We start from the raw sequence: 71,040 nt of genomic DNA on the forward strand, positions 1-71,040 counted from the left end.
TGGAGAAAAACCTTCGGGAAATTCAAGAGAATTTAAATTCTATTCAGGAGGAGCTCTCAAAGTTACAGAAACAGATGGAGCAAAAAGACGGACTGATATTTCTGAAGGTGAGGATTATATTACGGATCAGTTCAGTGAAACTTCACACAGTCACAAAATAACCGATGACAACGAAATAAATGCAGCATTTGCTGAAAAATTCGAAACTGATTTAAACCGATTGTTTTGTTTATTCCGGGGCGGTTCTATTGTGTCACCAAACTAACCGGCTTCCACACTGTCCTCATATTCATAAGAGCATAAAAAATAGGAGCAGGAGTAGGCTATTTGGCCCCTCGAGCCTGCTCCACCATTGAATAAGATCATTGCTGATGTGATCTTGGGCTCAGTTCCACTTCCCTGCCCGCTCCCATAACCCTTCACTCCCTTATCACTCAAATATCTGTCTATCTCCACCTTAAATTTAGTTAATGACCCAGCCTCCACAGGGCTCTGTTGTTGAGAATTCCAAAGATTAACGATCCTCTGAGAGAAGAAATCCCTCCTCATCTTGTTTTAAATGGGCGACCTCTTATTCTGAAACTATGCCCTCTAGTTCTAGATTCCCCCATGAGGGGAAGCATCCTCTCTGCATCTACCTTGTCATCCCCCCTCAGAATCTTATATGTTTCAATAAGATCACCTCTCATGCTTCTAAACTCCAATGAGTATAGGCCCAACCTACTCAACCTTTCTTCATAAATCAACCCTCTCATCTCAGGAATCAACCTGGTGAAACTTCTTTGAACTGCCACCAATACAAGTACATCCCTTCTTAAATGAGACCAAAGTTGTATGTAGTACTCTAGGTGTGGCCTCACCAATACCCTGTACTGTTGTAGCAGGACTTCTCTGCTTTTATACTCCATCCCTTTGCAATAAAGGCGAACATTCCATTTGCCTTCCTGATCACTTGCTGTACCTGCATACTAACCTTTTGTGTCTTATGAACAAGGACCCCCAGGTCCCTCTGTACCGCAGCATTTTGTAATTTCTCTCCATGTAAATAATAATTTGCTTTTTTATTTTTCCTGCCAAAGTGGATAACCTCACACTTTCCCACATTATACTCCATCTGCTAAACATTTGCCCACTCACTTAGCCTGTCCATATCCCTTTGCAGATTTTTAGTGTCCTCCTCACAACTTGCTTTCCCATCCATCTTTGTATCATCAGCAAACTTGGCTACATTACACTCGGTTCCTTCATCCAAGTCATTAATAAAATTGTAAATAGTTGAGGCCCCAGAACTGATTCCTGTGGCACCCCACTAGTTACCGTTTGCCAACCGGAAAATGAAGCATTTATCCTGACTCTCTGTTTTTCTATTAGTAAGCCAATCCTCTATCCATGCCAATATATTACCTCCAACCCTTTTATTTTGTGCCGTAACCTTTTATATGGCACTTTATCGAATGCCTTTTGGAAATCCAAATACACCACATCCACTGGTTCCCCTTTATCCACCCTGTTCATTATATCCTCAAAGAACTCCAGCAAATTTGTCAAGCATGATTTCCCTTTCATAACAACATGCTGACTCTGTTTGACTGTGTTAAGCTTTTCCAAATATCCTGCTACTGCTTCCTTAATAATGGACGCCAGCATTTTCCCAACGACAGATGTTAGGCTAACTGGTCTATAGTTTTCTGCTTTCTGACTGCCTCCTTTTTTAAATAAGGGTGTTACATTTGCGATTTGCAATCTGCTGGGACCTCACCAGAATCAGGGAATTTTGCTAGATTACAACCACTATCTCTGCAGCTATTTCTTTTAAGACACTAGGATGTGCGCCATCAGGTCCAGAGGACTTGTTTACCTTTAGTCCCATTATTTTACTGAGTACATTTTCTTTAGTGATAATGATTGTTTTAAGTTCATCCCTTCCTATAGCCCCTTGATTATCCATTATTGGGATGTTTTTAGTGTCTTCTACCGTGATGACAGATACAAAATATTTATTCAAAACCTCTGCCATTTCCCTATTTTCCATGATTAATTCCCAAGTCTCATCCGCTAAGAAACCAATGTTTACTTTAGCTACTCTCTTCCTTTTTATATACCTGCAGAAGCTCTTACTATCTGTTTTTATATTTCTTGCTAGTTTACTTTCAAAATCTATCATCCCTCTCTTTATTATTTTTTTACTTGACCTTAGCTGGTTTTTAAAAGCTTCCCATTCCTCTGGCCTCGCACTAATCTTGGCCACTTTGTATTCCATTGTTTTCAATTTAGAAACATAGAAATTTACAGCACAGAAGGAGGCCATTACGACCCATCGTGTCCGCGCCGGCCGACAAAGAGCCACAAGGCCCTCGGTCAGTAGCCCTGAAGGTTATATATAAACCTATGAACAATGAACAATGGCGGAAAGATAAAGAGCACCCAGCCCCAACCAGTCCGCCCCGTACAACTGTGATACCCCATGTATCGCGACATTTTACACTCCACCCCACCTGGAGCCATGCGATCTCCTGGGAGAGGCAAAAAAGCAGATAAAAAGCCAGGCCAATTGGGGAATAAAATCTGGGAAAATTCCTCTCCGACCCATCGAGGTGATCGAAACTAGTCCAGTAGACCACTCTGGTCGTATTAGATTCCCTGAAGTACTTACCATTGTATCTGTGCCAGCCATCAAGAGGTTATCCAGTCTAATCCCACTTACCAGCTCTAGGTCCATAATCCTGCAGGTTACGGCACTTCAAGTGCTCATCCAAGCACCTTTTAAATGTGGTAAAGGTTTCTGCCTCTACCACCTTTCGAGGCAATGAGTTCCAGACCCTCATAACCCTCTATGTGAAGAAGTTTCCCTTCAAATCTCCTCAAGCCTTCCACCTTAAACTTATGCCCCTCATAATTGACTCCTTCACCAAGGGAAATATGCCCTTGCTATCCACTATGTTCAGGCCCCTCAAAATGTTATACACCTCAATGAGGTCTCCTTCAGCCTCCTCTGTTCCAAGGAGAACAAATCTGCCTATCCAATCTGTCCTCAGAGCTAAAATTCTCCATTCCAGGCAACATCCTAGTAAATCTCCTCTGCACCCTCTGCAGTGCAATCACATCCTTCCTATAATATGGCGATCAGAACTGCATGCAGTATTCCAGCTGTGGCCTAACCAGTGTATTATACAATTTAAGCATAACCTCCCTCCTCTTGTATTCTATGCCTTGGCCAATTTGATACCATCCTTTACTTCCTTACTTAGCCATAGATGGTTCTCCCTTCTCTTAAATTCTTCTCACTGGAATATATTTTTGTTGAGTATTATGAAACATCTCCTTAAATTTCTCCCACTGCTTATCAACCATCTGACACTTTAATCTATTTTCCCAGTCAACTTTAGCCAACTCTGCCTTCATACCTTTGTGATCTTCTTTATTTAAGATCAGGACGCTGGTTTGAGATCCAACTTTCTCACCCTCCAACTGAATTTGAATTTAACCATGCTATGATCACTCTTTCCGAGACGATCCTTTACTACAAGATCATTTAGTAATCCTGTTTCTTTACACAGTACCAGATCTAAGATAGCCTGCTGCCTGGTTGATTCCGCAATGCACTGTTCAATGAAACTCTCCCGGATACACTCTATGACCTCTTCCTCAAGGCTGCCTTAGCCAATTTGATTTGTCTAATCAATTATGAAGATTAAAATCGCACATGATTATTGCCATTCCTTTCTTACAAGCCTCCATTATTTGTTGATTTATACTCCATCCAACAGTGTAGCTACTGTTAGGGGACGTCTAGACTATGCCCACCAATGACTTCTTCCCCTTATTATTTCTTATCTCCGCTAAACTGATTCTACATCTTGATCTTCTGAGCCAATATCATTTTTCACTACTGCACTGATCTCATCCTTTATTAACAGAGCTATCCCACCTCCTTTCCCTTTCTATCTATCCTTCCAAATTGTCAAATACCCCTGAATATTCAGTTCCCAGCCTTGGTCACCTTGCAACCATGTCTCTGTAATGCCGATGAGATCATACCCATGTGCCGTCAACTCATCCATCTTGTTACGAATGCTGCATGTATTCAGATAAAGAGCTTTTATTTTTTTAACCATTTTTCCCTGCATTGACCCCACTTTATGATACACTCTTATTTTTATATATTCTGAGGGATGCCCGGGACCTCCCGGGAATTAATTGCCGTGATCTTGATATTTTGCTTGTAATTATTTCCCTGTTACACAAGTTTAATATTTTCCTGGAAGTCACGTTACAATCCAGTTAGAGTTCCATGTTGTGAGTGTGTGGGTGTGTGGTACAGTGGGTCTGACAGTCACTGTGTGTGTGAGTGGCACTGATGTTGAGTTCCAGTATCTGACACACAATTCAGAATGTTCAACTACTTACAATCATAGAATCCTACAGCACAAAAGGCCCATTGTGTCTATTTCAAAGAGCGATCTAAATAGTCCCACACCCCCTGCTCTTTCCCCATAGCCCTGCAATTTTTTTTCTTTTCAAGTGTATTTCCAATTCCCTTTTGAGAATTACTGTTCAATCTGCTTCCTCCCCCCTGTCAGTCAGTGCATTCCAGATCATCACAGGTCATTGTCAAAAAACCTCACTCTCTTTTTTCATCTTAAAGATTTGTGAATGTGATCCCCAGGTCTCTCTGTTCCTGCACCCCATTTAGAACATCAGAACATAAGAATTAGGAACAGGAGTAGGCCATCTAGCCCCTCGAGCCTGCTCCGCCATTCAACAAGATCATGGCTGATCTGGCCGTGGACTCAGCTCCACTTACCCGCCCGCTCCCCGTAACCCTTAATTCCCTTATTGGTTAAAAATCTATCTATCTGTGACTTGAATACATTCAATGAGCTAGCCTCAACTGCTTCCTTGGGCAGAGAATTCCACAGATTCACAACCCTCTGGGAGAAGAAATTCCTTTTCAACTCGGTTTTAAATTGGCTCCCCCGTATTTTGAGGCTGTGCCCCCTAGTTCTCGTCTCCCCGACCACTGGAAACAACCTCTCTGCCTCTAACTTGTCTATCCCTTTCATTATTTTAAATGTTTCTATAAGATCACCCCTCATCCTTCTGAACTCCAATGAGTAAAGACCCAGTCTGCTCAATCTATTATCATAAGGTAACCACCTCATCTCTGGAATCAGCCTAGTGAATCATCTCTGTACCCCCTCCAAAGCTAGTATATCCTTCCTTAAGTAAGGTGACCAAAACTGCACACAGTACTGCAGGTGTGGCCTCACCAATACCCTATACAGTTGCAGCAGGACCTCCCTGCTTTTGTACTCCATCCCTCTCGCAATGAAGGCCAACATTCCATTTGCCTTCCTGATTACCTGCTGCACCTGCAAACTAACTTTTTGGGATTCATGCACAAGGAATTTTAGCGCCCAAAAAAAAACCCCCCCAAAAAATGAAAAAAAAAAACCCAAAAAAAAGGAAAAAAGGGCCTTGTAAATGTCTGGTGTGTCACCCAGGTCGGGTGGCACGGTTTAATGTTTTATGTTTTTGCAGGTGAACTCCAAAAAGAGTTTCATGCACAAGGACCCCCAGGTCCCTCTGCACCGCAGCATGTTGTAATTTCTCCCCATTCAAATAATATTCCCTTTTACTGTTTTTTTCCCCAAGGTGGATGACCTCACACTTTCCGACATTGTATTCCATCTGTCAAACCTTAGCCCATTGGCTTAACCTATCTAAATCTCTTTGCAGCCTCGCTGTGTCCTCTACACAACCCGCTTTCCCACTAATCTTTGTGTCATCTGCAAATTTTGTTACACTACACTCTGTCCCCTCTTCCAGGTCATCTATGTAAAATGTAAAATTTTACCATTTAGTTTACAATGCCTCTCCTCATTCTTCCTTCCAAAATGCATCACTTCACACTTCTCTGTATTAAATTGTATCCGCCTTGTGTCTGCTCATTTCACCAGCCTGTCTGTGTCCTCCTGAAGTCTTTTACTGTCCTCCTCACTGTTTGTGTTTTATTTATTTCAGGAGGAAGCTTGTTGGAAGAGGAGGTAGGACATGCTCTTTACAGAATCTTTGCACAGTTTGGTAAAATAACTTGGAAATGTGTTCATGGCCAATGTATAACATCAACTGTTCAATATTTACAGGATTAGTGTCGATATTCAAGTATTGTCAGTCGTAGATGCCTCCCCGTCGTTTGGAAAGTTCAATGGCCCTGTAGAGTACACAGCGTGGAGAGACATGATATACGTCATTAACCCTGGTAAATCTCTCATATTCTTTTCACTGATTTATAAATCCACATGAGAAGAGTCCAAACCGGATCCCAGACCCTCTATTGAATGATAACTGATGTCTGTGTCTAGTCTTTGTACTGGATAAGGGAGGGCTTGGGGTGATCTTATTGAAGTATTTAAGATCCCAAACTGCAGAGAGAAGATAAACATTCACAGGTTTAGCACAGTCTCAGAGTCGACAACAAAGTAGCGACAGTCTCAAACTGGGAAAAGGGAGGGTGAAAAGGCCGTTTAGATTGAGCGAGGCTGGGTTTTAGAGGAACCCCATTGATCAGGCAGGCAGTGAGCCCACTGCTCGCCCCATGAAATTGGTCAGAGGCCCATCCATTCTCAGGGTTAGGCTCCAGTACATTATTGCTGGTGAGTTGCTCAAGGATTTGGAGTGTGGGAAGGTGCTCGGTGGACCTTGAGGGTGGAGACAGGAAATCCGTCGAATCCTCCCTGGAGGCAAGTGAGCAGGAGTTGTTTAAAGGTGGTGGGAAAATGCAAGTTTGAGATTGAGAGGAGTGGGGGGGGGGGGATGGAGGCAGGGGGAAGCGGTGGAAAGCCGAGCAGTGGTCAGCAGGAAGGCCATTGCATGCACCTCCTGGTCGCAGAGAAATTGTTACAACTGAAAAAAAAAGAAAGAACTTGCATTTATATAGCGCTTTTCACAACCTCAAGACGTCCCAAAGCATGCTACAGCCAATGGAATTATTTGAAGTGTAGCCCTGTTGTAATGTATGTTGGAACCTGTCACAATCTCTGCACCATTACCACCAACTCCATCCCCTCTTGGCCAGGGTCTCAGTTTGCAACCTTGCTGTCGTGTTCAATCTCCAGCTGCACTTCTGACCCCAGATTGTGACAATGACAGAGACTGCCTGTTTCAACGTCTGATACATTGCCTGTCTTCAGCATTACCTGAGCCCATCCACTCGGCACTTCTGGCTGAAGATGGTTGTAAACACTGCAGCCATTTCTTTTCCACTCACGTTCTGGGCTCCGCCATCATTGAGGATGGGGGCATTCATGGAGCCTCTTCCTCTCGTTAATTATTTAATGGTCCCCCACCATTCACCACTGGATGTGGCAGGACTACAGAGCTTTAATCTGATCCGCTGTTTGTGGAATCGCTTGGCCTTGTCTACAGCATGACATTCCGCTTTTTAGCATGGATGTAGTCCTTTGTTAGATTCCCCAGGTTGGCATCTCATTTTCAGGTATGCCTGGTGCTGCTCCTGGCATGCTCTTCTACACTTTTTGTTGAACCAGGATTGGTCCTCAGGCTTGATGATAATGGTAGAGTGAGGGATATGCTGGGCCATGAGAGCACTTTCTGGGTTAGGAAACCCAGGTATAAAAAGTGGGCTTTATTGCACTTGTTTTACAGGGTAAAAAGGACCAGTTTCATGGTGCAGTGTCCTGTACCCAGGGACACTTGAAATAGGCCTCAGCTGGAGTAGTGTACACAATTCTGGGCACCACACTTTCAGAAAGACATCAAGTCGTTGCAGAGGGTACAGAGGAAGTTTACCAGGATGATACCAGGGATGAGGGACTTTAGTTACATGGGATTGTTCTCTTTCGAGCAGAGAAGGTTATAGTGAGATTTAAAATTTTGAGGGGTTTTGATGAATCAGATCAGGAGAAAGTTTCCTCTAGGAAGTGGATCTGTAACCAGAGGTCACAGATTTAAAATAATTGGAAAAAGTACTTGAGGGGAAATGAGGAGAAACTGTTTCACACAGAGGGTTGTCATGATCTGGAATGCAGAGTCCATAGGAACTTTCATCAGGCAATTTGACATCCAGTCAAAGGGAATTAAAAATGAGAGTGGGGGACTGAATTGGACAGCTCTTTCACAGACCGAGCACGGGCATGATGGGCCGAATGGCCTCCGTCTAAAATGTAAGATTCTACGAGCCTAGTCCAACCGGTCATTTTTCAGGCGTTCTCTCCCCCCTCCCCAACTCTCTCTCCCCTTGTTGGACAGCTTTCTTTCTCTTTTCGTTTAGTTGTTTCAAACGTCAAATTACACACACACACTCAGTTGTAGTAATGGCAGGATCAGGTCTTTTATTTAAACATTCATACTAAACAAATCCAGTATGAATGCCAGTGAGACACAAACACTTCACAGACCAACTTTCTGCTCGTTCCGATTTCCAGTGGCTGCTTGTGAGGTGCACACCTTCCGAATGTCCAGTGTCTAGTGTCTCAAACAGCCTTCCCTCTCAACTTTATACCAAACAAGCCTTTAAACTCTCATTTCCTTGAATAGTACATACAGATAATAAATATACAGATCCCACACCCCTCTCCCTCTCCCAGTCACTCTCTCTCTCTCTCTCTCCTCACCCTTTCCCCCGCTCTCTCTTTCCCGTTCTCTCCCCCTGCCCCTGCCCCTGCCCCTGCTCCTGCTCTCTCTCTCCCCCTGCCCCTCGCCCTCTCTCCTCCCCCCCCCCCCCCCACTGCTGTCTCCAGTGGTTTTCCGGTCTTTATCTCCCTGCGCTGCTTCTGCTGCAGCACTGATTCAGCCCCGAAATCGACGTAAATTGAGCCCAGGACGTAAACCCTGGAGCGGCAGCAGATTCCAGGATCACAACCCAGAGCCCGAGTGGGCTCTTTAAACAGGAAAGTGTTTGAATAAATCGCAGCAAGAAACTAAATCACTGACTGTGTTACTTTAACTTTCCCCCAGCTCCAGCCTCTCTGACTCTGGATCCGAACACAGCGAGTCCCCGGCTCATCCTGTCTGAGGACCGGACCCGTGTGAGACTCGGGGACAAACAACAGCGGCTCCCTGACACCCCGGAGAGGTTTGATTCCTGGTTCTGTGTCCTGGGATCAGAGGGATTCACATCAGGGAGACACTACTGGGAGATGGAGGTGGGGAACAAGACTGAGTGGCGTCTGGGAGTGGCCCGAGAGTCTGCCGAGAGGAAAGGGGAAAGAATGATGATCGGTCCGAGCCCAGAGACCGGATACTGGATTGTGTGTCTGGATCGCGGAAGTGACTATTTTGCCCTCACCTCCCCCTCACAGACCCGCCTCACCCAGAGTGCGGAGCCCCGGAGGATCGGGGTGTACCTGGACTATGAGGGCGGACAGGTGTCATTTTACAATGCGGACAACATGTTCCATCTCCACACTTTCACCCACACTTTCACTGAGAGAATCTTTCCCTTCTTCCATCCGGGAACGAATGATGGCGGGAAAAACTCCGCACCGCTGACAATCTGCGGGGTTAAAGGTCACTAACAGACCCATCCCATAATTTCACCCTGCCTCCTGCAAACTGATGGGCGTCAGTTTCAGTTACAGCGGGTGAAGGGGAGAGAGAGTGGGGGGAGGGGGAGAGCGGGGAGGAGGCGGAGAGAGTGGGGGGGGAGGGGGAGAGAGTGGGGGGGGGAGTGAGGGGGGGGGGGAGGAGGGGGAGAGAGAGTGGGGCGGAGAGAAGAAACAAATAGATGCTGAATTGTGGAGAGGAACTTGCTGGGTGCAATGAGCTGTGAACTGTAGGAATTTTCATTTTCAAAATTGCCTGTATACCAGAACAGTCGCAACGGTTTGGATGGTCGCAAATGTAACACCGCTATTCAAGAAAGAGTGAGAGAGAAAACAGGGAACCACATGCCAGTTAGCCTGACACCAATCGTAGGGAAAATGCTGGAATCCATTGTTGTGGAAGCATTGTCGGGGCACTTAGATAATCATAACATGATTAGGCAGAGTCAATGTGGTTTTATGAAAGGGAAATGGTTTTTGGCAAATTTATTAGACTTTTTTGAGGATGCAACCAGCAGGGTAGATAAAGGGGAACCAGTAGATGTAGTATGTTTGGATTTCCAAAAGGCATTCGATAAGGTGCCACATAAAAGGTTATTACACAAGATAAGTGATCATGGGATTGGAGGGCGCTGAGCACTTCGAGTCTTGTCGCCAAGAGCATGCAGAAAACAAGTGCAGGCAGCGGAAGGAGCGTGCGGCAAACCAGACTCCCCACCCACCCTTTCCTTCAACGATTGTCTGTCCCACCTGTGACAGAGACTGTAATTCTCGTATTGGACTATTCAGTCACCTAAGAACTCACTTTTAGAGTGGAAGCAAGTCTTCCTCGATTTAGACTGTCTATGATGACGACATAAAAGGTTATTACACAAGATAAGTGATCATGGGATTGGAAGTACTGTATTAGCATGAATAGAGGATTGGTTAACAGACAGAATACAGAAAGTAGGAATAAATGGGTCTTTTTCAGGTTGGCAGGCTGTAACAATGGGGTCCCGCAAGGATCAGTGCGGGGACCTCAGCTATTTACAATTTATATATTAATGACCTAGATGAAGGGACCGAGTGTAATGTATCCAAGTTTGCTGATGATAAAAAGCTAGGTTGGACAGTAAGCTGTGAGTAGAACACAAGGAGTTTGCAAAGGGATATAGATAGACTTCGTGAGTGGGCAGGAAGGTGGCAGATGGAGTATAATGTCGGGAAAGGTAAGGTTATTCACTTTGGTGGGAAAAATAGAAACAGAATATTTGTAAATGTTGCTGTTGAAAGAGATTTGGGTGTCCTTGAGCAAGAAACACAGAACGCTAGTATGCAGGTACAGCAAGCAATAAGACAAATAGCCTATTGTCCTTTATTACAAGGGGGCTGGAGTGGAAGAGTGAGGAAGTCTTGCTACAACTGTACAGGGCCTTAGTGAGACCACACCTGGAGTACTGTGCACAGTTTGGGTCTCCTTATCTAAGGAAGGATATACTTGCCTTGGAGGTGGTACAGCAGAGGTTCACTAGATTGATTCCTGGGATGAGAGAGCTGTCTTATGATGAGAGATTGTGTAGAATGGGCCTATCCTCTCTGGAGTTTAGAAGAATGAGAGGTGATGTCATTGAAACATACAAGATTCTGAAGGGAATTGACAGGGTAAATGCTGAGAGGTTGTTTCCCCTGGCCGGAGCGTCTAGAACTAGGGGCACAGTCTCATGAGAAGGGGTAGGTCATTTAAGACAGAGATGAGAAGTAATTTCTTCACTCAGGGTTGTGAATCTTTGGAATTCTCTGCTGCAGAGGGCTGTGGATGCTGAGTCTCTCAATATATTCAAGGCTGAGATCGATAGATTTGTGGAGTCTCGGGTAATCAATGGATATGGAGATCGGGAGGGAAAGTGGAGTTGAGGTCGACGATCAGCCATGATCTTATTGAATGGTGGAGCAGGCTCGAGGGGCCACAGGGCCGACTCCTGCTCCTATTTGTTATGTTCTCATGATCCCGGTGACCTTCCTGCCTGTAATGTTGCTCCACAGGCAGAAGGTGGCGCTACATGGCGGTGTTTGAGATGAATCAGTGCATGAACTAAACATCTTGTTTGTTTTATTTGCTCCTTGCTCCAGCCTGAGGATCCTTACTTTACCCATCCCTGGAATTTAGAAGGGCAAGAGGTGATTTGATCAAAGTTTTCAAAATATTAATACGAACCGATAGGGAGAAACGAGAGAGAAAGTATTTTAGCTGCTTGGGGAGTCTAGGAATCGGGCAGAGTTTAAAAATTATAGCCAGGCCTTTCAGGAGTGAAGTTAGGAAACACTTCTACACACAGAGTGGTAGAGGTTTGGAATTCTGTTCCGCAAACCGCAATTGATGCTGGATCAATTGTTAATTTTAAACCTGAAATTGATAGATTTTTGTTAACCAAATTTATTAAGCAAATGGGCCAAAGGCGGATATATGGAGTTAGGACACAGCTCAGCCATGATCTCATTTAATGGCGGGACAGGCTCCAGGGGCTGAATGGCCTCCTCCTGCTCCTATCCTGAACTAACGGGGCTGATTATAAGAGCCCCGGCCTGGTGTAACCGGAGTGATAGTCAACTGGAAATGGCACTAAAGTTTACGCTGGTGCTTCAGCCATCGCCACCTTGGGTGGGGTCCTGAGATGGGCAGCGGGAACGCCCGCCTGTTTCAGGGGGGAAACCGCGTCAGACCGGGGTCCCGTGACGTACAGAGGACCCTGATTGCAATTCTGAGGTACAAATGGGCGGAGTGAGGGCGCGTTGAGCGGCCGAACCAGCTGCTCTTCAAACACCCGCTGGAGGCCGCTCAGAAATCCCGCAGTTTTTTATTTTGTTCTGTCTCTGCTTCTTTCCAAAATCTACAGATTTAAAAACATTCCTGACATCACTTAACCATTATATTTCTGATTTACTTCATTTTGTTCACAAATATTTTCAACCTTCCCCGTGTTCCACTCCCTTCAAGACCGTTTCTTAATCTTTTTTCACAGAAGTGTGAAAATTCCATGTTGAAAGTTTCTTCTGTATTTTGTTCATTCATTCCTGGGATATGGTGGTGCAAAGCCAGCATTTATTGCCCATCCCTCATTGCCCTCGAGAAGGGGGTGGTGAGCCACCTTTTTGAACTGCTGCAGTCTGTGAGGTGAAGGTGCTCCCACAGTGCTGTTAGGGAGGGATTTCCAGGGTTTTGACCCAGCGACAATGACGGAACGGCGGATATATTTCCAGGATGGTGTGTAACTTGGAGGGGAACTTGTAGGAGAGGTGTTCCCCTGCACCTGCTGCCCTTGTCCCTCTAGGTGGTAGAGGTCATGGGTTTGGGAGTTGCTGCAGTGCAACGTGTAGATGGTACACACTGCAGGCATGGTGCGACGGTGGTGGAGGGAGTGAATGTTTAAGGTGATGGGTCGGTGCTGATCAAGCGGCTGCTTTGTCCTGGATGGTGTCGAGCTGCTTGAACTTTGTTAGAATTGCACTCACCCAGGAAAGTGGAGAGTATTCCATCACATTCCTGACTTGTGCTTTTTATATGGAAAACGGGTTTGGGGAGATAGGAGGTGATCAAAAGTGATTTGACCAAATATACTCATGCATTAATTCTCCAGTTTTAAACCATGAAAGAACCCACTGTAACAGATTAATGATTTAAATGACTTTTTTTTTACTAATGAATGAATTATAATGGCTGATTGCTTCTAAAATAGTTTTAATTATTTTTTGTTTGTTGCATTATAAATCATGAAGCAGACATCACTTGCTGCCACTTCATTTATTTTCTTATTTGAAGTGGGTATGGATAATATTTACATTCTTGTACTCAAATTTGGTATTCTTAAGATGTGCCCCTTATTGAGGGTTTTACAGGTTAAGTGAGAAAACAGGAAAGGCCCTCCATACCAGGGTTAAGAATGTCCATTACATGTCTCTGACCTATCAAGAAAGACTGGATCAACTGGGCTTGTATTCACTGGAGTTCAGAAGAGTGAGAGGGGACCTCATAGAAACGTTTAAAATTCTGACGGGTTTGGACAGGTTGGATGCAGGAAGAATGTTCCCAATGTTGGGGAAGTCCAGAACCAGGGGTCACAGTCTAAGAATAATGGGTAAGCCATTTAGGACCGATATAAAAGGAGAAACTTCTTCACCCAGAGAGTGGTGAACCTGTGGAATTCTCTACCACAGAAAGTAGTTGAGGCCAATTCACTAAATATATTCAAAAGGGAGTTAGATGAAGTCCTTACTATTCGGGGGATCAAGGGGTATGGCGTGAAAGCACGAAGGGGGTACTGAAGTTTCGTGTTCAGCCATGAACTCATTGAATGGCGGTGCAGGCTCGAAGGGCTGAATGGCCTGCTCCTGCACCTATTTTCTATGTTTCTATGTTTTCTATGTCTCCACACTCTATACTGGGTGGGCCCTTTAAATGCTCCCAGAGACAGGCTGCCTTCTGCTATGTTTGGCTGATGGTTGTCTTCACTAATAATGTAAATATGAAATATTGAACAGCATAAAATAAAACCAGCCCTTCAATATCCTACTTTATAATGTTGTTCCGTTATTTTTGGAGAGTATGTCGTACCTCTGCTCCTCGGGCGTACGCTCCTGAAATAGACAGAAACACAAATGTTAACCCACAGCAGACTGCAGATGTTTATAGAATGGAAGGTCGCCATTTCGGCCCATTGTGTTTGCACCGGCCAACAAGAGGCTACCCAGCCTAATCCCACTTTCCAGCTCTAGGTCCGTAACCCTGCAGGCTATGGCACTTCAAGTGCACATCCAAATATTTTTTAAATGTGACGAGGGTTTCTGCCTCTACTACCCATTCATGCAGTGAGTTCCAGACTCTCACAACCCTCTGAAGAAATTTCCCTTCAAATCCCCTCTAAACCTTCTACCAATTAGTTTAAATTTATGCCCCCTGGTTGTTGACCCCTCTGCTAAGGGAAATAGGCCCTTTCTATCCACTATATCTAGGTCCCTCATAATTTTATACACGTCAATGAGGTCTCCCCTCAGCCTCCTCTGTTCCAAGGAAAACAAACCCAGACTATCCAATCTGTCCTCAGAGCTAAGATTCTCCAATCCCGGCAACATCCTCATAAATCTCCTTTGTACCCTCTCCAGTGCAATCACATCCTTCCTGTAATGCGGTGACCAAAACTGCATGCAGTATTCCAGCTGTGGCCTAACCAGTGTTTTATACAGTTCAAGCATAACCCACCTGTTCTTATAATCTATGCCTCGGCTGATAAAGGCAAGCATTCCATAGGCCTTCTTAACCATCTTATCCACCTGGTCTGCTACCTTCAGGGATCTGTGCACATCCACTCCCAGGTCCCTTTGTCTGTGCACATTGAAGATAAATGACAAAAGGTACCGGAGGAGCTGGAAGGGCTAAATGACAATGTAAGAAATCCTGTAGGAGCTCTGAACCCTCCCATGCAAGGATGGATTAAAAAAAAAATCAAGGAATTTCCTTTGTTATACTTCCTGATTTTGGTGAAAAAGTATTTTGCAAAGAAAATTACGCATATGAATAATAAGAAACACAAGAATGAAGAATTAGGAGCATGAGTAGACCATACGGCCCCTCGAGCCTGCTCCACCATTTAATACAATCATGGCTGATCCGATCATGGACTCGGGTCCAATTCCCTGCTCGATCCCCATAACCCCTTATTCCCTTATCGGTTAAGAAACATAGAAACATAGAAAATAGGTGCAGGAGTAGGCCATTTGGCCCTTCGAGCCTGCACCACCATTCAATATCATGGCTGATCATTCACCTCAGTACCCCTTTCCTGCTTTCTTGCCATACCCCTTGATCCCCTTAGCCGTAAGGGCCATATCTAACTCCCTATTGAATATATCCAATGAACTGGCATCAACAACTCTCTGTGGCAGGGAATTCCATAGGTTAACAACAAGAGTGAAGAAGTTTCTCCTCATCTCAATCCTAAATGGCCTACCCCTTATCCGTAGACTGTGCTCCCTGCTTCTGGACTTCCCCAACATCAGGAACATTCTTCCTGCATCTAACCTGTCTCATCCCGTCAGAATTTTATATGTTTCTATGAGATCCCCTCTCATCCTTTTAAACTCCAGTGAATATAGGCCCAGTCGATCCAGTGTCTCCTCATATGTCAGTCCTGCCATCCTGGTAATCTGTCTGGTGAACCTTCGCTACACTCTCTCAATAGCAAGAATGTCCTTCCTCAGATTAGGAGACCAAAACTGAACCACAATATTCAGGTGAGGCCTCACCAAGGTCCTGTACAACTGCAGTAAGACCTCCCTGCTCCTATACTCAAAATCCCCTCGCTATGAAGGCCAACACACCATTTGCCTTCTTCACCACCTGCTGTACCTGCATTCCAACTTTCAATGACTGATGTACCATGACACCAGGGTCTCGTTTCTTTCCTAATCTGCCGCCATTCAGATAATATTCTGCCTTCATGTTTTTGCCAAAAAAGTGGATAACCTCACATTTATCTACATTATACTGCATCTGCCATGCATTTGCCCACTCACCTAACCTTTCCAAGTCACCCTGCAGCCTCTTAGTGTCCTCTTCACAGCTCACACCGCCACCCAGCTTAGTGTCATCCGCAAACTCAATTCCTTCATCTAAATCATTAATGTATACTGTAAATAGCTGGGGTCCCAGCACTGAGCCCTGCGGCACCCCAGTAGTCACGGCCTGCCATTCTGAAAAGGACCCGTTTATCCCGACTCTCTGCTTCCTGTCTGCCAACCAGTTCTCTATCCATGTCAGTACATTAACCCCAATACCATGTGCTGTAATTTTGCACAACAATCACTTGTGTGGGACCTTGTCAAAAGTCTTTTGAAAATCCAAATACACCACATCCACTCTACTAGTTACATCCTCAAAAAATTTCAGAAGATTTGTCAAGTACGATTTCCCTTTAATAAATCCATGCCGACTTGGACCGATCCTGTCACTGCTTTCCAAATGCGCTGCTATTTCATCTTTAATAATTGATTCCAACTTTTTCCCCTCTACTGATGTGAGGCTAACCGGTTTATAGTTACCCGTTTTATCTCTCCCTCCTTTTTTAAAAAGTGGTGTTACATTAGCTACCCTCCAGTCCATAGGAACTGATCCAGAGTCGATAGACTGCTGGAAAATGATCACCAGTGCATCCACTATTTCTAGGGCCACTTCCTTAAGTACTCTGGGAGGCAGACTATCAGGCCCCGGGGATTAATCGGCCTTCAATCTCATCAATTTCCCTAACACAATTTCCCACCTAAAGGATTTCCTTCAGTTCCTCCTTCTCACTAGACCCTCGGTCCCCTAGTACTTCCGGAAGGTTATTTGTGTCTTCCTTCGTGAAGACAGAACCAAAGTATTGTTCAACTGGTCTGCCATTTCTTTGTCCCCCATTATAAATTCATCTAAATCTGACTGCAAGGGACCTACGTTTGTCTTCACTAATTTTTTTCTCTTCACATATCTATGGAAGCTTTTGCAGTCAATTTTTATGTTCCCTGCAAGCTTCCTCTCATATACTATTTTCCCCCTCCTAATTAAACCCTTTGTCCTCCTCTGCTGAATTATAAATTTCTCCCAGTCCTCAGGTTTGTTGCTTTTTCTGGCCAATTTATATGCCTCTTCCTTGGATTTAATACTCTATCCATGGTAATATATTACCCCCAACCCCGTGAACTTTTATCTTGTGCAGTAATCTTTTATGTGGCACCTTGTCAAATGCCTTCTGGAAATCCAAATACACCACATCCACTGGTTCCCCTTTATCCACCCTGTTCGTTACATCCTCAAAGAATTCCAGCAAATTTGTCAAACATGACTTCCCCTTCATAAATCCATGCTGACTCTGCCTGACTGAATTTTGCTTTTCCAAATGTCCTGCTACTGCTTCTTTAATAATGGATTCCAACATTTTTCAAACCACAGATGTCAGGCTAACTGGTCTATAGTTCCCTGCTTTTTGTCTGCTTCCTTTTTTTAAAGAAAATAGTGGAGTTAAATTTACAGTTTTCCAATCTGCTGGGACCTGCCCAGAATCCAGGGAATTATGGTAAATTACAACCAATGCATCCACTATCCCAGCCACTACTTCTCTTAAGACCCTAGGATGCAAGCCATTAGGTCCAGGGGATTTATCTACCTTTAGTCCCATTATCGTACTGAACACCACCTCCTTTGTGATTGTGATTGTATTAACTTCCTTCCCCACTATAGCCCCTTGATTATCCACTGTTGGAATATTTTTAGTGTTCTCTGCCATAAGAAACTCTTGCTATCTGTTTTTATACTTTGGGCTAGTTTACTTTCATAGTCTATCTTCCCTTTCTTAATCATTTTTTTTTAGTCATTCCTTGCTGGTTTTTAAAAAAGCTTCCCAGTCTTCTGTCCTCCCACTAGTTTTGGCCACTTTGTATGCCCTTGTTTTTAATTGGATACCATCATTTATTTCTTCAGTTAGCCACGGATGGCAATCTTTTCTTTTACACCCTTTCCTCCTCACTGGAATATATTTTTCTCGAGAGTTATGAAATATCTCCTTAAATTTACACCACTGTTCATCAACCGTCCTACACTTTAATCTATTTTCCCAGCCCACTTTCGCCAACTCTGCCCTCATACCTTTGTAGTCTTCTTTATTTAAGCTTAGTACGCTGGTTTGACATCCAACTTTCTCGCCCTCCATCTGAATTTGAAATTCAATCATGCTATGATCACTCATTCCAAGGGATCCTTTATTAGGAGATTGTTTATTAATCCTGTCTCATTACACAGGACCAGATCCAAGATAGCCTGCCCCCTGGTTGGTTCCATTACATACTTATTAAGGAACCTGTCCCTTATGCACTTTATGAACTCTTCCTCAAGGCTACACTGACCAATTTGATTTGTCCAATCAATATGGAGGTTAAAATCACCCATGTTGCTGTTCTCTTTTTACAAGCCCCCACTATTTCTTGGTTTATACTCCGACCAACAGAGTTGCTACTGTTAGGGGGCCTTTACACTATGGCCACCAGTGACTTTTTCCCCTTGTTATTCCTGATCTCCACCCAAACTGTTTCAATAACCTGATCATTTGAGCCAATATCGTTTCTCACTATTGCAGTGATTCCATCCTTTATCAACAGAGCTACCCCACCTCCTTTTCCTTTCTGTCTGTTCTTCTGAATTGTCAAGTACCCCTGAATGTTTAGTTCCCAGTCCTGGTCACCTTGCAACCACGTCTCTGTTATGGCTACTAGATTATACCCATTTGTAACTATCTGTGCCAACAGCTCACCTAATTTGTTATGAACGCTGCGTGCATTCAGATAAAGAACTTTTAAATGCGTTTTCTTATGATTTTCTCCAGCTATGGCTCCTCGGGCGGACTCTCCTGAAATGGACAGAAACACAAATGTTAACGCACAGCAGACCGATGGCAGTGCCCAAACAGACTAAACAAGGCTCGACTGTGCAGCACGAAAGAGCTAGAGAGTCAATAGTAAAGTGTGGAGCAACTCGCTGATCTGGAAAGCTAATGATCAACAGCGAGTGGATAGTATTGGATTAATTGAGTCAGACTTTAGTGAAGTGGATGGGCTGGTTAGGATAAAGATGCAGTTGGTGAGGTGCAGGGAGATTCTGGCTGTAGGGAGGTGGGTGGTGATGAGTGTGGTAATGATGATGAGTTGGTTACCTAGAGATAGGTCTGTGCACATTGAAGATAAATGACAAAAGGTACTGAAGGAGCAGGAAGGGTTAAATGACAATGTAAGAAATCCTGTAAGGGCTCTGAACCTCCCATGCAAGGATGGCTTAGAAAATCAAGGCAATTTCCTTTGACATACTTCCTGTTCTGGGTGAAAAAGATGTTTGTAAAACAACTCAAAAATATGAATAACTGCCAGTCAACTTGCTGCTAAAATAATACTGGGACTTTGAAAAGTAAATGGCATTATTCTTGTGACAAAAAATGGGACAGATGACCAAATAAAAAACAATGGAACTGGTCAGGAACGTTGAAGTAGCTGCAAGAAGCATTTACATTGGATAGGAGGGAGAAGGCCAGTAGGAAAGGTGATCCACATGACATTGATTACAGAGTGGAATCTAGCCAGCAGGTGGGTGATATACAAGAACCAGGTAACATTAACAAGGGTAAACTAGGGGCCAAAAGATGGGAACATCTACAGTAAGCTGTATAGACGTGAATGCATTAGGAATCAGCAATTCCAAAACACGAGGCTACTGTAGCACTCGGGAACTACAGTGTTGTGGGAATATTATAAACATGGCTGACTGCAGAGGATGGTGCACAGGGACAGGAGGAGCCTGTTCCACCATTCAGTTAGATCATGGCTGATCTGTACCTCTACTGCATTTACCCACTTTTGCTCCATATCCCTTGATGCCCTTCACCAACAAAAATCTACCCATCTCAGTCTGGAAATCTTGAATTGTTTGATCCTCGCATTCAGTCTTTTGAGGGAGAGAGTTCCAGATTTCTACAACTCTGAATAAAAAAAAAAATAAATAAAAAAAATTCAAAGTATTCAGGCAGAGCAGAGTAGACAGCAAGGATGTGATGTGGGCCTGGATGTCAAAGACATCGAGGAGATTAAAGCTGTTCATCCTGTGAAAGAGCTGTCCAATTTATTCCCACACCCAAGCCTTTCCCCATAACCCTGCAAATTAGTCCTCTTCAAGTATATGTCCAATTGCCTTTTGAAAGTCCCTCTGGAATCTGCTTCCACCACCCTTTCAGGTTCCAAATCTTAACAGCCCTTTGTGAAAACATATTTCCACATTTCCCCTCTAGTTCTCTTGCCAATTATTTTAAATCTGTGACCTCTGGCTGCTGTTCCTCTTGCCAGAAGAAAGAGTTTCTCCCTGTTTGCTCAATCAAAACTCCTCAGAATTTGGAATATCTCTATTAGGTGTCCCCTTGACCTTTTCTGCTCCAAGGAGAAAATAGAAACATAGAAAATAGGTGCAGGAGTAGGCCATTTGGCCCTTCGAACATGTCCCACCATTTAATATGATCGTGGCTGATCATGCAATTTCAGTACCCCATTCCTGCTTTCTCTCCATATCCTTTAATCCCTTTAGCCGCAAGGGCCACATCTAACTCCCCTTTGAATATATCTAACGAACTGGCATCAACAACTTTCTGTGGAATTCTCTCACAATTCTCTGAATTCTCTCACATGCTCACAATTCTCTGGGTGAAGAAGTTTCTCCTCATCTCGGTCCTAAGTGGCTTACCCCTTGTCCTTAGACTATAAGCCCTGGTTCTGGACTTCCCCAACATCGGGAACAATCCCAGCTCCTGCAATCTATCCACATAACTGAAGTCCCTCATTCCTACCATCATCTGAGTAAAGCTGCTTCTTACCCTCTCCAAGACCTTGACATCCTTCCTCAAGTGTGGTCACACAATACTCCAGCTGAGGCCTAACCAGTGATTTGTAAAGGTTCAGCATGACTTCCTTGTTTTTGAACTCAATGTTCCCATTTACAAAGCCAAGTATCCCACAAGCTTTCTTGAATGTCTCATCAACTTGCCCTGCCATATTCAATATGTAAACATTTACCCCAGTTCCTTCTGTTCTTGCACAACCCTCAAAATAGAACCATTTAGAATATACTGCCTCTCCATGTTGTTCCTCCCAAAGTGAATCACTTCACACTCATCTGCATTAAATTGTATCTGCCATGTGTCTGCTCATTCCTCCAGTCTGTCTATGTCCTCCTGAAGTCCGCTACTATCCTGCTCACTATTCACTACGTTGCCAAGTTTTGTATCATCTGTAAACTTCAAAATTGTACTTTCTATCCCCGAGTTCAGGTTATTTATCTACAACCAGAAAAGCTTATCGTGAATGGTCTCGGATTGCTCCCAGATTTGTCTCCATTCTGAATAAAATATCCTTTTCCTCATTCAGTTCTTCGACCAAGTTCCGTTCATTTTCATCCAAAATATTGTGCAATTTAGAAAATTCAGAATCGATGAGGTTCTGAGATTGATTCGACTGCTCCTGTGAAGACAAAAGGAGTTTGTTAAAGAAGAAAGCAAAGCTATCGCAGGTCACCAGCACATTGATCACAATGCTTAATAAACACCAAGCCACGCTGCTGAAAATGCACAGTGTTAGAGTTCTGTTAGCCAGACATGGGGTGTATAACACGCTATCCATACAGGCACAGCCCACATCGGCCCACTGAGAATTCACCTTCATTTCGGAGATGCTCTCTTACTGCTTAAACTCAAAATCGTCAAGAGGTATTCTTCTGCCTCAGAGAATGTAGGATTATGTTCATTTTCTCCTGGGATTGAAACTCTAAGGTCTGAAGATAATTGGAAAAAAAAATTCCGGGGAGGAAATGAGGGGAAACATTCTTACACAGTGAGTTATGGTGATCTGGAACGCACGGCCTGAAAGGGCGGGGAAGCAGATTCAATAGTAACTTTCAAAAGAGAATTGGATAAATAGTTAACTAGGAGACATTCACAGGGCTTGGGGGGGAAAGAGCAGGGAGTGAGACTAATGGGACAGCTCTTTCAAAGAGCCAGCACAAGCACGATGGGCAGAATGGCCCCCTCCTGTGCTGTGTGTTTCTATGATTCTAGGCGCTGACAACAGTCAGGGCTCTGCTCAAATTAGAAAGATCAAAAGTGAATTTTTAATAATTCTTAGCTGGGCCAACTGTTTTAACTTCACTCCAGAATGGTTGCAGTTGTTGCAAAGCTGAAGTGGAGTCAAATTCTCACCTGATCCACAGTCAATGGAAACTACTGATCTTCAGAGTTACTCTGCACATCTCCCCTCGCCATCAATCTCAAACTGCTTTGCATTCACACACAGTGCGTCCCAATCACACTGAGCTGGGACATACTGAGTTAAGACATACAGAATCAGCTGAACTATAAACAGAAATACTGAGCTTCCTAAATTTCAACAACATTACAGATTCACAGTAAGATTCCTGCCCTCCTCCAGCTCACAAGATATCCTGAAATTTAAATAAAACGCAAAGTTAGGCAACACCAAGTTTGCTATTGGGAAGGAGAACAGGGGAGTTCACCCCAGTGTCCTGGGTCAATATTTATCCCTCAACCAACATCACTAAAACAGATGAGTTGGTCATTGCCACATTGCTGTTCGTGGGATCTTGCTGTGCGTAAATTGGCTGCTGTGTTTCCTACTTTACAACACTGACTACACTTCAAAAGTACTTCTTTGGTTGTAAAACACTTTGGGATGTCCTGAGCTGGTGAAAGGCGCAATATAAATGCAAGTCTTTCTTTCTACGGGACTAACATACACCATTATTGCAGCATGACATGCCCTCTGCTAAAAACTGTCAGACACGAGTCAGCGACAGTGTGTGACTGAGATAGTCCCGATAGAGCATCATTTCCTGCCCTTGCTAATTCCATCATTTCTTACCCATACTCCAGCTATGAGGATATTCTTTACACAAGTCTAATTTAAGCACATACATACACACCTTACAATAGATGACAGCCCCTCAAAAAAACCCAGAAGATCCCATGCACAGATTGATTTTAACCCATGACTAAGATTTCCCACCATTATATTATGGGGATTATTTGCATTCCTCCTCCGCCTCACCATTCCCCCTCCTCTTCCTCTCCCTATCCCCCTCCTCACCCCATCCCCCTTCCGCTCCCCCCTCCCCAATGTACATTGGGCCCATACTCTCTGGAATTAAGAAGAGAGGTGTTCTCATTGAAACACAAGATTCCGAGGGGGACTGACAGGGTAGATGCTGAGAGGTTGTTTCCCTTGTCTGGAGAGTCTAGAACTAGGGGACATAGTCTCAGGATAAGCAGTCGGCCATTGAAGACTGAGATGAGGAGGAATTTCTTCGCTGAGAGGGATGTGAATCTTTGGAATTTTCTATCCCAAAGGGCTGTGGATGCTGAGTCTCTCAGTATATTTTAGGCGGAGATCGATAGATTTTTGGACTCTGGGGGAATCAAGGGATCAGGCAGGAAAGTGGAGTTAAGGTCGAAGATCAGCCATTATCTTATTGAACGGGAGAGCAGGCTCAAATGGTAAAGGAGGTAGGGGGGGCTGATAATAAAGGATGACAAAAAAGGATAATAAAAAAGGATAATAAAGAATGTTTACCTAGTTTCCCCTTAATTGCTTCAGTGCTATTCGCCTCAACCATTGCATGTGGTAGTGAATTCCACATTCTCTGGGTAAAGAAGTCATCCTCTTAAAACTGCGCCTTCCTATCGTGACAGGAGGGAGATAATTGCACCGAGAACTGCCCCCAACTCCTGTTTCTTTTTCTGTATTACCAATTTGGTGTTTTTAAGACTCAGAAGGTTATGGGTTTAAGTCCTGCTCCAGAACCTTGAGCACAAAATCTAGGCTGACACTGCAATGCAGAGCTGAGGGAGCAATACACTGTCGGAGGTACCGTCTTTCGGATGAGACCTTAAACCGAGCACCGTGCTTCCTCTCAGGTGGATGTAAAAGATCTCATGGCTCTATTTTGATGAGCAGGGGAAGTTACCCACAATGCCGTGCCAATATTTATCCCTCAACCAACATCAAAAAAACATATTATTTGGTTGCTAACACATTGTTCCTTGTGGGAGCTTGCTGTGCGCAGATTGACAGCCACGTTTCCTACATTACAACCACAAGTACACAAGTGAATGTGGTGTATTTGGACTTTCAAAAGGCTTTTGACAAGGTCTCACACAAGAGATTGGTTTGCAGAAGTAATGCACATGGTATTGGGGGTAATGTATTGACGTGGATAGAGAACTGGTTGGCAGACAGGAAGCAGAGAATCGAGATAAACGGATCCTTTTCAGAATGGCAGGCAATGACTCGTGGGGTGCTGCAGGGCTCAGTGCTGGGACCCCAGCTATTTACAATATACTACATCAATGATTTAGATGAAGGAATTGAGGTAATATCTCCAAGTTTGCAGATGACACTAAGCTGGGTGGCAGTGTGAGCTGCGAGGAGGATGCCAAGAGGCTGCAGGGTGACTTGGAAAGGTTAGGTGAGTGGGAAAATGCATGGCAGATGCAGTATAATGTGGATAAATGTGAGGTTATCCACTTTGGTGGCAAAAACACGAAGGCAGAATATTATCTGAATGGTGGCAGATTAGGAAAAGGGGAGGTTCAACGACACCTGGGTGTCATGGTTTATCAATCACTGAAAGTGGGCATGCAGGTACAGCAGGTGGCGAAGGCAGCAAATGGCACGTTGGCCTTCACAGCTAGGGGATTTGAGTATCGGAGCAGGGAGGTCTTACTGCAGTTGTACAGGGCCTTGGTGAGGCCTCACCTGGAATATTGTGTTCAGTTTTGGTCTCCTAATCTGAGGAAGGACATTCTTGCTATTGAGGGAGTGCAGCAAAGGTTCACCAGACTGATTCCCAGGATGGCAGGACTGACATATGAGGAGAGAGTGGATCGACTGGGCCTGTATATGACCAAGATGAGGAGAAACTTCTTCGGAGTTGTTAACCTGTGGAATTCTCTACCGCAGAGTTGTTGATGCCAGTTCGTTACATATATTTAAGAGGGAGTTCGATATGGCCCTGACAGGTAAAGGGATCAAGGGGTATGGAGAGAAAGCAGGAAAGGGGCACTGAGGGAATGATTAGCCATGATTTTATTGAATGGTGGTGCAGGCTCGAAGGGCAGAAAGGCCTACTCCTGCACCTATGTTCTATGTTTCTGTGTTTCAAAAGTAGTTCCAGATCAAAATAACTCGCTGTTTAAAAAAAAATGTTCACGTCACCCCTGGTTCTTTATCGAATCACATTAAATCAGTGTCGAACAAAATTGACACCAAGATACGTGAGGCGATATTAAGACAGATGACCAAAAGCTGGTCAAAGAGGTAGGTTTTAAGGAGTGCCTTAAAGGAGGAGAGAGGGGTAGAGAGGCTATAGAGGTTTAGGGAGAGAATACAGAGCTTAGGGCCCAGGCAGCTGAAGGTACGGCTGTGGTTTGTTCATTTAAAAATGATACGATATATCGTGCCCACTCCCAATAACTGAGACTTGGCAGGTAGGTAATTAGGTGCATTACCTTCCAATGGATTACACATTGGATCTGTACCATCTGCAGCACATCCTGTAGCCACCAGCCAGGACTGTGGCTCACTCACTGGGCAGCAGACCCTGTCATTGTAAACACTATTTAAATGTGTTTCCCCCTCTGTGTAACAATCCACAACAAAATCCCACACAGTATATATAGTACAGACTGGAGCAAACACATCCCCCACTTACCCAGCCACCGCTCAGCAGGTTCCCGGGGAAGAAGCGACTGTCCAGCTCGCTCACCAAACCCGTTGCCATGACGCCCCGGCTCCCCCCGAGTGAATAATAACAAGAAGAATCCAAAGTGTGAAATAAACCCCCCCCCCCCGAGTATAAAAGCAGGCGGCGGCGGCCGGAAACCCGCCTCCCTCATTCTGAGTGACAGGTGTTGCGGCCAATCCGCTTCCCACTGGAACTCCTCGCCGGGCCGCCACTAACCAATCAGCGCCGCCGGGAGGTGGGGTTTGCGCCCATGATTTGGGTTGAAAGAGGCTCGCGCTCGGAACTTGCCGGTTGGGTTTAAATATTTAATGTTTAACGGCCGTCAGTCTTTGCCCCTGTGAGCGGGCGCGGGCTGTGTGCTGTGATTGGCCGGGAGCGGGACAACAACAACAACTTGTGTTTATATAGCGCCTTTCACGCAGTAAAACGTCCCCAGGTACGTCACAGCAGTGTTATAAGACCAAACATAGGAAGAAATTACAGCAGGTGACCAAAAGCTCGGTCAAAGAGGGAGGTTTTAAGGAGCGGGTTGAAGGAGGAAAATGAGGTGGAGAGGTTTAGGGAGGGAGTTCCAGAGCTTGGGGCCCAGGCAGCTGAAGGCACGGCCACCGATGGTGGAGCGATTATAATCAGGGATGGTCAGGAGGGCAGAATTAGAGGAGCGCAGACATCTCGGGGGGTTGTGGGGCTGGAGGAGAGGTGGGCGCCAGAGGGACTGGAGTGCATTGTCACCCCCGGCAACCAAATTTTAATTTGATTTTATATGTTTTAAAGTTTAATTTGTTTTAATTGCCGGGTTTTTAGTGTCCCCCGCCCCTTTTTATAGGGAGCACTTGTAAATTATGATTTTAGAGCCCACCCAAAAAAACTACAAAAGTACAAAAAAAAAGGGCCTTGGGAAATGTTTGGAATGTCCCCCAGATCGGGGGGCACGTGATTTAATGTTTATGTTTGCCCCAAAAGAGTTGTGGGGCTGGAGGTGATTACAAGGATAGGGAGGGGCGAGGGCCATGGAGGGATTTGTAAACAAGGGGGAGAAGGTCGGCGAGCACAGGGGGTGATGGGTGAGCGGGATTTGGTGTGAGTTAGGACACGGGCTCCATTGAAGCACTGACCACACTCGATCAGCTTCGCTGGGCAGGCCACATTGTCCGCAGGCCAGACACGAGACTCCCAAAGCAAGCGCTCGACTCGGAACTCCTTCACGGCCAACGAGCCAAAGATGGGCAGTGGAAACATTACAAGGACACCCTCAAAGCCTCCCTGATAAAGTGCGACATCCCCACTGACACCTGGGAGTCCCTGGCCAAAGACGGTCCTAAGTGGAGGAAGTGCATCCGGGAGGGCGCTGAACACCTCGAGTCTCATCGCCGAGAGCATGCAGAAATCAAGCGCAGACAGCAGAAAGAGCATGCGGCAAACCTGTCCCACCCACCCCTTCCCTCAACGACTATCTCTCCCACCTGTGACAGGGACTGTGGTTCTCGTATTGGACTGTACAACCACCTAAGGACTCATGTTAAGAGTGGAAGCAAGTCTTCCTCAATTCCGAGGGACTGCCTATGATAATGATGCCGAGTTTTGGATCACAGCTGGTTTACGGAGGGTAGAATATGGAAGGCCAGCCAGGAGTGCGTTGGAATAGTCAAGTCTAGAGGCAAAAGTACAAAAAAAAAGGGCCTTGGGAAATGTTTGGAATGTCCCCCAGATCGGGGGGCACGTGATTTAATGTTTATGTTTGCCCCAAAAGAGTTGTGGGGCTGGAGGTGATTACAGGGATAGGGAGGGGTTATGCTGTAGATATGTGGCCAGAAGCTCATTTCCGGGTCAGATAGGAATCCAATGTTGAGATAGTCCAGTTCAGTCTCAGACAGATGCCAGGAAGAGGGTTGGAGTCGGTGGCCAGGGAACGCAGTTTGTGGAGGGGACCAAAGACAATGGCTTCGGTCTTCCCAACATTTAATTGGAAAAAAAATGTGCTCATCCAGTACTGAATGTTGGAAGAGCAATCTGGCAATTTAGAGACTATGGAGGGGTCAAGAGAAATGGTAGTGAGGTAGAGCTGGGTGTCATCAGCGTACATGTGGAAACTGACGCCGTGTTTTCAGATGATGTCGCCATGAGGCAGCAGAGGTGTTGCTGATTCATCTCAAACACCGCCATGTAGCGCCACCTTCTGCCTGTGGAGCAACATTACAGGCAGGAAGATCATCGGGTTCCTGCTGTTCACAGCTCATTCCACCCAGTGAGTTCCCCTCCACAATTCACCATCGATTTGTTTCTTCTCTTCCCCTCCTTCTTTCCCCCAGTCCGACACAGGCCCTCGCTGATCTTTCAGCTCCCAGTTCCGATGCAGGGTGTATTCCCGGAATATTAACCTGCCTTCTCTCTCCACAGGTGATGACCTTGTCCACTTTCTATTCTAAACACTCCACACTCTTGAGTCTTCTGATCATTTCCATTCCCTGGGTGTTGCCATGTTCCTAACACTCCTCCCGCCTGTTCCCTTTTGATTTCACTTCTATCCGGTGCCCATTTTACTTTTTCCTACCCCCTGCCCCCGGGTATTATTGAATTTGCTGTGTCTCGGATAGTCCCCTTTGTCATGTCCTTCCCACTGGTGTTCTATCTCACCTGAGTTCCCCTCCCCTGCCCCTCGTTACCTTTACCTTCCCAACTGGAGTCTGTGGTTCCCTTGGTGTATTTTTGCCCGTGTTTTAATTCTCCTCAGTCTCTGGGCCCCAATGATTCTCGATGTTCTTGAGGTTTTTATTTAATTTTACAGGATTCTCAGGAGCAGTTGCCACAAGTTTGTTCCACTGCACCACTCAAACAACACATCTCACCAACAAGACATTGTCACTCAGTTGTAGCCGGCCTGCCCTCAGGTGACATTTGGACCATCCGCACCACCTGTGACTGAGCCCATTACCTGGAAGGAGGCATAGTGAAATTATGGGATGGGCCCGTTAGTAACCTTTAACCCCGCAGATTGTCAGCGGTGCAGAGTTTTTCCCGCTGTCATTTGATCCCGGACTGAAGATGGGGAAGATTCTCTCGGTGAAAGTGTGGGTGAAAGTGTGGAATTGGGACATGTATTCCACATTGTAAAATGACACCTGTCCGCCCTCATAGTCCAGGTACACCCCGATCTTCCGTGGAATCTCACTTGGGGTGACGCGGGTCCTTGAGGGTGAGGTGAGGGCAAAATATCCATTTTGTGTCAGCCCCACAATCCAGTATCCGGTCTCAGGACTAGGGGTGAATCCCCCTTTCCTCCCAGCAGACTCTCGGGTCACTCCCAGACCCCACCGACTCTTGTTCCCCACCTCCACCTCCCAGTAATGTCTTCCTGAAGTAAATCCCTCCGATTCCAGGACATAGAGCCAGGGATCAAACCTCTCCGGGTTGTCAAGGAGCAACTGCCATTTGTCTCCAAGTCTGACACGGGTCCGGCCCTGAGTCAGGATGAGCCGAGGATGGGCTGTGTTCGGATCCAGAGTCAGAGAGGCTGGAGCTGGGGGAAAGTTAAAGTAACACAGTCGGGGATTTAGTTTCTTGCTGTGATTTATTCAAATTCTTTCCTTTTTAAAGTGCCCCTTTGGGTTTTGGGTTGTGATCATGGAATCTGCTCCCACTCCAGGGGGTAGATTTACATTGTTTTCCCCAGATGCTGCGCTGTAGTAGAAGCAGCGCACAGAGATAAAGAACCGAAAACCACTGAACACAGCAGGGGAGGGGAGAGCGCGCAGGGGGAGTGGGAGAGCGCGCAGGGGGAGTGGGAGAGCGCGCAGGGGGAGTGGGAGAGAGAGCAGGGGGAGTGGGAGAGAGAGTGGGGTGGGAGGGGAGAGCAGGGTGAGAGGAGGGATAGAGAGAGCGGGGTGGGAGGGGAGAGAGAGAGAGAGCGCGCGAGCTGGGTGGGAGGAGGGAGGGGGAGAGAGAGAGAGCGGAAACGGAGTGGGAGGGGAGCGAGAGAGAGAGAGAGAGAGCGAGAGCGAGCAGGGTGGGAGGGGAGAGAGAGAGAGAGAGAGAGTGGGAGGGGAGAGAGAGACCGAGAGCGAGCGGGGTGGGAGGGGAGAGAGAGAGAGAGAGAACGAGCGGGGTGGGAGGGGAGAGAGAGAGAGCGAGCGGGGTGGGAGGGGAGAGAGAGAGCGAGCGGGGTGGGAGGGGAGAGAGAGAGCGAGCGGGGTGGGAGGGGAGAGAGAGAGCGAGCGGGGTGGGAGGGGAGAGAGAGAGCGAGCGAGAGCGAGCGGGGTGGGAGGGGAGAGAGAGAGAGAGAGAGCGAGCGAGAGCGAGCGGGGTGGGAGGGGAGAGAGAGAGAGAGAGCGCGAGTGGGGTGGGAGGGGAGAGAGAGAGCGAGAGCGAGCGGGGTGGGAGGGGAGAGAGAGACCGAGAGCGAGCGGGGTGGGAGGGGAGAGAGAGAGCGAGTGCGAGCGGGGTGGGAGGGGAGAGAGAGAGAGAGAGAGAGCGAGGGCGAGCGGGATTGGAGGGGAGAGAGAGAACGAGCGGGGTGGGAGGGGAGAGAGAGAGAGAGAGAGAGAGAGCGAGCGAGAGCGAGCGGGGTGGGAGGGGAGAGAGAGAGCGAGAGCGAGTGGGGTGGGAGGGGAGAGAGAGAGCGAGAGCGAGCGGGGTGGGAGGGGAGAGAGAGAGCGAGAGCGAGCGGGGTGGGAGAGGAGAGAGAGAGCGAGAGCGAGCGGGGTGGGAGGGGAGAGAGAGAGTGAGAGCGAGCGGGGTGGGAGGGGAGAGAGAGACCGAGAGCGAGCGGGGTGGGAGGAGAGAGCGAGAGCGAGCGGGGTGGGAGGAGAGAGCGAGAGCGAGCGGGGTGGGAGAGGAGAGAGAGAGAGAGCGAGAGCGAGCGGGGTGGGAGGGGAGAGAGAGAGCGAGGGCGAGCGGGGTTGGAGGGGAGAGAGAGAACGAGCGGGGTGGGAGGGGAGAGAGAGAGAGAGAGAGAGAGCGAGCGGGGTGGGAAGAGAGAGAGAGCGAGAGCGAGCGGGGTGGGAGGGGAGAGAGAGAGCGAGAGCGAGCGGGTGGGAGGGGAGAGAGAGAGCGAGAGCGAGCGGGGTGGGAGGGGAGAGAGAGAGCGAGAGCGAGCGGGGTGGGAGGGGAGAGAGAGAGCGAGAGCGAGCGGGGTGGGAGGGGAGAGAGAGAGCGGGGGGGTGGGGGAAGGGGGAGAGAGAGAGAGTGAGGGGGAGGGGGAGAGAGAGGGGAGGGGGAGAGAGAGCGGGGGGGGAGGAGGCGAGAGAGAGCGGGGTGGGGGGGAAGGGGAGGAGGAGAGAGCACGGGGGAGGGGAAAGACGGTCAGAAAGTGCTCCGCAGACACTGGGAGCAGAAAGTTAGTTGTGGGTTTTTAGTTGGTTTCTTTTGCCTCTGACGTCCTGTACCACTCTTGAGGAACTCTGCAGCCCCAGTCTCCCGCTATTCTCAGTGCCTGCAGAGAGCATCAAGGGCCTTAAAAATTAACAAGGAATCAGTGACAGGAACTCTAACGTGGGTTGGAGACACAGTTGGTGAAATTGGTCTCGGGCTGTTTGAGGTGATAGTGAATTATCAGCTCATATCACGCTCTGCTCAATATTCATTTCGGTGATCTTCAATGGGAATTAATATTGGGCGCAATGTAAAATGGGCGACTGATTTACAATCGCCCATGTTGTGTTACTACCCAGACTAATTTTACCGCAATCTCTCTGGAGGCGGGCCCCACGTGGTCGATGTGTGGAGAGGGGGAAAGTACTGACACCAGAAAAAAAGAGAGAAGGGAAAGAAAAAAGAAAAAAGTTAAGATTAAAAATGAAGAGGGGAACTGAATTAAAAAAACCTCAGCAAAAGAAATGGGAAAGAGAAGATTGCTGCAGCAAAAGAAAGAAGAGATACTGCTGAAGAAGGGAGGAAAAGAGCTAACAGCAGGGAAAAGGGGAGAAAGAATAAAGATTCCAAGAGGGGAACTAGAACAGTGGGAGCAGGAGAATGAAGAAGTTGAGGAAGAAGCTGCAGCCCACATCATGAGCTGAGCAACAGCCTGACCAGGAATACAAGCAAAACTGCAACAACCGGGAAAGCCCCAAATTCAGGGACCCCATCACCCACAGAGAAGGAATCCATCTTCTCCTGGAACCTACACTAGACATGGTCCAGGACAGATGATTGACCCTGAAGCAAGCCCAGCGATCCCACATTACATGTGGTGACATTGGGCCAATAGGACATGCATCGCCTTCAGTGTGACAACGCAGCCTTCAGTTACCTGAGGGAGAGTGTTTGAAGACTAGGACCTCAAATCTGGCACCAAGCTTATGGTCTACAAGGCAGTATTGATACCCGCCCTCAGACACGTGTACTATATACAGTAGACATCTCAAAGCGCTGGAGAAGGACCACCAGCGCTGCCTCTGCAAGATCCTGCAAATCCACTGGGAGGATAGACTCACCAACATCAGTGTTCTCACTCAGGCTAACATCCCCAGCATCGAAGCACTGACCACACTTGACCAGCTCCGTTGGGCGGGCCACATCATATGCATGCCCGACATGAGACTCCCTAAGCAAGCGCTCTACTTAGAACTCCTACATGGCAAGTGAGCCCCAGGTTGGCAGAGGAAGCATTTCAAGGACACCCTCAAAGCCTCCTTGATAGTGCAACATCCCCACCGGCACCTAGGAATCCCTGGCCCAAGACCGCCCAAAGTGGAGGAAGAGCATCCGGGAGGACTAGCACCTCGAGTCTCGTCACCGAGAGCATGCAGAAATCAAGCACAGACAGTGGAAGGAGCGTGCGGCAAACCAGACTCCTCACCCACCCTTTCCTTCAGCCACTGTCTGCCCCACCTGTGACAGAGACTGTAATTGGACTGTACAGTCACCTGAGAACTCACTTTTAGAGTGGAAGCAAGTCTTCCTCGATGTCGAAGGGCTGCCTATGATGATGATGAAGACATGCACCAATTATTCCCTCTCCAGAAATCAGAGCCTCAAACCGACCCTCCTGCATGATTCAGAATTCCAGTCCTACCTCTGGGCTCTGCTCATCTTCTCTGATGCACCCTGGTAGCAAATGCAGGGCAGAACTATTGCATGAACCAACCTCACCTCTGACCCCACTGATCTAAACCTCGATGGTAGAGTTATCCAACACCCAGTATCACCAGTGAAGCCTTGCACACAGTGTGTGGATGATCAGAAAATCTTGCTTCACCTCCCCCCACTAACAGTCAGTCACTTCCCACTATTTTATTTTCATCGACATTATATGGAGTGAAAATCAGGGCCTTGAAATGTCCAGATAAGCCACCTACTGTGTGGAAGGCTCTATCAGTGGTGTTGACCCACAGGCAGTTTTGTGAACTGTTTCCAATCTTTCACTCTCATTCCATTTCACCAAGTATCAGGTCACACCACAAAACACTGCAAAATGACTGTCCTATCCACAACAGCCCTTCACTCTCTGGAAAAGTACCCAGTCACTCACTGCCATGAACCGAGATGATAACTTCTAACCTGGCAAAATCTGGCCCTAATCCCAATGTTTACTCTCCGCCGATTGAAATTCCAACACCATGTACTCAACACCAAGTCATAGGCTCTCTTAGATTTATCACAATCGTGTTAACACAGAAGAAAAGCAATAATACCACCAAGTGTTCATCACACAATCTCTTCAACTCTGACCATGTTACTGGCCGGGATCTTGACCTCCAATAAATAGGCTTTGGTGACACAGTCAGGAAATGCATTCAATCTTGTAGTTGCTCCCGCATCTATATTGTGCACCTGCTATCTCCTTAACTCTTGCCAATTCTCCAGCAATAACTCAGACTAAACTTCGTCTCCACACCTTATCAGGATTTATGAGCTGACTTTGGTCATAAAGATAATCAATAGTTAACACAGCAGAGCTGCATCTATAGGCAGTTGGAACAGAGTGAAGAATGGGATGCCAGTCAGGTGAACATTGGAATCGTGGCAACTGGAGGTGACAAAAGCAGGGATGAGAGTTTCAGCATTAGATGGGCTAAGGTAGTGCTGAAGACAGGCAATGTATCAGAGGTTGAAGCAGGCACTCTCTGTCATTGTCACAATCTGGGCTCAGAAGTGCAGCTCGAGACTCAACAGCAAGGTTACAAACTGTCTGGTCCAGCCTGAGACTCTGGATAAGGAGGGGATGGAGTTGGTGATAATGGTGCAGAGATTGTGACAGGTTCCAACATACATTACAACAGGACTACACTTCAAAGTAGTCAATTGGCTGTAAAGCGCGTTGGGACACCCTGATGCCATGAAGGATGGCGTAGAAATGCAAGTTTTTTTGGTAGCAATTTCTCTGTGGCCAGGAGGTACATCAATTATCCTGCCTGTTACTGGTTGCTCCTGGGCCTTCTACCCCCATTGCACTATCCTGCACCCACCCACACCCCCACACCACCTTTAAACAGCACCTGCTCACTCGCCTCCCGGGAGGAGTCGTCAGATTTCCTGTCTCCTGCCTCCACCCTCAAGGACCACCGAGCACCTTCTCACGATCCAAACCCGTGGGCAACTCTCCAGCAATATTGTACTGAAGCCCAACCCTGAGAATGGATGGGCCTCTGACCAATTTCATGGGGCAAGCAGTGGGTTCACTGCCTGCCCGATCAATAGGGTCCCTCAAAAACCCAACCTCGCTCAATCTAAACTGCCTTTTTACCCTCCCTTTTCTAAGGTTGAGCCTAGCGCTACTTTGCTGTAGACTCAGATACTGTGTTAAACACATGGAGGTTTTTCTTCTCAATACTGTTTGGGGCCTAGAATAATTCAATATCACAACAAGCACTCCCTTATCCAGACTCCTGACTCCTGACTCCCAGACCAGACACGGACATCAGTTATCATTCAATATAGGGGCTGGGCTCCGGTTTGGACTCTTCTCATGTGGATTTATAAATCATGAAAAAGAATGTGAGAGATTTACCGGGGTTTATGACGTACATCATGTCTCTCCACGATATGTATTCTACAGGGCCATTGAACTTTCCAAAATACAGGGCGCCATCTGCTTCTGATTGTACTTGAATATCGACACTAATCCTGTAAATATTGAACAGTTGATGTTATACATTGGCCATGAACACATTTCGGAGTTATTTTACCAAAGTGTGCAGAGTTTCAGTAAAGAGCATGTCCTACCTTGCCTTCCAATAAGCTTCCTCCTGAAATAAATAAACCACAAACAGTGAGGAGGACAGGAAAAGACTTCAGGAGGACACAGACAGGCTGGTGAAATAAGCAGACACAGGGCGGATACAATGTTGTGCCTGGAAGTCTGAAGTGATGCATTTTGGAAGGAAGAATGAGGAGAGGCATTGTAAACTAAATGGAACAATTTAAATGTGATGCAGGAACAGAGGCCCAGGGAATCACAAACACAAATCTTTAAGATAACTGGCAAAAAAAGAGTGGAGATTTTTTGATAATGAATTATGATGACCGGGAATGCACTGACTGACAGGGTGGAGGAAGTAAATTCAGTAGTTATTTTCAAAAAGAGAATTGGATATAAACTTCAAAAAGGCAAAAATAGTTGCAGGGCCATGGGGAAAGAGCAGGGGGCAGGGAGTGGGACTAATTGGATCACTGTTTTAAAGAACCACACAGACACAGTGGGCCTTTTGTGCTGTAGGATTCTATGATTGTAAGTAGTTGAAATATCTGATTTGTGTGTCAGATACTGGAACTCAACATCAGTGCCACTGACAGACACGGACTGTCACACCCACCGTACCACACACCCACACACTCACAATATGAAACTGTAACTCGATTGCAAAGTGACTTCTAGGACATAATTGCAAAGTGACTTAAATGTGCGCAACACGGAAATAATTACTGCAAAATCTCACGATCAGGACAACTCATTCCCGGGAGGTCTCAGGTATTCCCGGGAATGTGCGGACACTGTGGGAGCCGGTTAATTCGCTGTGCACAGAACCACCCCGAAATAGACAAAACAATCGGTTTAAATCAGTTTCAAAATATTCAGCAAAGGCTGCACTTATTTCAGTTATCATCGGTTATTTTGTGACTGTGTGAAGTTTCACTGAACTGACCCACCTTCACCTTCAGAAATGTCAGCCCGTCTTTTGCCTCCATCTCTTTCTGCAACTTTAAGAGCTCTTCCTTAATATAATTTAAATTCTCTTGAATTTTTCGAAGGTTTTTCTCCATTGGTTCTAGAATCTTCCCCTCTTGTTCCCTGAGATTTCGGATTAAACGCTGCTCTTTCTCAGTGAGAATCTGGTGCATTTTAGTGAACTCGGATGTGATGCGGGTCTGCAGTCTGCTCGACTGTTCCTATCAAATGAAATGTAAAACATAATTAAAGTACCGCGATAGAAATCTTTGGCATTGCTGTAAGTTGGGAACTGCAATTAAATATATGTGATCTTTATTATCTAAGGAGAACCAGTTCATTAAATTGGCTGTTTGCTGAGTAGCGGTTGGGGTGTTTTGCTAAGGTTTAGAGTTTAGTTCTACTTGATAGTTGTGAGTGTAACTAGAGGGATCGCAGGGCAGCTCAGTCCCATGGATTGCACATCCTGTAGCATGTGGGAAATCCTGGATGCTTCGCACAGCCGGGACGACCATGTGTGCAGGAGGTGTCTCCAGCTACACCAACTCGAGCTCCGTGATTTGGAGCTTGAGCGGCAGCTGGAGTCACTGCGGTGCATCCACGAGACTGAGAGCTACGTGGCTAGCACGTTTCAGGAGGTGGTCACTCTGCAGCTTAAGAGTGTGCAGGCAGATAGGGATTGGGTGACCACTGGACAAAAGAGGAGGACTAGGCAGGGAGTGCAAAGGTCCCCTGATTCCATCTCACTCTCCAACCGGTGCTCTGTTCTGAGTACCGGTAAGGGAGATGGTGCCTCTGGGGAGTGCAGCCAGAGCCAAGTCCACAGCACCACGGGTGGCTCAGCTGCACGGGGTGGGTGGGGTGGAGTGGGGGGAGGGGGGGAGAAGAAGAAGAATGGAAGAGCTATCGTGGTAGGGGATTCAATAGTCAGGGGCGTAGACAGGCGTTTCTGCAGCCACAGACGTGATTCTCGGATGGTATGTTGCCTCCCTGGTGCCAGGGTCAAGGATGTCACTGAGCTGCTGCAGGGCATTCTGTGGGGAGAGGGTGAACAGCCAAAGGTCGTGGTCCACATTGGTACCAGTGACATAGGTAGGACGAGGGATGACGTCTTGCAGGCAGAGTTTAGGGAGCTAGCAGAGAGATTAAAAAGCAGGACCTCAAAGTTAGTAATCTCTGGATTACTCCCAGTGCCACGAGCTAGTGAATACAGAAGTAGGAGGATAGAACAGATGAATACGTGGCTGAAGAGATGGTGCAGGCGGGAGGGCTTTAGTTTCCTGAGGCACTGGGACCGATTCTGGGGGAGATGGGACCTGTACAAGCCCAACGTGTTGCACCTCTACAGAGCTGGGACCAATATCCTCGCGGGGGAGTTTGCTGTTAGGGAGGGTTTAAACTAGCTTGGCAGGGGATGGGAACCTGAAAATAGATTCAGTAGGGAGAGGAGTAAAGCTGGAATTAGAAAGCAAAAATAAAAGAAGTGAGTTTGAAGGAGAGAGGAAACAAGGAGGAAAAAAGGGTACAAAAACAAATTTAAAGGCACGTAGCATTTGTAACAAAATAGATGAGTTTATGTCACAAATTGAGACAAATGGGTATGATCTGATACCCATTACAGAGACGTGGTTGCAAGGTGACCAGGACTGCGAATTAAATATTCAGGAATATTTGACAATCCGGAAGGACAAACAGAAAGGAAAAGGAGGTGGGGTAGTTCTATTGATAAAGGATGGAATCACTGCAATAGTGAGAAACGATATTGGCTCAAATGATCAGGACGTTGAAACAGTTTGGGAGGAGATAAGGAATAATAAGGGGTGTAGTCTATAGGCCCCCTAACAGTAGCAACTCTGTTGGTCGGAGCATAAACCAGGAAATAGTGGGGGCTTGTAAAAGGGGAACAGCAATAATCATGGGTGATTTTAACCTCCACATTGTTTGGACAAATCAAATTGGTCAGGGTAGCCATGAGGAAGAGTTCAGAGAATGCATAAGGGACAGGTTCCTTGAGCGGTATGTAACGAAACCAACCAGGGGGCAGGCTATCTTAGATCTTGTCCTGTATAATGAGACAGGATTAATAAACAATCTACTAGTAAAGGATCCCCTTGGAATGAGTGATCATAGCATGATTGAATTTCAAATTCACTTGGAGGGTGAGAAAGTTGGATCTCTAACCAGCGTACTAAGCTTAAATAAAGGAGACTATGAAGGTATGAGGGCAGAGTTGGCTAAAGTGGACTGGGAAAATAGATTAAAATGTAGGACGGTTGATGAACAGTGGCCTACATTTAAGGAGATATTTCATAACTCTCCAGAAAAATATATTCCAGTGAGGAGGATAGGGTGTAAGAGAAAAGATAGCCATCCATGGCTAATTAAAGAAATAAAGGATGATACCCAATTAAAAACAAGGGCATACAATATGGCCCAAACTAGTGGGAGGACAGAAGATTGGGAAGCTTTTAAAAGCCAGCAAAGGATGACTAAACAAATGATTACAAGAGGGAAGATAGAGTATACAAGTAAACTAGCACAAAATATAAAAACAGATAGCAAGAGCTTCTATAGGTATATAAAAAGAAAAAGAGTGGCTAAAGTAAATGTTGGTCCCTTAGAGAATGAGACCAGGGAATTAGTAATGGGGAACATGGAGATGGCAGAAACTCTGAACAAATATTTTGTATCAGTCTTTACGGTAGAGGACACTCACAATATCCCAACAGTGGATGGTTAAGGGGTTATAGGGGAGGGAGGAACTTAACACAATCACAATCACTAAGGAGGTGGTACTCAGTAAGATAATGGGACTAAAGGCAGATAAAACCTGATGGCTTGCATCCGAGGGTCTTAAGAGAAGTAGCGGCAGGGATAGTGGATGCATTAGTTATAGCTTACCAAAATTCCCTGGATTCTGGGGAGGTCCCAGCAGATTGGAAAACTGCAAATGTAACACCACTATTTAAAAAAGGAGACAGTCAAAAAGCAGGAAACTATAGACCAGTTAGCCTAACATCTGTGGTTGGGAAAATATTGGAGTCCATTATTAAAGAAGCAGTAGCAGGACATTTGGAAACGCAAAATTCGGTCAGGCAGAGTCAGCTTGGATTTATGAAGGGGATGTCATGTTTGACAAATTTACTGGAATTCTTTCAGGATGAAATGAACAGGGTGGATAAAGGGGAACCAGTGAATGTGGTGTATTTGAACTCCCAGAGGGCATTTGATAAGGTGCCACATAAAAAGTTACTGCACAAGATAAAAGTTCACAGGATTGGGGGTAATATATTAGCATGGAAAGAGGATTGGCTAACTAACAGAAAACAGAGAATCAGAATAAATGGTTCATTCTCTGGTTGGCAACCAGTAACTAGTGGTGTGCCACAGGAATAGCTGGGACCCCAACTATTTACAGTCTATATTAACGACTTGGAAGAAGGGACTGAGTGTAACGTAGCCAAGTTTGCTGATGATACAAAGATGGGAGGAAAAGCAATGTGTGAGGAGGACACAAAAAGGACATAGACAGGCTAAGTGAGTGGGCAAAAATTTGGCAGATGGAGTATAATGTTGGAAAGTGTGAGGTGATGCACTTTGGCAGAAAAAAATCAAAGAGCAAGTTATTATTTAAATGGGGAAAGATTGCAAAGTGCTGCAGAACAGCGGGACCTGGGGGTACTTGTGCATGAAATACAAAAGGTTAGTATGCAGGTACAGCAAGTGATCAGGAAGGCCAATGGAATCTTGGCCCTTATTGCAAAGGGGATGGAGTATAAAAGCAGGGAAGTTTTGCTACAGTTATACAGGGTATTGGTGAGGCCACATCTGGAATACGGCGTGCAGTTTTGGTTTCCATATTTACGAAAGGATATACTTGCTTTGGAGGCAGTTCAGAGAAGGTTCACAAGGTTGATTCCGGAGATGAAGGGGTTGAATATGAGGAAAAGTTGAGTAGGTTGTGCCTCTACTCATTGGAATTCAGAAGAATGAGAGATGATTTTATTGAAACATATACAATTATAAGGGGGCTTGACAAGGTGGATGCAGAGAGGATGTTTCCATTGATGGGGGAAACTAGAACTTGGTGGCATAGTCTTAGAATAAGGGGCCACCCATGTTAAAACTGAGATGAGGAGGAATTTCTTCTCTGAGGGTTGTAAATCTGTGGAATTCACTGCCTCAGAGAGCTGTGGAAGCCGGGACATTGAATAAATTTAAAACAGAAATAGACAGTTTCTTAAACGATAAGGGGTTATGGGGAACGGGCAGTGAAGTGGACCCGAGTCTATGATCAGATCAGCCATGATCGTATTAAATGGCGGAGCAGGCTCAAGGGGCCATATGGCCTACTCCTGCTCCTATTTCTTATGTTCTTATGTTCTTAAAACTAACCGAGATCTCAGAAAATCAGCACAACGAGACTTTACCCTAACTTCGGAAATCTGCTGTTTCTGTTTTAATTTCATTTTTAGAACTGCTGATTTCTTCTCTGTGAGAGAATCTAATGAAGATTTCAGCTGATCCTGAGATTGGGAGAGAAAAGCACAAAATAAAAAATATTAGACCATGAAAATATGATAAAATAATCAGGTGATCAAATCTGTTCCCTTTTACCTTGTAAATTTCAACAGCTTCTTTAATGGGCATGAAGCGATGCTCTCTGTGTTCCCGCGCATCTCCACAAGTGTCACAGATCAACTTCTTGTCAGTTTCACAAAACAGCTTCAGTTCTTCCTGATGTTTCTCACAGTGAAGATTACATTCCTTCTCTTTCAGATTGAGGTTTAATTTTTGAGCTTTCTGGTCAAGACTTGCTGAGGCCCAACCGTCTCTGAGGTTTATTTCCAGAAACTCTTCTCTACATTCCGAGCAGGAGTTTGTCTCCTTTTCCCAACACTGAGTGATACAGGGGCGGCAGAATTTGTGCCCACACTCCAGTGAAACTGGATCGGTGAAGAAATCCAGACAGATGGAACAAATTGCCTCCTGGGGCCAACTCTTCTCGGTCTGCTCTCTGACAGCCATTGTTCAATCTCAGCACATCCTGATTCTACCTGCTGATGTCATCTTTTTGTGGGCGGAGCCACCCCGGTTCACAGTCACAGATCACTCGCATCTCTCAAAGTGCTGTTCTGGATGAAATAGTAAAAGAAAGAAAGACTTACAATTATGGAGTGCCTTTATTGACCATCGGAATTTTTTAAGTGCTTTACAGCCATTGAAGGGTGATCACTATTGTAATATATTGTAAACGCGACAGCTAACTTGCGCACAGCAAACTTCGACAAACAGCAATGTGATAATGACCAGATAATCTGTTTTTGCTATGTTGATTGAGGGATAAATATTCGCCAGGACACCGGGGATAACGAGAAGATGGACAACAAGGGAGTTTGGCATTGCTAAATGCTGTATACTTCAATGCAAGGAGTATAGGGAATAAGGCAGATGAGCTGAGAGCACTGATACAAACTTAGGCATATGATAGTATAGCTATTACTGAGACATGGCTGAAAGAGGGGCAGGTATGGAAGCTCAATTGAATTGCAAAACAAAAAAAGGCCGATCATACTGCTGAGAGTGTACGATAGGCCTCAAAAACAGTCAGAGGGACATAGAAGAGAAAATGTCAGCACATTTCTGAGAAGTGGAAAAACTATAGGGCAGTAGTAGTAGAGGCTTTCAACTACCGTAATATTAACTGGGATAAAATTAGTGTGAAAGGTATAGAGGGTACAGAATTTCTAAAATGCATGCAGGAGAACTTTTTTAGCCAGTACGTAGCAAGCCCAACATGGGAGAGGGTGGTTCTGGAGTTAATTTTAGAGACTGAAGCTGGGCATGTAGAAGGTGGAAGGCATTCAAGGAGGAGACCTGGAGGGTTCAGAGCAAGTATGTTCCCTTAAATAAAAGGGGTGGGACTAACAAATCCAGAGCCCCCCCATGATGTCAAGGGTAGGATAAAGAAAAAAAGGGAGGCTTATGACAGATAACAAGGGCTTAATTCTGCAGAAACTCCAGAGGAGTATAGAAAGTGCAGGGATGCAATTAAAAGTAAAATTAGGAAAGCAAATAGAGAGCATGTGGAAAATACTGCAGCCACTATAGGGGCAAGACATGTCGCATATATGGGACAACCAGTCACAACGGAACCAGACGCGATAATCACATTATCAAAAGCAAACAAATGGAAAGTCAAAGGCCGCCAACCTTCATCGAATCATAGGGTGCATAATCAGGTCAAAGAAAACGTCAGATGCCTGGTGACTACCACTGTTATGTCTTGAATAAAGAGTCAGACTAGATACTGCAAGCTCAAAGTAAGGTGTGACCGTAGTCCTTTATTACAGATCTCAGAGTGCCTCTCTGAGGCCTCCTTATTTACAGGTGCTCCCAAGGGATTTTGGGATCCCTTGGGACTCCAGGGAATAAGCCCTCTAGTGGTTAGACATGGTATTTACAGGTTTACATCCATAACAACACTCCCTGCCCCCCGCCTCTCCACCACCCCCAAAATCAATAGTGTAATTATTTATAACGTGAGTCAATCTGGGGCCTTCCTTTCCCTGCTTGATCATCTCGGTGCAAATGTTGATTTTGGTGAATCGTTTGTTGGGCCCTCGCTGCGCAGCTGGCCTTGCTGGGCTGCTGGGGGTGGTGAGTCCTGCTGGGCTGCTGCAGGTGATGGGTTCTGCTTCATGGTCAACTGCTGGGTCGGTTGCCACATGTGTGGGTTTTGGGAGATTGAAAAAGGTAAAGTCTATTGTGGGTTGTTCTGGATAGTCTGCAAATCTGAGTTTGGTTTGGTCCAAGTGTTTCCTGCAGGTGACTCCATTTGAGAGTTTGACCACAAACACCCTACTCCCCTCTTTGGCCAAAACAGTGCCAGGAAGCCATTTTACCTTGTCCATAGTTCAACACAAATACAGGATCATTTATCTCAATTTCGCATGACACATTTGCGTGATCATGATATGTATTCTGTTGAAGCCGCCTGCTCTCCACCTGTTCATGTAGATCAGGGTGGACTAACGAGAGCCTTGTCTTAAGTGCCCTTTTCATGAGCAGTTCAGCAGGAGGGATCCCAGTGAGCGAGTGGGGTCTTGTGCGGTAACTAAGCAGGACTCAGGATAAGCGAGTCTGCAGTGAGCCTTCAGTTACTCTTTTCATGCTCTGCTTAATTGTTTGAACTGCTCGTTCTGCCTGACCATTGGATGCTGGTTTAAACGGAGCAGATGTGACATGTTTGATCCAATTGCGGGTCATGAACTCCTTGAACTCGGCACTGGTAAAGCACAGCCCATTGTCACTCACAAGGACATCAGGCAGGCCATGCATGGCAAACATGGCCAGTAGGCTTTCAATGGTGGCAGCGGACGTGCTTGCCGACATTATCATGCATTCAATTTGTTTGGAGTACGCACTTACAATCAGTAAGAACATTTTTCCCAAGAATTGGGCTGCATAGAGAAACATAGAAACAAACAAACATAGAAAATAGGTGCAGGAGTAGGCCATTCGGCCCTTCTAGCCTGCCGCCATTCAATGAGTTCATAGCTGAACATGCAACTTCAGTACCCCATTCCTGCTTTCTCGCCATACCCCTTGATCCCCCTAGTAGTACGGACTTCATCTAACTTCTTTTTGAATATATTTAGTGAATTGGCCTCAACAACTTTCTGTGGTGGAGAATCCCACAGGTTCACCACTCTCTGGGGCGATTTAACTCCTTTAAGACCCGGAGCGTGAAGGATTAAGCCGTGGCCCCCGTTTAATACCTTTTCCACAGGGCCTCTCCTCCACAAACCTGCCCACCAAGTCTCCTCAAAACCAGGAGTGAGTCATTGATCATTGAAAGGTTACGAATCCTGGTGTGGACATGGGGTAAGGGTGGGTGCAGGGGGCAGAGGGGATTGGACAGGGGAGTGGGGGAGTGGGGGGGATCACACTTTGATGGGGACCTTCCCCTGGGCTTTCTGGAAGTCCTGCTGCAGCTTGCCGAGCGGCTCCCTGTGCTGCTCCGATTTCTTCTCCAGCTCCTTCATCTGCCCTTCGTACCGCTTTCTGTAAACAGGGGAAAAGACTTGCATTTATATAGAGCCTTTCACAGCCACCGGACCCCACAAAGCACTTTACAGCCAATGATGTATTTTTTGGAGTGTAGCCGCTGTTGTAATGTGGGAAACGCGGCAGCCAATTTGCGCACAGCAAGCTCCCACAAACAGCAATGTGATAATACCAGATAATCTGTTTTTGTTGTGCTGATTGAGGGATAAGTATTGGCTATAATTCCCTGTTCTTCTTCAACTGCCCCTCCAATAGTGCGGCGCTCCTCAGTGCTGCCCCTCCGACATTGCAGCGCTCCCTCAGTACTGCCCCTCCAATAGTGGGACGCTCCTTCAGTACTGCCCCTCCGACCGTGTGGCGCTCCCTCAGTACTGCGCAGCGCTTACTCAGTCATCATAGGCAGTCGGAATCGAGGAAGACTTGCTTGACTACCAAAGTGAGTTCTTTGATGGCTGAACAATCCAATACGAGAGCTACAGACCCTGTTACAGGTGGTAACAGACATTCATCGAGGGAAGGAGTGGGTGGGGCTGATTTGCCGCGCGCTCCTTCCGCTGCCTGCGCTTGACCTCTTCACGCTTTTTGCGTTGAGACTCGAAGATCTCAACGGCCTCCCGGATGCACTTTCTCCACCTCGGGCGGTCTTCGGCCAGGGTCTCCCAGGTGTTAGTGGCGATATCGCACTTTACCAGGGAGGCTATTAGGGTGTCCTTATAACGTTTCCACTGCACACCTTTGGCTTGTTTACCATGAAGGAGCTCCGCATAAAGCATTTGCTTAGGGAGTCTCGTATTTGGCATGCGAACTATGTGGCTTGCCCAGCGATCGAGTGTGGTCAGTGTTTCAATACTGGGGATGTTAGCCTGGACGAGGACACTGATGTTGGTGTGCCTGTCCTCCCAGGTGATTTGCAGGATCTTGCGCAGACATCTTTGGTGATATATCTCCAGTGACTTGAGGTGCCTTCTATACATTGTCCATGGCTCAGATCCATACAGGAGGGTGGGTATTACTACAGCCCTGTAGACCATGAGCTTGGTGGTAGATTTGAGGGCCTGGTCTTCACTCTTCCTCGGACAGCCGAAGGCTGCACTGAAGGCGATGTTGAATCTCCGCATCAATGTCTGCCTTCAGTACTGCCCCTCTGACAAAGCAGGACTCCCTCAGTACTGCCCCTCCGACATTGCAGCTCTCCCTCAGTACTACTCCTCTGACAGTGTGGCACTCCCTTAGTACTGCCCTTCCGACAGTGCGGCACTCCCTCAGTACTTCCCCTCTGATAATACGGCACTCCCTCAGTACTGCCTCTCCGACAATGCAGCGCTCCCTCAGTACTGTCCCTCCGACAATGCGGTGCTCCCTTCAGTACTGCCCCTTCGACAGTGCGGCGCTCCCTCAGTACTGCCCCTTCGACAGTGCGGCACGCCCTCAGTACTGCCCCTCCGACCGTGCGGCGCTTCCTCAGTACTGCACTGGTTTATGGGCTCAAATCTCTGGAGTAGAGCTTGAACCCACGACCTTGAGTCAGAGGCGAGTGTGTGCTATCCAGGGAGCCATGCAAGATAAGGAATGGCACAGGGGTCAGGGATGGTGCGGGGAACATAGGAGAGAAAGTAAAAGATAAGTGAAAGCACAGGTGTGAGGAAAATTCAGAAAATGAACCTTTAGCCAAAATTGAGAGTGTAAAATGAATTGGAGGCATGTCAGATTGCAGGCATCACGCTGAATAGAAACATAGAAAATAGGTGCAGGAGCAGGCCATTCAGCCCTTCTAGCCTGCACCGCCATTCAATGAGTTCATGGCTGAACATGAAACTTCAGTAACCCCTTCCTGCTTTCTCGCCATAACCCTTGATCCCCGAGTAGTAAGGACTTCATCTAACTCCCTTTTGAATATATTTAGTGAATTGGCCTCAACTACTTTCTGTGGTAGAGAATTCCACAGGTTCACCACTCTCTGGGTGAAGAAGTTTCTCCTCATCTCGGTCCTAAATGGCTTACCCCTTATCCTCAGACTGTGACCCCTGGTTCTGGACTTCCCCAACATTGGGAACATTCTTCCTGCATCTAACCTGTCTAAACCCCTCAGAATTTTAAACGTTTCTATGAGGTCCCCTCTCATTCTTCTGAACTCCAGTGAATACAAGCCCAGTTGATCCAGTCTTTCTTGATAGGTAAGTCCCACCATCCCGGGAATCAGTCTGGTGAATCTTCGCTGCATTCCCTCAATAGCAAGAATGTCCTTCCTCAAGTTAGGAGACCAAAACTGTACACAATACTCCAGGTGTGGCCTCACCAAGGCCCTGTACAACTGTAGCAACACCTCCCTGCCCCTGTACTCAAATCCCCTCGCTATGAAGGCCAACATGCCATTTGCTTTCTTAACCGCCTGCTGTACCTGCATGCCAACCTTCAATGACTGATGTACCATGACACCCAGGTCTCGTTGCACCTAAGATCACCTGGAATCACCGAGAGCTGCGCTTGCTTTGTTTTTAAGGCAGCCCTACTGCTATATAATTAAAACGATCCTGTCTTATGGTATAGGATGTTGGACTGAATTGGTGGTCAGAACAACATAAGAAATAGGAGCAGGAGTAGGCCATTTGGCCCCTCGAGCCTGCTCCGTCATTTAATACGATCATGACTGATCTGATCTTGGCCTCAACTCCACTTCCCCGCCGGCTCCCCATAACCCTCGACTCCCTTATCACTCAAACATCTGCCTATCGCCACCTTAAATATAATCAATGACCCAGCCTCCACAGCTCTCTGGGGTAGAGAATTACACAGAATCACGACCCTTGGAGAAGAAATTCCTCACCTTCGTTTTAAATGAGCGACGCGTTATTCTGAAACAATGCCCCCTAGTTCTAGATTCCCCCATGAGGAGAAATATCCTCTCTGCATCTACCCTGTCGAGCCCCCTCAGTGTCTTGTATGGTTCGATAAGATCACCGCTCATTCGTCCAAACTCTAATAAGTATGGGCCCAACCTGCTCAACCATATGCCAATCCCTTCATCTCAGGAATCAACCTTCTGACCTTTCTCTGAACAGCCGCCAGTGCAAGTATATCCCTCCTTAAATAAGGCGACCAAAACTGTACGCAGTGTACAGTTGTAGCAGGACTTCTCTGCTTTTATACTCTTATACCTCTTGCCAACATTCCATTTTGCCTTCCTGATCACTTGCTGTACCTGCATACTAATCTTTTGTGTTTCATGCACAAGGACCCCCAGGTCCCTCTGTACTGCAGTATTTTGTAATCTCTCCCCTTTTAAATAATAATTTGCTTTTTTATTTTTCCTACCAAAGTGGATAACCTCATACTTTTCCACATTATACTCCATCTGCCAAATTTTTGCCCACTCACTTAGCCTATCTATATCCCTTTGCAGATTTTGTGTATCCTCCTCACACATTGCTTTCCCACCTATCTCTGTATCATCAGCAAATTTGGCTACAGTACACTCGAGTCCCTTCATCCAAGTCATTAATATAGATTGTAAGTAGTTGCAGCTCCAGCACCAATCCCTGCGGCACTGGAAAATGAGCAGTTTATCAGTGCAGTAGAGGCGAGGTGACTAACATTTCTCCGCTGATGTACTCCAAGCGTTTAGCGACTGTGGACTTTGCTTCCTCCAGGTCCTGCTTGACCAGAACGGGACCGATCAGCTTGAAAATGGTGTTCGCTGCATCCAAGAGGTCCAACTCCTGAGGCAGAAAGAAAATAAGCAGGGATAATAAACAGGAAGCCGACACACTGTCCCCTTCCCTTCCCCTCCACCCCCCCACCCCGTCATCAGCAGGTTCAAACCTAACCCCGAGTTGCCAATGAGCAGAATGAGTTGGTGCGACAGTGTGTCACACTTACAACAGCAATCCCCCCCGCCACAAACTGTGTTCCCTGGCCACCGATTCCATCCCTTGCCTCAACTTCTGTCTGAGGCTGAACCACACTGTTCGCAACCTTGGTGTCGTATTTTACTCTGAAATGAGCTTACGGCCACATATCCACAGCATAACTAAAACCGCCTATTTCCACTGCTGTAACATCGCCCATCTCTGCCCCCTACCTCAGCTCATCCGCTGTTGAAGCCCTGATCCATGCCTTTGTTACCTCTAGACTTGACTATTCCAACGCACTCCTGACTGGCCTCCCACATTCTACCCTACGTAAACCAGAGATGAGCCAAAACTCGACAGCCTGTGTCTCACTTGCACCAAGTCCTGCTCACCCATCACCACTGTGCTCGCTGACCTACATTGGCTTCCGGTTCTCATCCTTATTTACAAATCCCTCCATGGCCCTCGCCCCTCCCGATCTCTGTAATCTCCTCCAGCCCCACAATTCCCCCGAGATGTCTGCGCTCCTCTAATTCGGCCCTCCTGACCATCCCTGATTATAATTGCTCCACCATCGGTGGCCGTGCCTTCAGCTGCCTGGGCCCCAAGCTCTGGAACTCCCTGAATAAACCTCTCCGCCTCTCTACCTCCTTAAAACTTACCTCTTTGACCAAGGTTTTGGTCACCTGCCCCGAGTTCTACTTACGCGGCTCGGTAAATTTTTATCGCATAATCCTCCTGTGAAGCGCCTTGGGACGTTTCACTGAGTTAAAGGCGCTATATAAATACAAGATGCTGTCTTGTAACCTTTTAAAAATCTCAGTGTGCAAGCGGTCACTGGCAAGGCCGGCAATTATCACTCAACCAAGTGGCTCACTGGGCCACCTCAGAGAGCAGTTAAGAGTCAACCACATTGCTGTGGATCTGGAATCACATGTAGGCCAGACCGGGTAAGGACGGCAGATTTCCTTCCTTCCCTGAAGGACATCAGTGAACCAGTTGGGTTTTTAACAACTTGTATTTACATAGCACATTAAACGTAGCAAAATGCCCCAAGGCGCTTAAGAAGAACTTTCTCAATCAAAACTACTTTGACACCGAGCAACAAAAGAAGAAATTAGGGCAGGTGACCAAAAGCTTGGTCGAAGAGGTAACATAGAAACATAGAAAATAGGAGCAGTATTAGGCCATTTGGCCCTTCGAGCCTGCACCGCCATTCAATATGATCACGGCTGATCCACTATCTCAACACTATATTCCCGCTTTTCCCCATAACTCTTGATGCCTTTTGTTTCTAGAAATCTATCGATCTCGCTCTTAAATATATTCAGTGACTTGGCCTCCACAGCCTTCTGTGGTAGAGAATTCCACAGGTTCACCACCCTCAGTGAAAAAATTTCTTCTCATCTTGGTCCTAAATTTCCTACCCCGTATCCTGAAACTGTGACCCCTTGTTCTAGACTTCCCAGCCAGGAGAAATATCCTCCCCGCATCCAGTCTCTCCAACCCAGTCAGAATTTTATACATTTCAATGAGATCCCCTCTCATTCTTCTAAACTCTAGTGAATAAAGGCCTAGTCGACCCAATCTCTCCTCATAAGACAGTCCTGCCATCCCAGGAATCAGTCTGATGAACCTTCGCTGCACTCCCTCTGTGACAAATATATCCTTTCTTCGGTAAGGAGACCAAAACTGCACACAATACTCCAGGTGCGGTCTCACCAAGGCCCTGTATAACTGTATTAAGACATCCCTTGCTCCTGTACTCAAATCCTCTTGCAATGAAGGCCAACATACCATTTGCCTTCCGAACTGCTTGCTTTCAATGACTGGTGTACAAGGATACCCAGGTCCCTCTATACATCGACACTTCCCAAGCCATGACCATTTAAATAATACTTTGTCCTTATGTTTTTCCTACCAAAGTGGATAACTTCACATTTATCCACGTTATACTGCATTCGCCATGTGTTTGCCCACATTTTCATCATCATCATAGGCAGTCCCTCGGAATCGAGGAAGACTTGCTTCCACTCTTAAAATGAGTCCTTAGGTGGCTGAACAGTCCAATATGAGAACCACAGTCCCTGTCACAGGTGGGACAGATAGTCGTTGAGGGAAGGGGTGGGTGAGACAGGTTTGCTGCATGCTCTTTCCGCTGCCTGTGCTTGATTTCTGCATGCTCTCGGCGATGAGACTCGAGGTGCTCAGCGCCCTCCCGGATGCACTTCCTCCACTTAGGGCAATCTTTGGCCAGGGACTCCCAGGTGTCAGTGGGGATGTTGCACTTTATCAGGGAGGCTTTGAGGGGTCCTTGTAACATTTCCTCTGCCCACCTTTGGCTCGTTTGCCATGAAGGAGTTCAGAGTAGAGCACTTGCTTTTGGAGTCTCGTGTCTGGCATGCAGACAATGTGGCCTGCCCAGTGGAGCTGATCAAGTGCGGTCAGTGCTTCAATGCTGGGGTGTTGGCCTGGTTGAGGCCATAATGTTGGTACGTCTGCCCTCCCAGGGGATTTGTAGAATCTTGCAGAGACATCGATGGTGGTATTTCTCCAGCGACTTGAGGTGTCTATTGTATATGGTCCATGTCTCTGGGCCATACAGGAGGGCGGGTAATAATACAGCCCTGTCGACCATGAGCTTGGTGGGGAGCGTCTTGAAGGGGGAAAGAGAGAGATAGAGAGGCGGAGAGGTTTAGGCAGGGAGTTATAGAGCTTGGGGCCCAGGCAGCTGAAGGCATGGCCACCGATGGTTGAGTAGTTAGAATCAGGGATGGTCAGGAGGGCAGAATTAGAGGAGCGCAGACTTCTCCTGGGGATGGAGGAGATTAGAGATAGGGAGGAGCGAGACCATGGAGGTGTCCCGCTTCAAGTTCCTAACTTGAGGTCCCTGCTTCTTGAGGTGTTGCTCCTAGGTTCTCTCTGGTTGACTCGCCTTTTCTCTCTACTTTTATATCATTCTTAGACTTAGTCTACATGCCCAACCTGCCCATGGGGTGACTCATATCTGAGTCCGCAGTCTTCCAGAACAGCTTTTGGTTGTTATGTATGTAAACCTGTAGATACCATGTCTAACCACCAGAGGGCTTATCCCGTGGAGTCCCAAGGGCTCCCACAATCCCTTGGGAGCACCTGTATATAAGGAGGCCTCACAGGCTAGAGAAGCACGTTGAGATCTGTAATAAAGGACTATGGTCACAGCTTACTTTGAGCTTGCAGTATCTAGCCTGACTCTTTGTTCAAGACATAACTGGCTATGAGCTATAGATGACGAACCCCACCGCAACAATGCAGAGAACCGTGGGCATTCTGAAAAAATTTTCAGAGGGAGATGATTGGGAAACCTTCGTGGAGCGACTCGACCAATACTTTGTGGCCAACGAGCAGGAAGGAGAAGCGAACGATGCCAAATGAAGGGCGATTCTCCTCACCATTTGCGGGGCACTAATGTATGGCCTCATGAAAAACCTGCTCGGTCCAGAGAAATCCACAGAAAAGTCATACAATGAGTTGTGCACACTGGTCCGGGAGCACCTAAATCCGAAGGAAAGTGTTCTGATGGTGCGGTATCAGTTCAACACGTACAAGAAGTCTGAAGGCCGGAAGTGGCGAGCTACGTCGCCGAGCTAAGGCACCTTGCAGGACACTGCGAATTTGAAGGACACTAGGAGCACATGCTCAGGGATTTCTTTGTACCTGGCATTGGCCATGAAGTAGTACTTTGCAAACTTTTGACTGTAGAGACCCCAACCTTGAGTAAAGTCATAGCAATAGCCCAGGTGACAATACCAGTGACAATACAAAACAAATTTCTCAGCACACTAGTGCTGCTGCAAGTACTGTGAACAAAGTAACGCTGTTTTCGAATCGAAATGTACAGGGCAGGATTTACACGCCTGCAGCTGCACATCCACAGATGGCTCAGAGCCCACCATCAAGGGTGGTGAATATAAGGCCATTAACACCTTGTTGGGGCTGTGGGAGTGATCATCATTTCCATTCATGCCGCTTCAAAGGATACGTTTGCAAGGGCATGTGAAGGCAAGCTGCAAACCCTGCTAATCCTGCAAATCACCATGTTGCAGAGGAGGACAGATCCACGGTGGATCACAACGAACCAGAGCCTCAGACCGAGGAGGCAGAGGTATATGGGGCGCACACATTTACCACAAAGTGTCTCCCGATAAGGCTGAAGGTTGAATTAAATGGACTTCCGGTGTCCATGGAGCTGGATCCAGGTGCAAGCCAATCCATAATGAGCAAAAAGACTTTCAATAAATTGTGGTGCAGCAAGGCCTCAAGGCCAGTCCTGACTCCCATTTGTACTAAACTGAGAATATACACAAAGGAACTGATTCCCGTAATTGGCAGTGCTACCGTAAAGGTCTCCTACGATGGAGCGGTGCACAAGTTACCACTCTGGGTGGTACCAGGTGATGGCCCCACGCTGTTCGACAGGAGTTGGCTGGGAAAGATACGTTGGAACTGGTACGATGTCCGAGCGATTTCGTCCGTTGACGACACCTCGTGTGCCCAGGTCCGAAACAAGTTCCCTTCACTGTTCGAACCAGGCATCGGGAAGTTCCAAGGAGCAAAAGTGCAGATCCATTTGATTCCGGGGCACGACCCATCCATCACAAGGCAAGAGCGGTACCTTACATGATGAGAGGGTGGAGATCGAGCTGGACAGGCTGCAACTAGAGGGCATCATTTCGCCGATCTAATTCAATGAGTGGGACAGTCCGATTGTTCCAGTCCTCAAGGGAGATGGCACCGTAAGAATCTGTGGTGGTTACAAAGTAACTATTAATCGTTTCTCAGTGCAGGATCAATACCCGCTACCAAAGGCAGATGACCTATTTGTGACGCTGGCAGGAGGGAAAACGTTCATGAAGCTGGACTTGATTTCGGCCTACATGACGCAGAAGCTGGCGGAATCATCGAAAGGCCTCACCTGCATGAACACGCACAATGGTCTCTTCATTTACAACAGATGTCTGTTTGGGATTCGATCAGCCATAGCGATATTCCAGAGGAACATGGAAAGCTTACTGTAGTCGGTCCCATGCACCGTGGTCTTCCAGGATGACATCTTGGTTACAACTCTTTAAGGGAAGCAAAATAAACATTAAATCGTGCCCCCGATCTGGGGGACACTCCAAACACTTTTCACGTGCCCTTTTTTTGGGGGGGTTTTTGTTTTTTACTTTCTATTTAAGTAACTTGAACTCTGGGGTTTGGGGGGGGGGGGGGGAAGTGGCTGTCTGTTTATCCGAGTTCACTCTTCTCCAGTTTGCCCCGCATTCTGTTCCACGGGATGCTGTATGATGTGGAGAAAGAGAGTGAGTGTGATTGTTGAACATGCAACGGGACTCGCTTCACGTGTTCCGTGCCTCAGAAAAATAAATATTTCTGACAATTTTCATCCGCACACGTCTGGAGTGGTTTGTGTGACGATACAAAGATGGGAGGAAAAGCAATGTGTGAGGACACAACAAATCTGCAAAAGGATACAGACAGGCTAAGTGAGTGGGCAAAAATTTGGCAGATGGAGTATAATGCTGGAAAGTGTGAGGTTATGCACTTTGGCAGAAAAAAAAATCAAAGAGCAAGTTATTTAAATAGAGAAAGATTTCAAAGTGCTGCAGTACAGCATGACCTGGGGGTACTTGTGCATGAAACATAAAAGGTTAGTATGCAGGTACAGCAAGTGATCAGGAAGGCCAATGGAATCTTGGCCTTTATTGCAAAGGGGATGGAGTATAAAAGTAGGGAAGTCTTGTTACAGTTATATAGGCTATTGGTGAGGCCACACTGGAATACTGCGTGCAGTTTTGGTTTCCATATTTACGAAAGGATATACTTGCTTTGGAGGCAGTTCAGAGAAGGTTCACAAGGTTGATTCCGGAGATGAGGGGATTGTCTTATGAGGAAAGATTGAGTCGGTTGGGCCTCTACTCATTGGAATGTAGAAGAATGAGAGGTGATCTTATCGAAACATAGAAGATTGAGGGAGCTTGACAAGGTGGATGCAGAGATGTTGTTTCCACTAATAGGGGATGTTATGTATGCAACAGCTTATAACCAGCATTCTACCGCCACCAGAGGGCGCATCTGTTGGAGTCCCAAGGGATCCCAGCATCCCTTGGGAGCACTGCATATAAGCAGGCCTCCCATACTGTGCCAGCACGCTGGAGTCAGAATAAAGAGGCTAAGGTCACACTTACTCAAGTCTACAGTACTCAGTCACATTGCTTTATTTGAGACATAACGAGGAAGACTAGAACTAGAGGGCATAATCTTCGAATAAGGAGCCGTCCATTTAAATCTGAGAGGAGGAATTTCTTCTGAGGGTTGTAAGTCTGAGGAATTCGCTGCCTCAGAGAGCTGTAAAAGCTGGGACATTGAATAAATTTAAGACAGAGATAGACAGTTTCTTAACCGATAAGGGATCTAGGGGTTATGGGGAGCAGGCACGAAATTGGACCTGAGTCCATGATCAGATTAGCAATGATCGTAACAAATGACGGAGCAGGCTCAAGGGGGCGTACGGCCTACTCCTGCTCCTATTTCTTATGTTCTTATGAACCCAGTGACCTTTCTGCCTATAATGTTGCTCCACAGGTGGCATAGTGGTGTTAAGAGATAAATCAGTGCAACACCTCTACTGCCAAGCAGTTATTAAATGCCGCCCTTTGGCGACATTATCAGAAAACATGCCATCAGTTTCCACATGTACTTGACAACACCCAGCTCTACCTCACTACCACTTCTCTTGACCCCTCCATGGTCTCTAAATTGTCAAGATTGCTTGTCCGATATTCAGTACTGGATGAGCAGAAATTTTCTTCAATTCAATATTAGGAAGACCGAAGCCATTGCCTGCTCAGTCATTTAATTTCATCATTGAAATTTATTCAATGTCCCAGCTTCCACTGCTTTCTGAGGCAGCGAATTCCTCAGATTTACAACCCTCAGAGAAGAAATTCCTCCTCATCTCACTTTTAAATGGGCAGCCCCTTATTCTAAGATTATGCCCCCTAGTTCTAGTCTTCCCTATCAGTGGAAACATCCTCGTTGCATCCACCTTGTCAAGACCCCTCATAATCTTATTCTCATTCTTCTGAATTCCAATGAGTAGAGGCCTAACCGACTCAACCTTTCCTCATAAGTCAACCTTGTGAACGTTCTCTGAACTGCTCCAAAGCAAGTATATCCTTTCGTAAATATGGAAACCAAAACTGCACGCATTATTCCAGGTGTGGCCTCACCAGTACCCTGTACAAGTGTAGCAAGACTTCCCTGCTTTTATACTCTATTCCCCTTGCAATAAAGGCCACGATTCCATTGGCCTTCCTGATTACTTGCTGTACCTGCAGACTAACTTTTTGTGTTTCATGCACTGGGACCCCCAGGTCCTGCTGTACTGCAGCACTTTGAAATCTTTCTCCATTAAAATAATAATTCGCTCTTTGATTTTTTTCTGCCAACATTACGCTTTCCAACATTATACTCCATCTGCCAAATTTTTGCCCACTCACTTCGCCTGTCTATATCCTTTTGCAGATTTTTTGTCCTCCTCACACATTGCTTTTCCTCCCATCTTTGTATCATCAGTAAAATTGGCTATGTTACACTCGGTCCCTTCTTCCAAATCGTTAATATAGATTGTAAATAGTTAGGGTCCCTGCGGCAACCCACTGCTTACTGATTACCAACCCGAGAATGAACCATTTATCCCGACTCTCTGTTTTCTGTTTGTCAGCCATGGTCTCTAAATTGTCAAGATTGCAAATATATTACCCCCATTGGTGTGGATTTATGGATTAGAAACTGGACTGAAATAACGACATTCGAGCTGCTGTACATAGTTTTAAGATGTTCTTTTGCACTTTTTAATTTGCACTATGGGTAGGTAGAGGTTTTTAAATCACCATTCTCACTGATGATGTGTTTTTCTTTTATCTTGTGCAGTAAGCTTTTATGTGGCACCTTGTCAAATGCCTTCTGGAAGTCCAAATACACCACATCCACTGGTTCCCTAATATCCACCCTGTTTGTTACATCCTCAAAGAATTCTAGCAAATTTGTCAAACATGACTTCCCCTTCATAAATCCATGCTGACTCTGCCCGACTGAATTTTGCTTTTCCAAATGTCCTGCTACTGCTTCTTTAATAATGGACTCCAACATCTTCCTAACTACAGATGTTAGGTGTATAGTTTCCTGCTTTTTGTCTGCCTCCTTTTTTAAATAGGGGTGTTACATTTGCAGTTTTCCAATCTGCTGGGACCTCCCCAGAATCCAGGGAATTTTGGTAAATTACAACCAATGCATCCACAATCCATGCTGCTCCTTCTCAAAACCCGAGGATGCAAGCCATCAGGTCCAGGGGATTTATCTGCCTTTAGGCCTATTATCTTACTGAGTACCACCTCCTTAGTGATTGTGCTAGAGTTCCTCCCCTCGATAGTCCCTTGACTATTCACTGTTGTAATATTGTTAGTCTCCCCTCCCATAAGGACTGATACAAAATATTTGTTCAGAGTTTCTACCATCTCCATGTTCCCCATTACCTAATTTCCCGATCTTTTCCTCTAAGGGACCAATATTTACTCTCGCCACTCTTTTCCTTTTTATATACCTATAGAAACTCTTGCTATTTGTTTTTATATTTCGTGCTAGTTTACTTTCATAGTCTATCTTCCCTTTCTTAATCGTTTTTAAGTCATTCTTTGTTGGCTTTTAAATGCTTCCCAATCTTCTGTCTCCCACTAGTTTTGGCCACATTGTATGCCCTTGTTTTTAATTGGATACCGTCCTTTATTTCTTTAGTTAGCCACGGATGGCTTTCTTTTCTCTTACACTCTTTCCTCCTCACTGGAATATATTTTTCTTGTGAGTTGTGAAATATCTCCTTAAATGTATGCCACTGTTCATCAACCGTGCTACACTTTAATCTATTTTCCCAGTCCACTTTAGCCAACTCAGCCCTCATACCTTCATAGGCTCCTTTTATTTAAGCTTAGTACGCTGGTTACAGATCCAACTTTCTCACCCTGCATCTGAATTTAAGCAACGCCTTGATTTCAAAATTCTCCCCCTTGTTTACAAATCCCTCCATGGCCCTCGCCCCTCCCTATCTCTGTAAAATAGAAGTAGAAAGTAATCAAAAAGTGACATCACAGCCAATGTGGTAAGTGATTGGCTGGTGATTGGTGAGTAGCTTTTCTTTTCTTTTTTTATATCAGTAAGTGAACTGCAACATTGTTATTACCAATTTAAGGGTATCTAAGGTTAAGACATGGCAGGAGAGCTCGGCCATGTGATATGCTCCTCCTGTACCATGTGGGAACTCGGGGACACTTCCGGTGTCCCTGGGCGCGACGTGTGTGGGAAGTGTATCCGCCTCGAGCTCTTGACGGTCCGCGTTACGGAATTGAAGCTGAGGGTGGATTCACTCTGGAGCATCCACGATGCTGAGAATGACGTGAGTATCACGTGTAGTGAGTTGGTCTTACCGCAGGAGAAGGGTCCACAGCCAGCGAGGGAATGGAAGACCAGCAGGAAGAGCAGTGCAAGAAAGATAGTGCAGGGGTCCCCTGTGGTCATCCCCCCTGCAAAACAGATACACTGCTTCCTCATCAGGGGAGGGCAGCAGCAGCCAAGTTCATGGCACCGTAGGTGGCTCGACTGCAAAGGAGGGCAGGAAAAAGAGTGGGAGCGCGATAGTGATAGGGGATTCGATGGTGAGGGGAATAGATAGGCGTTTCTGCGGACGCAACCGAGACTCCAGGATGGTATGTTGCCTCCCTGGTGCAAGGGTCAAGGATGTCTCGGAGCGGGTGCAGGACATTCTGAAATGGGAGGGAGAACAGCCAGTTGTCGTGGTGCACATTGGTACCAACGACATAGGTAAAAAAAGGGATGAGGTCCTACGAAAAGAATTTAAGGAGCTAGGAGCTAAATTAAAAAGTAGGACCTCAAAAGTAGTAATCTCGGGATTGCTACCAGTGCCACGTGCTAGTCAGAGTAGGAATCGCAGGATAGCGCAGATGAATACATGGCTTGAGCAGTGGTGCAGCAGGGAGGGATTCAAATTCTTGGGGCATTGGAACCGGTTCTGGGGGAGGTGGGACCAGTACAAACCGGACGGTCTGCACCTGGGCAGGTCCGGAACCAATGTCCTAGGGGGAGTGTTTGCTAGTGCTGTTGGGGAGGAGTTAAACTAATATTGCAGGGGGATGGGAACCTATACAGGGAGACAGAGGGAGACAAAAATGAGGCAAAAGCAAAAGACAGAAAGGAGATGAGGAAAAGTGGAGGGCAGAGAAACCCAAGGCAAAGAACAAAAAGGGCCACTGTACAGCAAAATTCTAGAAGGACAAAGGGTGTTAAAAAAGCAAGCCTGAAGGCTTTGTGTCTTAATGCAAGGAGTATCCTCAATAAGGTGGATGAATTAACTGTGCAAATAGATGTTAACAAATATGATGTGATTGGGATTACGGAGACGTGGCTCCAGGATGATCAGGGCTGGGAACTCAACATCCAGGGGTATTCAACATTCAGGAAGGATAGAATAAAAGGAAAAGGAGGTGGGGTAGCATTGCAGGTTAAAGAGGAGATTAATGCAATAGTTAGGAAAGACATTAGCTTGGATGATGTGGAATCTATATGGGTAGAGCTGCAGAACACTAAAGGGCAAAAATCGTTAGTGAGAGTTGTGTACAGACCTCCAAACAGTAGTAGTGATGTTGGGGAGGGCATCAAACAGGAAGTTAGGAGTGCATGCAATAAAGGTGCAGCAGTTATAATGGGTGACTTTAATATGCACATAGATTGGGCTAGCCAAACTGGAAGCAATACGGTGGAGGAGGATTTCCTGGAATGCATAAGGGATGGTTTTCTAGACCAATATGTCGAGGAACCAACTAGGGGGGAGGCCATCTTAGACTGGGTGTTGTGTAATGAGAGAGGATTAATTAGCAATCTCATTGTGCGAGGCCCCTTGGGGAAGAGTGACCATAATATGGTGGAATTCTGCATTAGGATGGAGAATGAAACAGTTAATTCAGAGACCATGGTCCAGAATTAAAGAAGGGTAACTTTGAAGGTATGAGGCATGAATTGGCTAAGATAGATTGGCTAATGATACTTAAGGGGTTGACTGTGGATGGGCAATGGCAGACATTTAGAGACCGCATGGATGAATTACAACAATTGTACATTCCTGTCTGGCGTAAAAATAAAAAAGGGAAGGTGGCTCAACCGTGGCTATCTAGGGAAATCAGGGATAGTATTAAAGCCAAGGAAATGGCATACAAATTGGCCAGAAATAGCAGCGAACCTGGGGACTGGGAGAAATTTAGAACTCAGCAGAGGAGGACAAAGGGTTTGATTAGGGCAGGGAAAATGGAGTACGAGAAGAAGCTTGCAGGGAACATTAAGGCGGATTGCAAAAGTTTCTATAGATATGTAAAGAGAAAAAGGTTAGTAAAGACAAACGTAGGTCCCCTGCAGTCAGAATCAGGGGAAGTCATAACGGGGAACAAAGAAATGGCAGACCAATTGAACAAGTACTTTGGTTCAGTATTCACTAAGGAGGACACAAACAACCTTCCGGATATAAAAGTGGTCTGAGGGTCTATTAAGGAGGAGGAACTGAGGGAAATCTTTATTAGTCGGGAAATTGTGTTGGGGAAATTGATGGATTGAAGGCCGATAAATCCCCAGGGCCTGATGGACTGCATCCCAGAGTACTTAAGGAGGTGGCCTTGGAAATAGCGGATGCATTGACAGTCATTTTCCAACATTCCATTGACTCTGGATCAGTTCCTATCGAGTGGAGGGTAGCCAATGTAACCCCACTTTTTAAAAAAGGAGGGAGAGAGAAAGCAGGGAATTATAGACCGGTCAGCCTGACCTCAGTAGTGGGTAAAATGATGGAATCAATTATTAAGGATGTCATAGCAGCGCATTTGGAAAGAGGTGACATGATAGGTCCAAGTCAGCATGGATTTGTGAAAGGGAGATCATGCTTGACAAATCTTCTGGAATTTTTTGAGGATGTTTCCAATAAAGTGGACAAAGGAGTACCAGTTGATGTGGTATATTTGGACTTTCAGAAGGCTTTCGACAAGGTCCCACACAGGAGATTAATGTGCAAAGTTAAAGCACATGGGATTGGGGGTAGTGTGCTGACGTGGATTGAGAACTGGTTGTCAGACAGGAAGCAAAGAGTAGGAGTAAATGGGTACTTTTCGGAATGGCAGGCAGTGACTATTGGGGTACCGCAGGGTTCTGTGCTGGGGCCCCAGCTGTTTACATTGTACATTAATGATTTAGACGAGGGGATTAAATGTAGTATCTCCAAATTTGCGGATGACACTAAGTTGGGTGGCAGTGTGAGCTGCGAGGAGGATGCTATGAGGCTACAGAGTGACTTGGATAGGTTAGGTGAGTGGGCAAATGCGTGGCAGATGAAGTATAATGTGGATAAATGTGAGGTTATCCACTTTGGTGGTAAAAACAGAGAGACAGACTATTATCTGAATGGTGACAGATTAGGAAAAGGGAAGGTGCAACGAGACCTGGGTGTCATGGTACATCAGTCATTGAAGGTTGGCATGCAGATACAGCAGGCGGTTAAGAAAGCAAATGGCATGTTGGCCTTCATAGCGAGGGGATTTGAGTACAGGGGCAGGGAGGTGTTGCTACAGTTGTACAGGGCCTTGGTGAGGCCACACCTGGAGTATTGTGTACAGTTTTGGATTCCTAACTTGAGGAAGGACATTCTTGCTATTGAGGGAGTGCAGCGAAGATTCACCAGACTGATTCCCGGGATGGTGGGACTGACCTATCAAGAAAGACTGGATCAACTGGGCTTGTATTCACTGGAGTTCAGAAGAGTGAGAGGGGACCTCATAGAAACGTTTAAAATTCTGACGGGTTTGGACAGGTTGGATGCAGGAAGAATGTTCCCAATGTTTGGGAAGTCCAGAACCAGGGGTCACACTCTAAGGATAAGGGGTAAGCCATTTAGGACCGAGATAAGGAGAAACTTCTTCACCCAGAGAGTGGTGAACCTGTGGAATTCTCTACCACAGGAAGTAGTTGAGGCCAATTCACTAAATATATTCAAAAGGGAGTTAGATGAAGTCCTTACTACTCGGGGGATCAAGGGGTATGGCGTGAAAGCAGGAATGGGGTACTGAAGTTTCATGTTCAGCCATGAACTCATTGAATGGCGGTGCAGGCTCGAAGGGCTGAATGGCCTGCTCCTGCACCTATTTTCTATGTTTCTATGTTAATCTCCTCCAGCCCCACAACCCCCAGAGATGTCTGCACTCCTCTAATTTTGCCCTCCTGACCATCCCTGATTATAATCGCTCCAGCCTTCAGCTACCTGGGCCCCCAAGCTCTGGAACTCCCTCCCTAAACCTCTCCGCCTCTCCACTTCACTTTCCTCCTTCAACCCGCTCCTTCCTCTTTGACCGAGCTTTTTGGTCACCTGCCGCAATTTCTTCCTATGTGGCTCGTGTCAAATTTATCTGTTTGGTCTTAGAACACTGCTGTGATGTACCTGGGGACGTTTTACTGCGTTAAAGGCGCTATATAAACACAGGTTGTTGTTGTCCCGCTCCCGGCCAATCACAGCACACACCCCGCGCCCGCTCACAGGGGCAAAGATTGACGGCCGTTAAACATTAAATATTTAAACCCAACCGGCAAGTTCCGAGCGCGAGCCTCTTTCAACCCAAATCATGGGCGCAAACCCCGCCTCCCGACGGCGCTAATTGGCTAGTGGCGGAGCGGTGTGGAGCACAGCGGGGAAGCGGATTGGCCGGAGCGCCTGTCACTCAAAGTGAGTGAGGCGGGTTTCCGGGACTCAGTGGGAGTCGGAGCTCGGGCAGTGTGTTTGGTCCGACCGCGAGTGACGCCGCGCTGGGCCCTTGTCTCGGCGAATTGGAGCCGGTGGGAGCGGCTCACGGCGGCCGCCGCCTGCTTTTATACTCGCGGGGGGTGGGGGGTTTATTTCACACTTTGGATTCTTCTTGTTATTATTCACTCGGGGGGAGCCAGGGCGTCATGGCAACGGGTTTGGTGAGCGAGCTGGACAGTCGCTTCATCCCCGGGAACCTGCTGAGCGGTGGCGATGGGGGATGGGGGGAGGTGTTTGCTCCAGTCTGTACTATATATAATGTGTGGGATTTTGTTGTGGATTGTTACACAGAGGGGAAACACATTTAAATAGTGTTTACAATGACAGGGTCTGCTGCCCAGTGAGTGAGCCACAGTCCTGGCTGGTAGCTACAGGATGTGCTGCAGATGGTACAGATCCAATGTGTAATCCATTGGAAGGTAATGCACCTAATTACCTACCTGCCAAGTCTCAGTTATTGGGAGTGGGCACGATATATCGTTTCATTTTTAAATGAACAAACCGCAGCCGTGCCTTCAGCTGCCTGGGCCCTAAGCTCTGGATTCTCTTCCTGCAGAGCTCCAGGAGAAGGCCATTCGGTTGCAGCAGGAGAACAAGATGCTGCCTGTACAGCAAGAGGAGATGCACAAGGACCGATTAACCGAGTTCCAGAGCGTGCCAACAGGAACACGCACAAACTGGAGAATGAAAACTGGTCAGCAGGGAGAGTTGGAAATATGCCAAAAGCACATGAATATTTTGGGAAGCTCAGTGTTGAAGTATGCATTTTTTTACCCAGGTAACCAATGTGCAAGCAATTAAGAAAGCAAATGGTATGTTAGCCTTTATTTACAAGAGGATTTGAGGATGAGTAAAGATGTTTTACTGCAATTGCCCTGGTGAGACCACACCTGGAGTCTTGTGTACAGTTTTGTTCTCCTTACCTAAGGAAGGATATACTTGCCATTGAGGGAGTGCAATGAAAGTTCACCAGACTGATTCCTGGGATGGGGGGATTTTCCTATGAGGAGAGATTGAGTAGATGAGGCTGATATTCTCTAGAGTTTGGAAGAATGAGAGGTGATCTCATTGAAGCATACACAATTCTTACAGGGCTTGACAAGTTGATGCAGGGAGGATGTTTCATCTGGCTGAGGAATCTAGAACCAGGGGCTCAGAACATGATCAGATCAGCCATGATCTTATTGAATGGGAGAGCAGACTCGAGGGGCCATATGGCCTACTCCTGTTCCTATTATGTTCTTAGCAACATAGAAAATAGGTGCAGGAGCAGGCCATTCGGCCCTTTGAGCCTGCACCACCATTCAAAATGATCATGGCTGATCATGCAACTTCAGTACCCCACTCCTGCCTTCACTCCATAACCCTTGAGGGCTGTAAGGGCCACATCTAACTCCCTTTTGAATATATCCAACGAACTGGACTCAACAACTTTCTGTGGTAGAGAATTCCATAAGTTCACAGTTCCCTGGGTGAAAAAGTTTCTCCTCATCTCGGTCGTATATGGCTTACCCCTTATCCTTAGACTGTGACCTCTGGTTCTGGACTTCCCCAACATCGGGAGCATTCTTCCTGCATCTAACCTGTCCAATCCCATCAGAATTGTATATGCTTCTATGAGATCCCCTCTCATTCTTCTAAATTCCAATGAATATAAGCCGAGTCAATCCAGTCTTTCTTCATATGTCAGTCCTGCCATCCTGGTAATCATCTGGTGAATCTTCGCTGCACTCCCTCAATAGCAAGAATGTCCTTCCTCAGATTAGGAGACCAAAACTGCTCACAATACTCACGGTGTGGTCTCTCCAAGGCCCTGTACAACTGCAGTAAGACCTCCCTGCTTCTATACTCAAATCGTCTCGCTAAAATCTAGATAGATTTTTAAGCAATAAGGGAATTAAGGGTTACGGGGAGAGGGCGGGTAAGTGGAGCTGAGTCCACGACCAGATCAGCCATGATTTTATTGAATGGCGGAGCAGGCTCGAGGGGCTAGATGGCCTACTCCTGTTCCTAATTCTTATGTTCTTATGAAGGCCAACATGCTGTTTGCTTTCTTAACTGCTTACTATACCTGCATGCCTACTTTCAATGACTGATGTACCATGACACCCAGGTCTCGTTGCACCTCCCCTTTTACTAATCTGTCACCATTCAGATAATCTGCCTTTCTGTTTTTGTCACCAAAGTGGATAACCTCACACTTATCCACATTATACTGCATCTGCCATGCATTTGCCCACTCACCTAACCTGTCCAAGTCACCCTGCAGCCTCTTGGCATCCTCCTCATTGCTCACAGTGCCACCCAGCTCAGTGTCATCTGCAAATTTGGAGATATTACATTCAATTCCTTCATCTAAATCATTAATATATATTGTAAATAGCTGGGGTCCCAGAACAGAACCTTGCGGTACCCCACTCGTCACTGCCTGCCATTCTGAAAAGGACCCGTTTATTCCCACTCATTGCTTCCTGTCTGCCAACCAGTTCTCTATCCACGTCAATATATTACCCCCAATCCCATGTGCCTTAATTTCTTGTGCACGAATCTCTTGTGTGGGACCTTGTCAAAAGCCTTTTAAAAGTCCAAATACACCACATCCACTGGTTCTCCCTTATCCACTCTACTAGTTACATCCTCAAAAAAAATTCTAGAAGATTTGTCAAGCATGATTTCCCTTTCATAAATCCATGCTGACTTGGACCGATCCTATCACTGCTTTCCAAATGTGCTGCTATTACATCTTTAATAATTGATTCCAGCATTTTCCCCACTACTGATGTCGGTCTAACCGGTCTATAATTCCCTGTTTTCTCTCTCCCTCCTTTTTTAAAAAGTGGGGTTACATTAGCTACCCTCTATTCCATAGGAACTGATCCAGAATCCATGGAATGTTGGAAAAGGACCACCAATGCATCTACTATTTCTAGGGCCACTTCCTCAAGTACTCTGGGATGTGGACTATCGGGCCTGGGGATTTATCGGCCTTCAATCCCATCAATTTCCCGAACACCATTTCCTGACCAATAAGGTGTTCCATCAGTTCCTCCTTCTTGCTAGACCCTCGGTCCCCTAGTATTTTCGGGAGGTTATTTGTGTCTTCCTTAGTGAAGACAGAACCAAAGTATTTGTTCAATTGGTCTGCCATTTCCTTGTTCACCATTATGAATTCACCTGATTCTGACATTAGTCTTCACTAATCTTTTTCTCTTCATATATCTATAGAAGCTTTTGCAGTCAGTTTTTATGTTCCCTGCAAGCTTACATTCATACTCTCTTTTCCCCCTCCTAATTAAACCCTTCGTTCTCCTCTGCTGAATTCTAAATTTCTCCCAGTCCTCAAGTTTGCTGCTTTTTCTGGACAATTTATATGACTTTTCATTGGATTTAACACTATCCCTAATTTCCCTTGTTAGCCACGGTTGAGCCACCTTCCCTGTTTTATTTTTATGCCAGACAGGGATGTACAATTGTTATAGTTCATCCATGTGATCTTTAAATGTCTGCCATTGCCTATCTACTGTCAACCCTTGAAGTATAATTCGCCAGTCTATCCTAGCCAATTCATGTCTCATACCATCGAAGTTACCTTTCTTTAAGTTCAGGACCCTAGTCTCTGAATTAACTGTGTCACTCTCCATCTTAATGAAGAATTCTACCATGTTTATGGTCACTCTTCTTTAAGGGGCCTCGCACGACAAGATTGCTAATTAATCCTCATTACACAAGACCCAGTCTAGGATGGCCTGCTCTCTAGTTGGTTCCTCGACATATTGGTCTAGAAAACCATCCCTTATACACTCCACGAAATCCTCCTCCACAGTTTGCTACCAGTTTGGTATGCCCAATCTATATATATATATATATATATATATATATATTAAAGTCACCCATGATAACTGCTATATCTTTATTGCACGCATACCTAATTTCCTGTTTGATGCCATCCCCAACTTCACTACTACTGTTTGGTGGTCTGTACACAACTCCACTAATGTTTTCTGCTCTTTGGTGTTTCGCAGCTCTACCCATATAGATTCCACATCATCCAAGCTGATATCCTTCCTTACTATTGCGTTAATCTCCTCTTTAACCAGTAACACGACCCCACCTCCTTTTCCTTTCTGTCTATCCTTCGTGAATATTGAATACCCCTGGATATGGAGTTCCCAGCTTTGGTCACCCTGGAGCCATGACTCCGTAATCCTAATTACATCATATCCGTTAACAGCTATCTGCACAGTTAATTCATCCACCTTCTTACGAATGCTCCTCGCATTGAGACGCCGAGCCTTCAGGTTTGTTTTTTTAGCATTCTTTGTCCTTTTAGAATTATGTTGTAATGTGGCCCTTTTTGATTTTCGCCCTTGATTTCTCTGCCTTCCACTCTTACTTTTCTCCTTCCTACCTTTTTGCTTCTGTCCCCTTTTTTACTTCCCTCTACCTCCCTGCATAGATTCCCATCCCCCTGCCATATTAGTTTAAACCCTCCCCAACAGCACTAGCAAACACTCTCTAAACCTCTACACCCTCTCTACCACTCTCTCCTCCTTTGAGCCGCTTCTTAAAACCTACCTCTTTGATGAGCTTTTGGTCACCTGTCTTAATATCTCCTCACGTGGCTCAGTGTCAAATTTTATTTGACACCGATTTAAGGTGATTCGATAAAGAACCAGGGGCGACATGAAACTTTATTTTTTTAACACAGCGAGTTGTTGTGATCTGGAAGTACTTTTGAAGTGCACTTGTGGTTGTAATGTAGGAAACGTGGCAGTCACTCTGCACATGGCAAGCTCCCACAAGCAGCAATGTTCGTGACAAAATAATGTTTTTCTGAGGGCTAGATATTGGCCAGGGCATTGTGGATAACTTCCGCTGCTCTTTAAAATAATGTTAAGAGATCTTTTGCATCCACCTGAGAGAGTAGAGGGGGCTTGGTTTAAGATCTCATCTGAAAGAAGGCACCTTCGGCAGTGCTATTGGAGTGTCAGCCTAGATTTTGTGCTCAAGGTTCTGGAGGACTTAAACCCATAACTATTGAGTCTAAAAAAAAAACAAATTGGAAATACAGAAAAATAGACAGGAGGAGTTGAGGGCAGTTCTCGGTGCAATTATCTCCCTCCTGTCACGATACGAAGGCGCAGTTTTAAGAGGATTAATTCTTTACCCAGAGAGTGCTGAGAATGTGGAAGTCACTACTGCATGCAGTGGTTGTGGCGAATAGCACAGAACCAATTAAGAAACTGGGTAAACATTCTTTATTATCAGGGACACCCCCCCTCCCCCCCACCCTTCACCATTTGAGCCTGCTCCGCCATTCAATAAGATCATGGCTGATCTTCAACCTTAACTCCACTTTCCTGCCTGATCACCATATCCCTTGATTCCCCCAGAGTCCAAAAATCTATCGACCTCAGCCTTATATATACTGAAACACTCAGCATCCACAGCCCTTTGGGATAGAGAATTCCAAAGATTTACATCCCTCCTCATCTCAGTCTTAAATGGCTGGCCGACCGCTTATCCTGAGGCTATGTCCCCTAGTTCTCGACTCCAGACAAGGGAAACAACCTCTCAGCATCTACCCTGTCAGTCCCCCTCAGAATCTTATGTTTCAATGAGAACACCTCTCTTCTTAATTCCAGAGAGTATGGGCCCAATCTGCATTGGGGAGGGGGGAGAGGAAGGGGAATGGGTGAGGAGGAGGTGGGTGAATGGTGAGGCAGATACAAATCATTCCCATAATATGATGGTAGGTAATCTTAGTCATGGGTTAAAGACAACCTGTGCAAGGAATCGTCTGTTTTGTGTGAGGGGATCTGTCTTCTATTGTAAGGTGTGTATGTGTGTGGTGAAATTAGCCTTTTGTGTAAAGAATCTGCTCATAACCGGAGTATGGCTAAGAAATGATGGAATCAGCAAGGGCAGGAAATGATGCTGTATCAGGACTATCTCAGTCACACACTGTCACTGACTTGTGCCTGACAGTTTCTAGCTGAGGGCATGTCATGCTGCAATAATGGTATGTGTGAGTCCCGTAGAAAGAAAGACTTGCATTTATATCATGCCTTTCACGAGCTCAAGATGCCCCAAAATGCTTTACAGCCAATGAAGTACTTTTGAAGTGTAGTCAGTGTTGTAAAGTAGGAAACGCAGCAGACAATTTGCACACAGCAAGATCCCACAAACAGCAATGTGGCAATGACCAGCTGATCTGTTTTAGTGATGTTGGTTGAGGGATAACTATTGGCCCAGGACACTGGGGAGAACTCCCCTGCTCGCCTTCCCAATAGGAAACTTGGTATTGCCTGACTTTGCATCTTATTTAAATTTCAGGATATCTTGAGCTGGAGGAGGGCGGGAATCTTACTGTGAATCTGTAATGTTGAAGTATAGAAAGCTCAGTACTTCTGTTTATAGTTCAGCTGATTCTGTATGTCTTAACTCAGTATGTCCCAGCTCAGTGTGATTGGGACAGTCATGCCACTTACTCTGTGTTGATGCAAAGCAGTTTGAGATTGATGGCGAGGGAAGATGTGCAGAGTAACTCTGAAGATCAATTGTTTCCATTGACTGTGGGCCAGGAGAGAGTTTGACTCCACTTCAGCTTTGCACCAGCTGCAACCATTATGAAGTGAAGCTGGTCCAGCTAAGAATTTAAAAAAAAATCACATTTAATCCTAATTTTAGCAAAGGGCTGACTCTGTTGTCAGCGCCTAGAATCATAGACACACAGCACAGGAGGGGGCCATTCGGCCCATCGTACCTGTGCTGGCTCTTTGAAAGAGATGTCCCATTAGTCTCACTCCCTGCTCTTTCCCCAGAGCCTTGTGAATGTCTCCTACTCAACTATTTATCCAATTCCCTTTTGAAAGTTACTATTGAATCTGCTTCCACCGCCCTTTCAGGCAGTGCATTCCAGATCACCATAACTCGCTGTGTAAAAATGTTTTCCCTCATTTCCTCCGTAGAATTTTTTTTGCCAATTATCTTCCGACCGCAGTGTTTCAATCCCAGGAGAAAATGAACACAATCCTACATTCTCTGAGGGAGAAGAAAACCTCTCTTCAATATTTTGAGTTTGAGCAGTAAGAGAGCATCTCGGAAATGAAGGTGAATTCTCAGTGGGCCGATGTGGGCTGTGTCTGTACGGGTAGTGTGTTACACACCGCATGCCTGGCTAACAGAACTTTATCCCTGTGCATTTTCAGCAGCATAGCTTGGTGTTTATTAAGCATTGTGATCAATGGGCTGGTGACCTGCAATAGTTTTGCTTCTTTCTTTAACATGCTCTTTTTATATTCAGGAACGGTCAATTCAATCGCAGAACCTCATCGACGCTGAATTTTCTAAATTACGCAATATTTGGGGTGAAAAGGAACGGAACTTGGTCAAAAAACTGAATGAGGAAAAGGATGATATTTTATTCAGAATGGAGACAAATCTGTGAGAAATCCGAGACCGTTCACAATAAGCTTTCCTTGTTGCATATAAATAACCTGCACTTGGGTATAAAAACTACAATTTTGAACTTTGCAGATGATACAAAACTTGGCAACGTAGTGAATAGTGAGCAGGAAAGCAGCAGAATTCAGGAGGACATAGACTGGTGAAATATAGAAACATAGAAAATAGGTGCAGAAGTAGGCCATTCAGCCCTTTGAGCCTGCACCACTATTCAATATGATCATGGCTGATCATGCAACTTCAGTACCCCATTCCTGCTTTCTCTCCATACTCCTTGATCCTTTTAGCCGTAAGGGCCACATCTAAATCCCTTTTCAATATAATCTAACGAACTGGCCTCAACAACTTTCTGTGGTAGAGAATTCCACATGCTCACAACTCTGAGTGAATAAGTTTCTCCTCATCTCGGTCCTAAATGGCTTACTCCTTATCCTTAGACTGTGACCCCTCGTTCTGGACTTCCCCAACATCAGGAACATTCTTCCTGCATCCAACCTTACCAATCCCGTCAGAATGTTATATGTTTCTATGAGATCCCCTCTATTCTTCTAAATTCCAGTCAATATAAGCCTAGTCGATCCAGTCTTTCTTCATATGTCAGTCCTGCCATCCTGGAAATCAGTCTGGTGAATCTTCGCTGCACTCCCTCAATGGCAAGAATGTCCTTCCTCAGATTAGGAGACCAAAACTGCACACAGTATTCAAGGTGTGGCCTCACCAAGGCCCTGCACAACTGCAGTAAGACCTCCCTGCTCCTATACTCAAATCCTCTCACTATGAAGGCCAACATGCCATTTGCCGCCTTCACTGTCTGCGAAATCTGCATGCCAACTTTCAATGACTGATGTACCATGACACCCAGGTCTCGTTGCACCTCCCCTTTTCCTAATCTGTCACCACTCAGATCATCTGCCTTCCTGTTTTTGCCACTAAAGTGGATAATCTCACATTTATCTACATTATACTGCATCTGCCATGCATTTGCCCACTCACCTAACCTGTCCAAGTCACCCTGCAGCCTCTTAGCATCCTCCTCACAGCTCACACTGCCACCCAGCTTCGTGTCATCTGCAAACTTGGAGATATTACGTTCAATTCCTTCGTCCAAATCATTAATGTATATTGTAAATAGCTGAGGTCCCAGCACTAAACCTTGCGGTACCCCACTAATCACTGCCTGCCATTCTGAAATGGGCTGACACATGGCGGATGCAATTCAATGCAAATAGGTGTGAAGTGATGCACTGTGGGGTAAACAACATGGAGAGGCAGTTTAATCGAAATGGTACTATTTTGAGGGTTGTGGAAGAATGAAAGGAACTGGGGTGCAGGTTCACATCTTTGAATATGGCAGGGCAAGTTGATAAAGACAGACAAGAAAGCTTGTGGGAGACTTGGCTTTGTAACTGGGGGCATTGAATTCAAAAACAAGGAAGTCATGCTAAACATTTACAAATCACTGGTTAGGCCTGAGCTGGAGTATTGTGTAGAATTTTGTGAACCACACTTGAGGACGGATGTGAAGGTCTTGGAGAGGGTAAGAAGGAGCTTTACTCAGATGATTAGAAATGAGGAACTTAAGTTATGTGGAGAGATTGCAGAAGCTGGGATTGTTCTCCTTGGAGCAGAAAAGATCAAGGGGACACCTAATAGAGGTATTCAAAATTCTGAGGTGTTTTGATTGAGCAAACAGAGAG

General features: G+C 46.1%; 4 protein-coding genes across 4 annotated transcripts in view; 2 read left to right on the forward strand and 2 right to left on the reverse strand.

Moving 5' to 3' along the window:
• The window catches only part of LOC139229660 (zinc-binding protein A33-like), a 10,626-nt gene extending 1,017 nt beyond the window's left edge, over positions 1-9,609 (forward strand). The window contains exons 3-6 of the mRNA XM_070861180.1: positions 1-107; positions 6,025-6,047; positions 6,147-6,262; positions 8,980-9,609. The exon at positions 1-107 is cut by the window's left edge and continues 127 nt beyond it. Of these exons, the coding sequence (XP_070717281.1) occupies positions 1-107; positions 6,025-6,047; positions 6,147-6,262; positions 8,980-9,539 (806 nt within the window). The 3' untranslated portion in view covers positions 9,540-9,609. The remainder of the gene's footprint in view (positions 108-6,024; positions 6,048-6,146; positions 6,263-8,979) is intronic.
• A 19,274-nt stretch (positions 9,610-28,883) lies between these two features.
• Positions 28,884-41,044, reverse strand: LOC139230632 (zinc-binding protein A33-like). Its single transcript, XM_070862446.1, has 6 exons — positions 40,634-41,044; positions 40,447-40,542; positions 35,998-36,237; positions 35,074-35,096; positions 34,859-34,974; positions 28,884-29,431 (listed from the first exon to the last, which is right to left on the reverse strand). Exons 1-6 carry the CDS (start codon positions 41,042-41,044, stop codon positions 28,884-28,886), a joined length of 1,434 nt encoding a protein of 477 aa, XP_070718547.1.
• Positions 41,045-43,933: 2,889 nt separating this feature from the next.
• Positions 43,934-52,509, reverse strand: LOC139230633 (prefoldin subunit 6-like). Its single transcript, XM_070862447.1, has 3 exons — positions 52,381-52,509; positions 47,678-47,802; positions 43,934-44,083 (listed from the first exon to the last, which is right to left on the reverse strand). Exons 1-3 carry the CDS (start codon positions 52,507-52,509, stop codon positions 43,963-43,965), a joined length of 375 nt encoding a protein of 124 aa, XP_070718548.1. The 3' UTR covers positions 43,934-43,962.
• Positions 52,510-62,163: 9,654 nt separating this feature from the next.
• LOC139229658 (protein Hook homolog 1-like) overlaps positions 62,164-71,040 on the forward strand; it is a 9,854-nt gene continuing 977 nt past the window's right edge. Inside the window, exons 1-3 of the mRNA XM_070861177.1 lie at positions 62,164-62,295; positions 62,433-62,634; positions 69,183-71,040. The exon at positions 69,183-71,040 is cut by the window's right edge and continues 977 nt beyond it. Coding sequence (XP_070717278.1) covers positions 62,277-62,295; positions 62,433-62,634; positions 69,183-69,279 — 318 coding nt within the window. The 5' untranslated portion in view covers positions 62,164-62,276 and the 3' untranslated portion in view covers positions 69,280-71,040. The remainder of the gene's footprint in view (positions 62,296-62,432; positions 62,635-69,182) is intronic.

Source organism: Pristiophorus japonicus, chromosome 19 (genome assembly GCF_044704955.1).
Source record: "Pristiophorus japonicus isolate sPriJap1 chromosome 19, sPriJap1.hap1, whole genome shotgun sequence".
In the NCBI taxonomy this organism is placed as follows: Eukaryota; Metazoa; Chordata; class Chondrichthyes; family Pristiophoridae; genus Pristiophorus; species Pristiophorus japonicus.

What these genes read in the sequence shown, in the direction of transcription:
- LOC139230633 (XM_070862447.1), bottom strand. Translation starts at nt 52,509, where the DNA reads ATGCCTGGTTCGAACAGTGAAGGGAACTTGTTTCGGACCTGGGCACAC. An exon ending in GCCAACTCCTGTCGAACAGC is followed by an intron (nt 47,803 to 52,380) that starts GTGGGGCCATCA and finishes TTTCTGCCTCAG; the next exon opens with GAGTTGGACCTCTTGGATGC. An exon ending in GAGTACATCAGCGGAGAAAT is followed by an intron (nt 44,084 to 47,677) that starts GTTAGTCACCTC and finishes CCCTGTTTACAG; the next exon opens with AAAGCGGTACGAAGGGCAGA.
- LOC139230632 (XM_070862446.1), bottom strand. Translation starts at nt 41,044, where the DNA reads ATGGCTGTCAGAGAGCAGACCGAGAAGAGTTGGCCCCAGGAGGCAATT. An exon ending in AAGCTGTTGAAATTTACAAG is followed by an intron (nt 40,543 to 40,633) that starts GTAAAAGGGAAC and finishes TCCCAATCTCAG; the next exon opens with GATCAGCTGAAATCTTCATT. An exon ending in TGACATTTCTGAAGGTGAAG is followed by an intron (nt 35,097 to 35,997) that starts GTGGGTCAGTTC and finishes TATTTATTTCAG; the next exon opens with GAGGAAGCTTATTGGAAGGC.